Source organism: Nicotiana tomentosiformis, chromosome 6, assembly GCF_000390325.3.
Source record: "Nicotiana tomentosiformis chromosome 6, ASM39032v3, whole genome shotgun sequence".
NCBI classification, from domain to species: Eukaryota; Viridiplantae; Streptophyta; class Magnoliopsida; order Solanales; family Solanaceae; genus Nicotiana; species Nicotiana tomentosiformis.
Window position 1 is genome coordinate 102,653,312 of NC_090817.1, and position 72,089 is coordinate 102,725,400.

At 38.4% G+C, this 72,089-nt stretch overlaps 3 protein-coding genes across 4 annotated transcripts; all 3 read left to right on the forward strand.

Moving 5' to 3' along the window:
* Window positions 1-18,106: 18,106 nt before the first annotated feature.
* LOC138894508 (uncharacterized) lies at window positions 18,107-18,703 on the forward strand. The gene has a single exon (XM_070179210.1). The coding sequence runs from the start codon at window positions 18,107-18,109 to the stop codon at window positions 18,701-18,703; it is 597 nt and encodes a 198-aa protein (XP_070035311.1).
* An 11,924-nt stretch (window positions 18,704-30,627) lies between these two features.
* On the forward strand, window positions 30,628-38,309 carry LOC104111622 (uncharacterized). 2 transcript variants are annotated; one of them, XM_070177648.1, is made up of 11 exons: window positions 30,628-30,682; window positions 30,792-30,971; window positions 33,071-33,165; window positions 33,330-33,394; window positions 34,248-34,291; window positions 34,651-34,728; window positions 34,820-34,973; window positions 36,397-36,576; window positions 37,329-37,388; window positions 37,485-37,599; window positions 38,037-38,309. In XM_070177648.1, exons 2-10 carry the CDS (start codon window positions 30,835-30,837, stop codon window positions 37,590-37,592), a joined length of 921 nt encoding a protein of 306 aa, XP_070033749.1. In that variant the 5' UTR covers window positions 30,628-30,682; window positions 30,792-30,834; the 3' UTR covers window positions 37,593-37,599; window positions 38,037-38,309. The 2 variants fall into 2 exon arrangements, with proteins under 2 accessions (XP_070033749.1, XP_009619657.1); XM_009621362.4 differs by lacking the exon at window positions 30,628-30,682 and having other exon boundaries at window positions 30,689-30,971.
* Window positions 38,310-50,335: 12,026 nt separating this feature from the next.
* Window positions 50,336-54,382, forward strand: LOC104116235 (phosphatidylinositol/phosphatidylcholine transfer protein SFH4-like). Its single transcript, XM_009627049.4, has 7 exons — window positions 50,336-50,661; window positions 50,929-51,046; window positions 51,343-51,431; window positions 51,524-51,570; window positions 51,648-51,736; window positions 52,407-52,540; window positions 53,492-54,382. Exons 1-7 carry the CDS (start codon window positions 50,566-50,568, stop codon window positions 54,170-54,172), a joined length of 1,254 nt encoding a protein of 417 aa, XP_009625344.1. The 5' UTR covers window positions 50,336-50,565; the 3' UTR covers window positions 54,173-54,382.
* Window positions 54,383-72,089: the final 17,707 nt, after the last annotated feature.

Genomic DNA, 72,089 nt, shown 5'->3' on the forward strand with positions numbered 1-72,089 from the left:
GGGTTGATCAAGTTCGTTCATCGAGCAAGGATCCATTCTCGAGCATCGACAAGGATCGAGATCGAGGCTGGTAGGGGAGGTTCATTCGGGTAAAAACCGAAGACCCCATCCCCTTCGAATTTCTACCGTTCCCCGAAAAGTGAAACACATCCTGTAAGTCTATTCCTTCTCGAGTATTTGGCATTCCCTTTAATTCTTTTTCTAATTGCTTGTGTTTGTTGTTATGCAGCGGTTGCTCGGGTTCCTAATGCAGTGCCTCGCTTCAAGGAGTGGATCGAGAGGATCTGCAAATAGATTCCTTACTTCGAGCACACATGGCGTAAGCTCTCGAAGGGCAAGTGGGAGGTCTGTTCTCATGTTGAGGCTCTATCCCTAATGATTACAGTCATACACTTAACTTATATATCACTAAGTCGTATTTCTTTTCACAGGTTTTCCAAAGACCAACGAGCTCAGGTCGTCAGATAAGGACGAGGATCCGTCCTCGCTTGCCGAACCCTCCACTTCGGGACAACCCAGGGTTGCTGCAAAGGAGGAGGGAAAAAAAGAAGAGGAGGAAATCCTCGAGCTCCCCGATTGCCGAGGTGAAGAAGAAGAGGGTGACGTCCGGAAAAGCAAAAAGAGTACCAAGGTACCAGACTCTGATTCCCTCTACCGGCTCAGAAATTATCCCGAGGAAGATGACCTTGAGTTCATTGCTCACGAGTCGACCCTCAACGAGGGTGAGTAGGCAGCGATCGGGAAAGGTGACAACAATGTCGATCCCTCTCTAGCTCGGGAACTAGAGGGAGAGACGGAGGTCGCGATCTCCCAAGAAGCCGCTCATGTCCCAAAGGAGGCAGTTGGTGTTATCGACATCGTGGAGATGATGTCCTATACTGAGTCCATGCTCGAAGAAGCTCAAGCGGGCAAAAGAAATCCAACAAGACGGCGTCGGGACCAGATGATCCCCTCAACACATTCTTCGATGGCATGGACAAGGCCGCATTGGACTATTTTTCTGTTCTTAGTAACCCGAAGGTCCTATTAAAGGATGTGCCATCAGGATCGGGCGAGCCGAGCTCGAGCTCGAAACTAGTGAAGCAGTTCCCTTCCCCGAGTGTGGACCCCGATTGTAAGATAGCGATCGCTCTTACTATCCCAGCGGATGCCCGAGCCTTGTCCTCTCCGGTGGGCGTGGCCAGCTACCTTCGTTGCCTGGTGACCGAGGAGGACCGAGCAAAGATGAACGAAGTAGGCACGTCGACCCTCTTCAACGAGGTGCAGCAGACACTGAATCGGGTAAGGCGTCTACTCTTTCATAGCCCTTGCAATTTTTGCTTAGTTTTAGACATATTTTAATGACTTTGTTATTTTTCAGGCTTTAGTGCTTCATCATGAAATCTTCCTTCAGTCCCGCTTGTAGATCAACCAGCTCGAGTTTGAGTTCAAAGAGCAAGTCCGGAAGAAGAACATGTATATGGCTCTTAGTGAACAACAAGACGAGGCCCTCAAGGACCTCCCAATCCTCTGGACCGAGCTGGAAAAGGCTCAGAAGGAGACCTTATCCATGAAGCAGGAGCACACCGACTTAGTCGAGAAGGTAAGGATCTTTGAGGCTAAAAATGAGAAGCTACTCATGGTGACTAACAACGCAACTTCGCAGGTCCAAGAGAAGGTGGACCTGATCGACCAGCTCTCGGCTTAGATGGATAAAGTCAAGGCCACGACTGAGGCGTGGAAGGGCAAGATGGACCTGCTGGCTTCAAAAATGAGGCTACAAAAGAAGAGCTAGCATCAGTCAAGGACCAACTCTGGGTGTCAAGGGACAAGACCAACAAGTGGTCTCAGCTCAATGATGAACTCTGGGAACAACTGAACTCAGTCGTCACGGAACGGGATGCCCTCGGCTAAGAATATAACGCGCTAAGGTCCAAGTTGGAGGAAACTTCTATTGATTCCTCTAACGTTGAGGAAATGTTAGCCCAGTATAAGGCTGATGTGGAGATAGCCGAGGCTGCTTAAATACGAAGACCGAGTATGTAAAGCGGATATCCCGGAGAGAAAATCTCGAGGATATTCATTCTCGAGTTTTTGACCTATCGGCCGAGATTGAAGAAGCCAAGAGATTCGAGGCCGAGGCAAAGGAACTCTATGAGCCTGAGGGTCCTGAATACTCCGAGGGTTTAGAGGGTTCCGAGGATTCCGGTGATGAGTCGAGCCCCAATGAAGACAAGGCATAAATGCCTTAGTTCTTTTTTAGTTTTCCCTTGTATATTTTCTTTTTTGTTTATTTTGAGGTCGTTTTATCGTGCCTTTGTAAATATTTTTTGAAGTATATAAAATTTCCCCCTTTTGGTAATGTAGTATCTTTACTTTCCAGCATCTATTTGTAATTTTTTATTTGCGCATCGTTTTAAATGCCTTAGAATAAAATCAAATGTAATCTAGAGTTTCCGTTCTTCGGAGGTCCGATTTCGATGTCAACTCCGGGTTACTCGTGGCTTCGAGATTTCGATAGAATTGAATGCTTTTACGATGCTTAAGTGTCTTAGATGATATTTGTACCGAGAGTAACCTCTTAATAGGTTTCAATTTTATGTAAGGGCCTTACTTTTTTCGTACGAACTTCGGACATCTCCGAGCCATTTTTAGGGCGGTCGTAGCCTTTCATATTCGGGCACTGCCTAATAGGCTTGGTGCCTCCGGGATCTAGTAGCCCGGGTAGTCTAAATTTTTATCTGTCGACAGACCCCGAGTAGGGGTAGCCTGTGGGCTTTAGGATCCAAGATCGGAGAAGTGAACTGCGCAGTAATAAAGTATAAGGGAAGCAAAGATTTCTTTCATTGTTTAATATATAAGGTAAATGATCGTAGGCGCATAAACCTTGTGTCGTGGCTAGAGTGGACTATATGGGCACATTTCGTATAACCGTTTGACCCTTACAATGGATCCTAACCACCAAGCCTTAGCTTTTGACATATAAAATTTTCTTTTCCCTTGCTAAATATCTTAATCCAGGGGCAATGACCCCTAATATTCGAGGCCGAACTTGTGAGGGATCGAATACTATTTATTTGGTGCTAACGATCATCAATTTCGATTTAACTATTGGTATATTTGATATTTATAATATTATTACATTTTATTGGAAATAATTATGTTTATTTAATTTAATTTCAAAAGGGATTAAAAGGCTAAAAGGTTGCAATTGCAATTCTTTAATTAACTCAAATTGGCTACCTTTTAAATTAATTCTAGCCCAATATCAAGCCCAGTCCGGAATTGACTCAGTCCAAACACCCCATTTCCTTCCAACTTGGCAATCCATGACCATTTCTCTGAACTAATGAAATCACGCCATGTCACCTATCTCTCTCACTCATAAATAAAACATAACAGATCTGGACCGTTGATCTATTTCATCAATGGCCCGTATTTAATCCCCCTTTTCCTATTATTCTTTACTCTTTTTAAGGTTTAATTCTGACCGTTCGATCGAAAATATCCAACGATCCCTCTTTTTAGAGATTTTTTAAAAATCTTTATCTCCCTAAATATCAAGGTCGTTGATCAAATGATCCAACGGCCCATATTCAATCTCATGTTCTTAACTCAGAGATAACCCCAAAACCCTACTCATTCCCTCTTTAACCGGCCGCCCTAATTTCCATTTCCCTCTCTGTTCTCTTGTCTGCCCCAGCTCCATCAATCAACGGACCCTGCACAAATTAGTGTAAGGTCATGAGATATAACTTCAAATCATATCTTTTGTCTCTCATATCCACGATTCTCACTGAATATTTGCTTGTTTCATCTTGGAGATTCAAAATCCCCAAATTCGAAACCCTATACCAAATAATGCAATGTCAAATCTTCGAAATCCTTCTATGTCTTGTTAAATCTATGGCATGCATGAATGTTTCTCAGGGCTATCATGATTATTCTTGGTCTAGAGGTCAAGCAAAACGACCTTTGGGTATTAAGGCTCTTACTCTATGGTTCTTGCCTTCAATTGTCAACTTCTCTCCTCTCAGGTAAAAATCCTTACTGATTTTCCCTCCGTCTCTTAGATATTTTCACTCGATATTGCTTGCATCACTTGGTAATCACCACTCTCCACTACTGAGTTTGAATATGTGAAACCCTAAGGCTTTAATGGCCACTATAAATAGATCCCTCCAATGCTCTCACTTATGAGAGAAAAAAACGTGAACTAAGCACCCTAATACTAGTATCAAAACTATTTCAAAAGCTTAGTCTCTCTCGCTCTCTATCTCTCTATCTCTCTCTCTCTCTCTCCATCTCTCTATCTCTATCTCTCTCTTTCTCTCTCTGATTAAATACTGTTTCTTTTGTTTTCGAGTTCTCACTGCTCAAAGCTTGAAGCTTTGGTCCTTACACGACTGAGTTGAACCTTTGTTTGGTCTGCTGTACCAAAGGAGGTCAGTATACCTCTACCCATTCTCTTTTAATTATCTTGTTCTAAGTTATGAATGCACTATTGTATTTCTATTAGCTGCTTTCGATTATAATGTTTGTCACTAGTTTATGATTGTTTGTTCTAGCTCATAGTGATTTGTTCACTAATTTATGGTTGACTGTTATACTCTTATGAATCTCGAGTCAGTTTGGTTGAGTTATTATATGACTTTGATTACTACTACCCTGCAAATAGCCTGTATAATTAAGTTCCTTAATATGTCTTTATAGCTTCCTATACTCATTTTGATTTCATATTTCATCAATGTTCTGTTATGATCTTTATGCCTACCACACTAGCCATGTTCAGTGTAGTTTGTTATTATGTGTTTGAAGTTGTTATTTGATGATCTTAACTAAGATGGATATGAAATGTTCAAGGTTTAATCCTTCATTGCTTAGTTGAAGTATGTTAAGTTTAATTGTTTAAGGTGTTTTCTTTCTTCACATGAGCATTTTTTAATCTGAAGCAATCTCTGAGTCATTATTGTGAAAGTCTTGTATTTATATTAACTGATAACCATATATGTGAGCTTTGTTATATGAAACAGTTTCATTAAAGTAATTAGGTTAACTCTCTGATAAACCTAGTAATTATTCTTGTATGTATTCTGTCATGATCAAGTTATCTCTTCTGAACTAGGCTAATATCATATATGCTGCATTTGAGTATCAGTTTTTATGTTAGTAAGTTGAATAAGACTCCCTTATGTCTAAACATTCATATTCAATCTGTACATCTGAGTTAAACCTACATAGGACTGATTTGAAGTTAAGACTTTCAAAAGATATAGATGTGTCACTTGATGATCTGAAACCTTGTTAAACACTCTTAAGGATTCTGATTAGATTTGTGAACCTGTTGATACCCTCAGAAGTTCTAATTATAATTTGTGATCTTGTCAGCCCTAATTGTGATATGAATATCTGTGTTTTGATTGTGATTATTGTCTTTAGCTTCTGCCAATACTCCTTGAGTGCTCTGTTCAAATTGTTAACTTGTGTACACTTAAGGGTCAAGGCTTAATCAATATGTGATTAATATAATTGAGTGTTGTTAAGACAAAAACACTTATGAGTTATTACACACTAGAATTGCATTCTTTCTTCCTTTAGGATGCTTGGTATCATGTGTATGATCCCTTAACAGTAGCATGACAAGTATGTTTGAAACTCATTTTCTTCAGGAATTGTCTAATGTGTTAATCATCTGCTTAGTCCTGAATATGGTTATAATGGTAGACTACCTTATTCTTCTATGGTATTCTGTTTGGTTTTCATAAGAAGGGTATGTACTTCTGTGATATGGTATTGCTATGGTAGTTGGTTTACATTGAAAGAGAATCATTGACACTTAAACCTATAGTAAAGAACGAGTCATTAATAGTTAGGGGTATTTGGGAGTAGAGTTTAACTTTCGGTTGGGTTTCTCTCCCTGGAACAAGCATTGCCCTAGGCCTTGATACTCTTGGGAACTTTGAAGTGTAAGGGGATTCAAAGGGGACTTTGACCTTGAGTGGAACTCTACCCTTAGCCTTTAACCCATTGATATTCATTGCTCCCTTTGGGTTTAGTGTTTAATGACAAAGAAATATTTTCAATATAAATTACCTAACCATATGTGACCTCACACCAGTGTAACCTTTCATGATGTTGAAGTATTGTTAGTTTATTATATATTTTTTTCAAGTCATTTACTTGTATATTACATGCATGACTGCAAAATATAGAGTGTTATATCTAATGAACTTTGTTTTAACATGTATTATAATTGGGCATGCCGAGTTCCTAAAGGACTTAGCCCCAAGTATTGCTCCTGTGTGTTTGGGAGGTCTAAAGTCAGCTGTTGTCCGTTTCCTGCTATCTGGTGGGCCTGCCTCTTTTAGGCCCAAAACCAGAGTCCATCATTTCCCCTTTACTGCTTTATTGCTTTATTGATTTACTGCATTACTGCATTTTTCCGCCTTTACCTCTCACGTGTATACAACATTTATCGTAATTGATTGAATGCTTTACTTTACTGCTTTGAATCACGTAAATAACTTAGGCAAGCCTTAAAGAACATAGGATTAAAAAAAATTTAGTTAGTAACCAATTATCTACTCGCTAATCATAGGTTGTTCACATCATTAATCTACTATGTTTTGCTAACCCTCTCTTTAATATTTTGAAGCTTAAAGTAGCTAGCAAAGGACGACAGTTCCTCTTTCATAAGAAAAACCATAAATGAGTTACAAGATTATCCTTCTAAAAGAAAATCGATCCTTTTCGAAAAACCAAGGTGTTGCCGCTTAACCAAGATTTTCAAACAATTTCCTCAAGTTTAAGATATAATAAGCCAAGGTATATCTTAGGCTCACTTTTATAATATCTTCATCTTATTGGAGTAACATGAACATCCATTCTTTAAAACCAAAGTGTTTTATAACTTAGTTTCCCTTTTTCACATTTGTTTTTATAAATACAAAACATCATACACATATTTTTCAAAGCTATTTCAAGCATATATATATATATATATATATATATATATATATATACCAATATTATTTTCTAAGACTTCTTTAAAGCTCACATCCTTTTAAAACTACACACTCTCTTTGTAAGTATTATGTCCTAACACATAGTAAGTCGTACCTCTTTAAACACTAGTTAAGCACAATACAAATAACTAATCCTTTAACTTAGTCTAAATCCTATGGAGCTACCTTAGATAGATTTTAAGGGGTGCCTAACTCCTTCTCCTTAGAAGAATAAGAACCCTTACCCATAATTTCATTAGTTAGCAGACCAATAAAGAATATGACTTTAGTAATTAAATAGGTACCCTAGTATTCCTTTAAATATTAGGTGGTGACTCTCTTTCATCATCAACAAGAAACCACAAGTTGAATCGTGTTTTGACAAGTACATAATAGGGTGCAACAACTCTTCGGTAGCATACTGGAACCTGAGGCGCAGTTTCCCTACCTCGAATGGTATTAAGGCTTCAGCTCCATAGACCATAGAAAATGGGGTTGCCCCGATGCTTGACTTCGAAGTCGTACAGTATGCCCATAGGACTTTGGGCAAGATTTCCTTCCACTTTATTCCTTTCAAACCGGTCAACCTCTTTTTCATATTTTGGAGTATAGTTTTGTTCGTTAATTCCGCTTGCCCGTTCCCACTAGGGTGATAAGGCATTGATAATATCATCTTGATCATATGGTATTCAAGAAATTTACTCAACTTGCTACCGATGAATTGTTTCATGTTGTCGCAAACGATCTCAGTTGGTATCCCAAATTGGCATATTATGTGATCCCAGATAAAGTCGATGACTTCTTTCTCTCAGATCTTCTCGAACACCTGAGCCTCGACCCATTTGGAAAAATAGTTGGTCATGAATAGTATAAATAAAACTTTACCGGGCGCCCATGGAAGGGGACCGCCGATGTCCATTCCCTACTTCATAAACGGCCATAGAGACAGGACCGAGTGGATCATCTCTCCCGGTTGATGGATCATCGGGGCGTGTCTTTGGCACTCGTCGCATTTTCGTACGAAGTCTTTTGTATCCTTCTCCATTTCAGTCCAGTAGTAGCCGACTTTGATCAATTTCCGAACTAAGGATTCTGCCTCCAAATCGTTCCCGCAGGTGCCCTCGTGAACTTATATCATGGCATATTCGGTCTCGCCCGACCCTAAGAATCTGGCCAGTGGGCCGAAGAAAGATCTCCAGAACAATGCCCTTCGGCTAAGCTAAATCTGGCAGCTTTGGTGTGCAGGGCTCTCGATTCTTTGGGATCCGAAGGCAACTTTCATATCTTCAAGTAGTCTATGTATTTGTTTCTCCAATACCAAGTCAAACTTGTTGAGTTTACCTCGGTGTGACCTTCTTCTATCACCGAGTTCATCAATTATACCACTGCCCGAGCTGAATTCATCGGAGTCGACCGACGACCCCAAGTTAGCCAGTGCATCGGCCTGACTAATTTGATCTCATGGAACATGATGCATAGTCCATTCCTTGAATTGGTGCAGGGTTACCTGCAATTTGTCCAAGTACCTCCGCATCTGTTCTTCTTTTACTTTGAACGTTCTGTTGACTTGACTTATGACGAGGAGGGAGTCATATTTGGCTTCGATCACTTTGGCCCCAAGGATCTTATATAGTTCTAGACCTACAATCATGGCCTCATATTCAGCTTCATTGGTAGTCAATTTTAAAGTTCTAATAGACTGCGTAATTACGCCTCTTGCACGTCATTTCAACACGATACCAAGCCCGGACCCCTTTGCATTGGAGGCACCGTCTGTGAATAGGGCCTAGATCCCCAAATTAGCCCCCGAGGTGAGAAATAATTCTTTTTCGACTTTGGGTATTAAGACCAACGTAAAGTTGGCCACGAAGTCTGCCAAAATCTGAGATTTTATGGCAATTCGGGGTCGGTACTCGATATCGTACTTGCTAATCTCCATAGCCTATTTGGCCAACCGGCCTGAGAGCTCGGGCTTATGCATGATATTCCTCAGTGCATAACAGGTTACAACACACATATATGGTGGCATTGGAAGTGCGATTTTAGCTTCCTGGAAGCGCGTAGCAAAGCGAGTAGATAGTAGGCTATAATCTCATATTTTAGTCGCTTATTGCACTCTAATTTACTGCACTTTATTCATGTTTGAGCTTTAATTGACGGTGTTTTGTACTTATTGTGTGTTTTATGCCTTATAGGAGTGATTCTGAGCTATGTAGATGTTACGGAATGAATTCGAGCTATTTGGAGCTTTGAAGTCTGAGTAAAAGCCCAAAGGGATTAAGTCGGGATCGTGTTCGGGGGTCGAGGACCAAGTCTGGATGTCAAAATGCACGAAAACATATGTACTCTAAGAAAACCTCATTGCCGCTGTGCGTGGGTCGGCGCGTGGGGCACCGCGCATGTAAATTTCTTGTTGCCTGTCAGAAATAACTCTCTGGATTTCCCCACTAATGCCTCAGAAATAACTCTCAGAAATAATCGAAAGAGGCTAGTTGAATCATTGATTAAACTTAGTTAGGAGGATAATCGAGAGAGGTTCTCCTAAAGACCAATCCACTACATACTCTTGCATATCTTCACGTGCTTAAATTGGTTCATCTTGTGAGATTAAAACTTAATCGAGAGAGGAGTTTTGCTGAACGTTTGAACTAATAACTGAGTGAATTCGTGAGCCTCACTTGAACATTAGGAGTCAATTATCTAGAGTTAGATACCAAACATTTATCTTGCACACATCCTATCAAAACCCTATTTTCTCCCACTGATAACTTCCTTGCTTACCTTTGTTGCGATAGTCATTATTCAATAGCTTTAGATTCTTAGTTAATTTTAGTTATTAATCATATAAATCTCAATTGTTGACTCTTCTGGATAGCAATCAAGCTTGAAATTAAGAAAATATAGTTTAACTCCAATCCATGTGGATACAATATTATATTATACTATCTTTGACTAGCGAGCATAATATAAGTATGTGTTTCGAGCTCGTCAAATTTTGGCGTAGTTGTCGGGGATTGGCAATCAATAGTGTTTGAAATAGTTTGTAATGCTAATTCAGGAATTTTTTTTAAATATTTTTTCTCTTTTTACGTATGGTGTTCTTTGACTGTGCGCAGGTTACAGGTTAGAGTGGTGCATGACTCGAACTTATGCGAAGGAAGTGCTACCATACGAGCCAGAAATTGAAAAACAACTACGACAGCTGAGGAAGGAACTAAGTCTCATCGAGACATCAGAAAAGGTTGGGCAATCCTCAACCAAAGACATGGCTGGAATCAGTGATGATAATGTAGATTTGGCTGCGAGAGAAGTAGTCCAACGAAGAGAACAAGCTGTACGAGATGCTGAGGAAGCAGCTATTAGAGATGCACATATTATCTATGAAGAAGAGAGGGGTCAGAGAATTGTTCAGAATCAACCCTTGGCTGCAGACCATTTCGGAAATATAGCTCCCATGCCTGGGAGACCACTTGGTGATTATGCTAGACCGGTCTACAATCAAGGTTTATCAAGTGTTAGACCACCTCCAATTGCAACAAACAATTTCGAGTTGAAGCAAGGGTTGCTTCAAACCCTTCAGAATTGTTGTGTCTTCAGAGGGAAGCCAAAAGAAGATCCAAACACTCATCTAATGGACTTCGAGAAGATTATGAACACCTTTCAATACAATGGTGTGCCACGAGATGCAGTGTACTTGAGGGCATTCCCCTGTATATATGTTAGTTTAGTTTTTGTTCTAGTAGTTAGAGATTGAAACAAATTGAAAAAAACATAATTTTTTTAAAATTTTCGATTTTTTCCGACGATGGATATCACCGACAGGTTTCTTGAGGGATTAAAGTAGAAAGAAAAAAGATAAAAATATTTTCTTTTGTTAGGTAGTGTAATAAGTACCCCTTGTTTTTTTTGTGCCGTGGTTCTTTTTCAAGGGTTTTGTTTGAACCGAATGTAGTTAGTTTTTATTTTTGTTAGTAGTAGGAAACCTTGTGCTATGACTTGAATGGAAGAAAATATGTCTTGACTTTATTATGCCTTGAGAATAGTGAGTACTTTAGTTGTGACGCTTAGGCTTAGTTTTTTACTCTTGTATAAGTACCTTAAATTGTATGATCTTAACTTTGCTTAACTGCTTTGACTAGAGTGTCTTGATATTCCAATCTTGAATGAGTTATGTGTCATGTGTGTGAGAGGTTTTGTGTTATTCTGTGTATTGCATTTTATGTCTAGAACTTGCCCCGTGTGTTTGCAAAGCGAAATAGTAGTTGTATTCAGTCTTGGAAGTGATATAGGCATTTCTTTGTTGAGCAAGTTATATGCTTTTACCCACCTAATTGTTATGTATCGTAGTTAACCCCTTTGAGCTTGTAATCATATTTCTTTGGCAACCACAATACAAGCCTTAACCATTCGTTTAAATTGACCATCTATTTGAACTTTGTACCTCTCGTGAGCACTTGAATTTGTTACAAACTTTGTAAAAGTGAAGTGTGGGGTAGTTGGTTTGGCTTTTGAGTAGAACTATTGAACTAAGGGGAAAGGTGCACTGTTTTGAAAAAAGTAAGATCCATTTGAATTGAAAAAGAAAAGAAAAAAATAGTTGTATTGTTGTGCAAAATATTCTTTGATAGTGGTGACTCTTGATGTAATTGTGCTTAAAGAAGTAGGGAGTTAATTAATATTGATGTGAAGGCGGAGTTTTGGTTTGACATAAGTGTGGGGTTTTGAATATTGAAATGTATGTATTAAAGTGCTTAGGGAGGTGTAGTCACTCTTATATCTAAATGTATCCTACCCGTCCCGCAGCCCACATTACAACCAAGTTAAGTCCCACTTGATCCTTGACTGAATGAACTCGATTAGTTGAGTAGTACAGTATGGGCAAGCCTATGGTATGTATTTTGTGCCATATGAATGTTACTATCTGAGAGTGAGTGAATTCTTTCTATCTTGAGTCCTGATTGCTCTTAAATTTTATTGTGTGTGAAATTACTCTCTATTGTTGTGTGAGAGCACTTAATTCATAAAAAAAGGTAATGTCATTGACCTCTGTGTTAGAGTAAGTGAGCGGGTTATAAATAATGTGTGGTGCTTTTGAGACAAATCTTGAGGTTAGGATGTTACGGTATCATACTTAATCTGTTTTAAATATTCTTGGTGTAAGGAGTTATGAAAGTTATTTAAAAAGGTCGTATCTATGTGAAATGTAGTTTGATTGCTCGAGGACGAGCAATTGTTTAAGTGTGGGGTATCTATGGTAGGCTATAATCTCGTATTTTAATCGCTTATTGCACTCCAATTCACTGTACTTTATTCATGTTTGAGCTTTAATTGATGGTATTTTGTACTTATTGTGTGTTTTATGCATTGTAGGAGTGATTTCGAGCTATGTAGATGTTACAAAATGAATTCGATCCATTTAAAGCTTTGAAGTCTGAGTAAAACCCAAGGGATTAAGGTGAGATCGTGTTCGGGGGTCGAGGACCAAGGCTGGATGTCAAAACGCACGAAAAATCTATATTCTAAGAAAACCCCACTACTGCGGTGCGTGGGGCGCCACATGGGGCGTTACGCATGTACAATTTTGTGCTACCTGTCAGAAACAACTCTATGGATTTCCCCACTAATGCCCCGCATGGCGCGTCGCCCCATGCGGCGCGCCTATGCAATTTTAACAGAGTAATTTTCCTATTTCGGCTAGAAGAAGGTAATTTCGTCTGGGACCGACCTTACTTGGTATAAATACATGGAAAACATTATTTTCTGGACTTTTGACATATTGGAGACCTAAGGAGGAGTTGGAGAAGCAAAAACGTAAGGAGTTCACCATTCCTTCCTCACTCAAGACACGAGTTTGGATTGAATTTATATTTTCCTTTACTTTAAGCATATTTGTAATGAATTGCTCCATATCTATGGAGTAGTTCCCTTTAGGATTTGATGGGTTTGGTGTATTGATATTTGTTTGTAGATTATAACTCTAGTTTTAATGGTTGCATCTATATTCACTAGTTCATGTAATCGAGAGAGGCATAACTTGTGATATCCTTGCATTATATTGTTGGTTGAGTTCATTAATTCTTCTTAGTAATCAAAAGAGGCTAGTCGAATCATTGATTAAACCTAGTTAGGAGGATAATCGATAGAGGTTTTCCTAAATACCAATCCACTACGCATTCTTGCATATCTTTATGTGCTTAAATTGGTTCATCTTGTGAGGTTAAAACTTAATCGATAAAGGAGTTTTTGCTGAACATTTGAACTAATAATTGAGTGAATTCGAGAGACTTACTTGAACATTAGGAGTGAATTAGATAGAGTTAGATCCCAAACATTTATCTTTCACCTTTCCTATTAAAACCCTATTTTCTCCCACTAATAACTTCCTTTTCTTAGCTTTGTTGTGATAGTCATTAGTCAATAGCTTTAGATTCTTATTTAATTTTAGTTATTAATCATATAAATCTCAATTGTTGACTCTCTCGGATAGCAATCAAGGTAGAAACTAAGAAAATATTGTTTAACACTAATCCTTGTGGATACGATATTATACTATACTATCTTTGACTAGCAAGCACAATTTAAGTGTGTGTTTCGAGATCGTCATGAGTGATTACTTTTCAAGGTGAGGATACATCGATTCTGCATCGCCTAGAGTTCTACTGACATAGTAAATAGGAAATTGCGTACCTTCTTCCTCCCTGACCAAGACGCCACTTACCGCTACCTCGAAAATCGCCAAGTAGAGGTACAACTATTCATTTTCCTTCGGTGTGTGCAACATGAGGGCTCCAAATGTATTGTTTGAGTTCTTCCAAAGCTTGTTGGCATTCCGGAGTGCAGGAAAAATTCTTCTTCTTCTTCAATAGTGAGAAGAATCGATGGCTCTTGTCCGAGGATCTCGAGATGAACCGGCCTAATGCGACTATACGTGCGGTCAGTCTTTGAACCGCCTTGACGTTGTCCACTACAGTGATGTCCTCTGTGGCCTTTATTTTGTCGGGGTTGATCTCTATCCCCCGATTGGATACCGTGAATTCGAGGAATTTACTCGAACCGATCCTCGAATGCGCATTTCTCCGGGTTTAGCTTCATGTTGTATTTCCTTAGTATGTCAAAGGTTTCTTGAAAATGTTTCAAATGGTCCTCTGCTCGCAGGTACTTGACCAACATATCGTCAATATAAACTTCCATTGATTTCCATACATGTTCTTCGAATATCCAGTTTACTATTCGTTGGTAGGTGGAACTGACTTTCTTTAATCCAAATAGCATTCGGTTATAGCAGTAGGTGCCGAATTTTGTTATGAAAGAAGTTTTTTCTTGATTGTATGGGTCCATCCAAATTTGGTTGTACCCTGAATAGGCATCGCAAAAACTGAGCATCTCATGCTCGGCCGTCGCGTCGATCATTCGATCGATGTTAGGCAAAGGGAAAGAATCCTTTGGGCATGCTTTATTTAGGTCTTTATAATTCGCACACATCCTTAGTTTATTTCCTTTTTTAGATACTACCACTACATTAACTAACCAATCTAGGTATTTGACTTCCCGGATGGATCATATTTTTAGAAGTTTGGATACTTCATCCTTGATGAACACATGTTTGATCTCGGGTTGTGGTCTCCTCTTCTGCTTAACCGTATGAAACTTCGGGTCCAAACACAGCCTGTGAGTGGTTACCTTCGGTAGGATCCTTGTCATGTCAAGATGGGACCAAGCGAAATAATCGGTATTAGCTTTAAGAAAATCAATAAGTTTTTTCCTGAGCTCGGAGGTTACCGCCATGCACAGGTATACCTTTCGATCTGGTTAATGCTCGATTAATATGACATGCTCCAACTCTTCAACTGTTGATTTGGTGGCGTCGGTATCATTAGGAGCTATGAATGATCTCGGGACGCCGTAATCATCCTCCTTGTTCTGCCTGTTTCTCCGGTTCAGTTGAGGCAGTATCAGTGATTGCTATTAAATCTCTCCCCTTTTAGTCAGTTCCGTGTTCCTTGATGTTGAAATCGCAGGCACCGGGATTACCTCGTCGGCATCAAACATCTCCCTTGCAGCTGGCTGTTCTCCGTAGACCATTTTGACTCCTCCCGATGTGGGGAAATTTCAACGCCTGGTGCAAGGTCGAGGGTACTGCCCTTATGTTATGGACCCATGCCATTCCGAATAGAGCGTTATACCTCATGTCTCCTTCATTCAATACCCGGGCTACTGGTACGATTTGGTCCTGTAACCCAATTGTTCTACGACCCTTGATATGATGATGTTGGCTGAGCTACCTGGATTAATCAACACGCGTTTAACTCGAGATTTATTGATGAGTACGGATATAACCAGTGTATCGTTGTGAGGCTATACGATATCCTCAGCATCTTCGTCGATGAACGAAATGGCTCCCTCTGAAACATAATTCTGGGTGCAATTTTCCATTATGATAGATAATTTAGTGCTTTTTATCATTAGCCATTGAGGAATATTGACTCCTTCGATGATCATGTTAATCACTTGTTAAGGCTCCTCTTGTTTGACCTATTTGTTGGCGTCCCTATTCCTGAAGTGGTTTTTGGCTCGCTCACTCAGGAATTCTCGGAGGTGCCCGTTGTTGAATAACCGAGCAATTTCTTATCTTAACTATCGGCAATCTTCGGTTATGTGACCATGAGTGCCGTGATACTTACATAATCTCTCTGGGCAGGGTCGGACTGCAATGGTCGGAGCCACTTAGTCTCTTTGATGCACCCTGTGGCTGATATGATGCTGACAACATCCACATTGAAGTTGTACTCCGATAATCTCGGTGCTTCCCTACTCCCGAGTGTCCTGTCGAACCCATTCTTGCTCACCCCTCGATTTCTTCTCTTCTCATTCCTTGTGGGGTGATGCCCGGATCTATTTTCCTTTCAGTTAGTGTTGTATGGTTGATACCGATCTTGAACCGGTCTTGACTCTTGATCAATGGCTCTCTTAGATCTATCATCGACCCTGATGAGGTAAACAGATCCATAAGGGGTCCCGAGTTGGTCATCCTCGGCCCTGATCTTTGACTAGTACCTGTTGTGGACGTCGACCCAGGTTACCGCCGGGTACTCTACCAAATTTTGTTTTAGCTTTTCAGAGGCCAAAGAACTTCAGGGGTTGAGCCCCTAAGTGAATGTCTGAACAACCCAATCATCTGCAACCAGTGGTAGGTCCATTCGTTCTATCTGGAATCTTGACACGAACTCCCTAAGCATCTCGTTATCCCTTTATTTGACCTTGAAAAATCTGACTTTCTGGTCTCGACCTTTATGGCCCCAATAAGGGCCTTTACAAAAGTATCTGCAAGCATGGCAAACGAGTCAATGGAATTTGGGGGCAAGTTGTGATACCATATCATTGCTCCCTTGGACAAAGTCTCCCTAAACTTTTTCAGCAACACCGACTCAATCTCATCGTCTTCTAAATCATTCGCTTTGATTGCGCATGTATATGAGGTCATATGCTGATAATGGTATTAACAACACACACAATCTTGAGACCCAAAAAGACCAGCCTCAACACGAGAATTCAATCAGTGATACCCACAATGAGGGAAACGATGCCACGCCGGTCCATGGCAGGTGGTACCCACGATATGTTCGGGAGGCGACTCTCGATGATGCTGAAGAGGAGCATGTTGTTGAAGCGGTAAGGGTCCTGCAGGAGAAGCAAGAGGTCATTCTAAATTATAGAACTAAAGCAGGCGTTATCAGGTGCTTCCAATAACGCGAATGGACGAGGTCCAGTTCCTCCTGGTGCTCCCACAAATCAAACAACGCAGAGGGTCGATAACAATACCTCGTGGGTCGAGGTTGGCTTCGATGGGGACGGGGGGAGGGGGTAGGGTTCCGGGTCACAATAACGAGAGAGATTCCTTCAAAAGTGAGCTCTTATGATATATGAGGGAAGTGAATGCCTGCATGGACCAAATCCCGAGTGCACCACCGGTGCTAAAAGGGCCGGACTCAAAGAGGTATACTCAGTTGCCGCACAAACCAAGAGCTGCACCAAAATTAATCCCGAAGCGGTTTAAAATGCCCGACGTACTGAAATATGATGGGACTTCGGACCCTCAGGAGCATATTACCACCTATACAACGGCGATGAAGGGGAGTGATTTAGCTCCCTACGAGATCAAATCTATTTTGCTGAAGAAATTCGGAAAGAGCCTCATGAGGGGAGCCTTGCCGTGGTATTCGTTATTGCCCGAGCATTTCATAGATTCCTTTGAGATGCTCACAAATTCTCTTATTAAGGACCATGCCAGGGCTAGAAAGGTGCATGCCCGAAAGGCCGACATATTCAGAATTGCACATGGAGAGTCTGAGTTGCTACGGGAATTCGTCACCCCGTTCTAAAAGGAAAGAATGTTGCTTTCGACTGTTCCGGATGAATGGGCTGCTGAAGCATTCACTAAGGGTCTGAATTCGAGAAGTTCGGATGCTTCCCGAAAATTAAAGGAAAGCTTGCTCGAGTTCCAAGCGATGACTTGGGCAGATGTTCACAACCGGTACGAGTCCAAGATAAGGATTGGGGATGATCAGATTGGCTTCCCAGCTCGGCAAAAAGGTTAGGAGAAGAATAAAGAAAAATCAAAAGATGATTTCGACATAGATAGACGGTCTTCGAGGGATTGATTTTTGCCCTACGAATGGGCCGAAGGATGTGGCAGAGGTTTCCGGTCGGCATACAAGTTCGTTACCGACAGAATAACTAATCACGGTCAGAACAACAGGTCATTGTAGGACAAAGAGACGTCAGGTTCTCGGGATCGTTCCTTTCCTAGACTATCAGAATACAACTTCAACGTCAGTATAGTAGAGTTGGTACTGGCTATGAGGAACATTAAAGAAGCACGATTCCCGAAGCCGATGAGTTCCAATCCCAGTCAGAAGGACCCCAATTTGTGGTGCAAATACCACAGGACAAATGGCCACCGAACTGGGGATTGCTGACATCTACGGGAAGAAGTGGCGACATTTTTGAAAAATGGTCATCTCAAGGAATTCTTAAATGACCGGGCGAAGAACAATTACGGTCGTAACCGTGATAACACGGAGCCCTCGAAAACAGAAGAAGACCCCCCGCGCCAGATAATCAACATGATTTTTGGGGGAAACAAGATTAACGGGGTTACCTTCTCGGCAGCAAACAAGATGAAGGTATCAGTAACCTACATCAAAAGACTCTGGGAAGTCATTGAAGACAACATCACTTTCACGGAGGAGGACGCAGACGGACTGTTGCTACTGCACAACTATGCATTGGTAATTTCTCTAAATGTATTAGATTTTAAAATCAAACGTGTTCCTGTGGATCCAGGAAGTTCGGCAAATATCATAAAATGGAGGGTATTGGAACAAGCCAAACTTACCAGAAACATCATTCCGGCCACAAAACTCCTCGCTAAATTCAACCTCGCAAGCGTGACAACCCGAAGAGAAATCCTGCTGCCCACAAATGCCGAAGGGGTGATGAAGACGACTCTTTTCAAGGTTGTGGATGGTGATATAGGTTATATAATTATTCTAGGAAGACCGTGGTTGCACGAGATGAAAGTCGTGCCTTCAACGTATCATCAGTTGCTGAAATTCCCAAATCCCGAGGGGATTAAGCAGATTAAGGGTGATCAACCAGAGGCAAGGGAGATGAATGCGATTTTGGTCTACAGTATCAAAGGGAAGGAGCATGCATCATAGCAATTATAGGAACTGGCTCCTGCTCCCGAATCAAGTGAAGTTAACCAGGGGGAAGAAGTGTCAGAATCTTATCACGTGCCAAGATACTTCCAGGTACCAAAAGAGACGGATGCAACGAAGTCCACAGAGGAAGAGCTTGAACAAGTCGCGTTATATGAAAAGATCTTGGAGAGGAAATTCCATTTGGGACAAGACTGCACCCCGAGCTTAGGTCTGGGTTTAATGAATTTCTAAAATATTATTGCTGATTGTTTTGCGTAGTCGCATGTGGATATGATAGGTATCCCGACGGAAGTGGTTGTACACAAGTTAAGCTTGGATCCCATCATCCCTCTGGTAAGACAAAAGAAATGCCCTATTGCAGAGGCCAGAAATAAATTCGTCAAAGAAGATGTAACTCGCCTACTTGATATCAATTCGATCCGAGAGGTAAAGTATACAGACTGGCTAGCTAACGTAGTAGTAATTCCTAAGAAGAAAAATATGTGCGTAGATTATAAGGACTTGAATAAAGCGTGCCCAAAGGACTCGTTCTCACTGCCAAACATCGATCAAATAATTGATGCAATGGCCGGGTACGAGTTAATGAGTTTTCTCGATGCTTATTCCGGGTACAATCAAATTAAGATGAACCTAGAGAATTAGAAAAAAAATTCGTTCGGCACATATTGCTATAATGTGATGCCCTTCGGGCTAAAGAATGTTGGAGCCACTTATCAACGGCTCGTAAACAAGATGTTTGAAAAATAGATAGGGAAAACCATGGAAATTTATATAGACGATTTTCTTGTTAAGTCTTTGAACGCATGTGATCACCTTAAGAATTTTCAAGAAACCTTTGACATCCTAAGGAAGCATAACATGAAGCTTAACCCCGAGAAGTGCGCTTTCGGGGTCAGCTCCGGCAAGTTCATAGGATTTTTGGTATCACAAAGGGGATTGAGGTAAACCCCGATAAGATCAAAGCCATTGAAGATATCCCGGACCAGCTATCAAGCGTGAAAAAAGTTTAAAGGCTCACAAAGAGATTGGCCGCTTTGAGCAGGTTTATTTTTTGGTCGTCAGAGAAATGCCACCGTTTCTTTGCACTACTCAAAAAGAAAAAAAACTTTGGATGGACCTATGTGAGCTTGCTTTGAGATATTTGAAAAGGTACTTGTCAAGCCCTCAGTTACTATTAAAGCCGAAGGAAGGTGAAACACTGTTAATCTACCTAACAATCTCGGTGGTAGCGGTATGCTCCGGTATAGTCCTTGAGGATGAAGGTACGCAATCTCCCATTTATTATGTTAGTAGAATTTTAACGGGAGCATAAACTCGCTACCCACATTTGAAGAAGCTGGCCTTAGCTCTCGTAGTCGCCGCTCGGAAGCTGATGCCTTACTTTTAATGTCACCCGATAGCTGTGGTGACCATCTTTCCCCTGCGGAATATCCTTCACAAACCTGAACTCTCGATTAGATAGTCAAAATGGGCCGTCGAAATGAGTGAATTCGACATAGAGTATAAACCTAAGACTGCGATTAAGTCACATGATTTTGCCGACTTTGTGGCCAATTTCAGTCCGGGATTGCTGCCTCTGAAAACTAAAGAAGCAGTGATGGTGTCAGAATCGACATTGGAAGTTTGGACCTTATTTATGGATGGAGCTTCCAATGTAAAGGGGTCCGGGCTTGGCATAGTATTAACCACACCTTCGGGAGAAACCCTAAAACAGGCCATAAGAACGGTCTATTTGACTAACAGCGAAGCATAGTATGAAGCTTTGATTGAAGGACTCCAATTGGCCCGGGAACTAGATTCCGAGGTCATAGAAATCAAATGTGACTCCCAATTGGTGGTAAATTAAGTCTACGGGATCTTCAAAGCCAAAGAGGAGCACATGCAACAAATACGTAGTGAAGGTCCAGGATCTTCTTGCTTGATTTTGGGAGTGGTCGATTACAAATATCCCGAGGGAAGAAAATGCAGAAGCAGATGCATTAGCTAAACTTGATTCATCAACGGAAATGAAGGGATCGGATTCTGAGACAGTAGTACAGCTCATGCACTTGGTTCTAGACGCAAAAAACTACTATGAGGTAAATACGACTAATTTGGTCTGGCACTGGAGGAATGAGATCATCGATTATCTCGAGCACGGAAAGTTGCCCGAAGACTCCAAGGCATCCCGGGTGTTGCGTGCCAAAGCAGTACGATATATCCTAAGAGGAGGCCAACTGTATAAGAATCTTTTCAAGGCCAGCTGGCCCGATGCTTGGGAGCCCCTGAAGCTAATTATGTTATGCGAGAAGTACACGAAGGGATATGTAGAAATCATTCGGGCACATACTCATTAGTACTAAAACTGATAATGGCAGGATACTATTGGCCCCGAATGGAACAAGAGAAAAAGGCTTTCGTGCAAAAATGTGATAAGTGTCAACGCTACGCACCGCTGGTACATCAACTAGAAGAACTAGTACACTCAGTTCTATCTCCATAGTCGTTTATGAAGTAGGGAATGGATATCGTCGGACCACTACTGTCGGCCCCTGGTAAGGTAAGATTTCTTTTAATTTTAATTGACTATTTTTTAATTGGGTTGAAACAGGTCCTTATCAGACGATCGGTGAACACAAGGTGGTGAATTTCTTATGGGAGAACATAATTTGCAGATTTGGAATACTAAAAGAGATAGCATGCGATAACGGGCCATAATTTATAGGCGCAAAGATCACAAAGTTCCTTGAAGACTTGAAAATCAAAAGAATCACGTCTTCGCCCTATCATCCGAGCGCAAATGGTCAAGCGGAATCAACGAAAAAAGTGATTATACAAAATCTCAAGAAAAGGTTGGAAGCAACCAAAGGTAAATGGCCTAAGGAACTGCCTGGAGTACTATGGGCATACCGAACAACGGCCAAATCAAGCACAAGGAAAAATCATTTTCCCTTGTGTACGGAGAAGAAGCCTTAATCTCGGTAGAAGTAGGTGAGCCTACCATGAGATATTTCCAAGCAAATGAAGAGACAAATAACGAACTAACATTGATCAACTTGGAGCTACTCGATGAGCGCAGGGACTTGGCTCATATATGAATGGCAGCCTAAAGGCAGAGAATAGAAATATATTATAATCGAAGAGCCAACCTCCATTATTTCAAAGTGGGAGACTTGGTTCTAAGGAAAGTAACTCAAAATACCCGGGAACTCAATGCAGGGAAGCTAGGCCCAACCTGGGAAGGCCCCTACCGGGTTTCAGCTATCACCGAAAAAGGTTTATACGAGTTGGAGAATCAGGATGGAGAAAAGTTGCCAAGCAACTGGAATGTGGCATACCTCATGAGATATTATTGCTGATGAACATAACATGTACTGAAAGTATGTGCTGTATTCTTTTTCCATTCGTCCAGTTTTTGTCCCAATTGGGTTTTTCTGGAAAAGTTTTTAACGAGGCATCAACGTAAAGCATATTACGAAGAAAGTTTCAACAGCAGCAATAAGACCTTTAATAGCAAGGCACACAAGCGAAGAACCACTCAGGAGTGGTTAGATAATCTTTGGCTCGATAATAAAATTTCCACCGGGAAATTAAGTTTGCTATAAAGCAAAAGTTACCCGACCATTCAGAAGTGCAAACCACTAGGGGATTGTTAGATAGTCTTTGGCTCGATAGCATAAATTCCTAAGGGGAAGTAAAGTTTGTTACCGGAATGAAGATTATCTAGCAATTCATTAGTGGAATCCTTGAAGGTGCAAAACTTCCAGTATTCCAATTCGCTTTCTTCGCATTCAAACACTAGAGGGGGAATGATATGAGGATATGATAACAATTACTGCCACATCGACCAGAATACTAAAACTGAAAATATAGTTGTATCATTGGGATCGGGGATTGTGCAGCCAGCCCCGTAGAAACAAGTTTTACAAGTTAACCACAAGAAATGGAAATTTCTTTTTAGCATAACGAATGTTTAGTGACTTTTTGAAAATGGAAGGAATAAAGTAAAATCCTTTTATTTCTATCTAGTTTCTTGTCTGAACGATGAATTGATTTTATAATTTGAAAGTTAAATAAGTACTTCAAATACTAATGCCGTAATGAACATGAGACGCCATCTTCAAGAGCACTGTAAACATAAGAGGTCCCTCTCTTATAAAAATCCTCACGATAAAGGGTTGATTTTGGAAGAACTTGTGCCTGAAATCTAAATGATTTGGGGGGAAAATACACCCAAGGTCTTACAAAATTAGACGCAAACAGAACGTTTGCGCAAAACATTTAAGAAAAAAAGAATGCAAAGATTAAAACTTACATAAATATTCAAACGAAAGAACGCAGAAAAACTCATGCAATACTTGATCAAAAGATGTTTTAGTCACAATAAACGTGCCAAAACAACACAGGTACAAATGTTGGGAAAAGAAAGGAAAACTAAACTGTTACATCTTCGTAACTCGGAGGAAGAGAAGCGTCTGTGCCCCCATTGGAAGTGGGTAGATCTGTCGATGACTCAACATCTTGGCCCTCATTAGTTTGGCCTTCAACATCTTCACCATCAGGTTCCTATTCAGTTCCCGAGGTTTTGGAATTGGAACCAGAATAACCGGAAGCATCAGACCCTATCGGGAGACCCCTTTTAGCATCTGACTCTAGCTCACGGGCTTTAGCGATTTCGACATCAAAGTCAATGATACCCGCTTTAGCCTCTTCCAAGGTTTTTCTCCTCATGTTGTACATAACGTAAGTTGTTTTAACAACGATGGAAGCCGCTCGGCGCTTGAGCTCTTCTTTAAGTTGGTTAACCTCGGCAAAAAGATTTTCCCGGGCAGATCTAATGGACTTGAGCCTAATGCCGAGTTCGCAGACAGTAGATCTGAAAATTCTATTATGCTCAATGGTCTTCTTGTACTTCTTCTCCAATTGGGCATATTTCACCCCTGCAGCAGTACGCTCTTCAGTTTTGGAGTTCAAGGCTACCTCTAAGTTGGCCAATCTCTCAGCAAAGGCAGCCTCGCGATCAGATGCAGCAAGAACGACACTATGGACTTCAACCCATTTGGCCTTCCCTCTTTAAATTGAACCCTCAGTGGGGGAATCTCTTGGCTAAGGGTTTGAACTTCTTGCTCGCTTTGCTGCAAACAAGTCTCCAACACAACGGCCTCAACAGCTTTGGCTTCTGATTCTGAGAGAGAAGCAACAGTTTGGCCCCGCTCGGCCAAAATTTGATCCCGTTCGGAGGTAAGTTCTTTTTTTTTCCCGAATCAACCCCTGGAGGCCCTCAGAAGTAAGGAATTGGCCTGCAAAACAAGAAAGGCGAACTCAGGATATTTATTCAATCAAAGATAAGAGACATGACAAAAGAAAATGAAGAATGTACCGTTATGGCATTGTGCATGATATTGTTCAATAAGCACTCTCCCGAGAGAGCCTATATCTTTTTCCAATCTTTTTCTGAAGCCAAAGGCTTCAGATAGTTAGCAAGTTCCACCGGCCGGGATAACAAATTGCATCCGGTGGAGACCGAGAGAGTAACGCTCTTTCTTATTTATGGATCTTCTGAGGGGTCAACATAATTTTGCCCCAAATTTCCATGAACTGGGGACTAGGGGAGAGGATCATCCTCTTCTCGGACAAATGTTGTCGGTGGAGATGATGTAGCAATTACTGGTGGAAGAGTTGGTGAAGAAGGAGATGAAGCTGATGATGTTGAAGGGTGAGAAGCAGCTACGACAAACACAGTGCTGATTGTTGTTTATGGTCAACCGAAGACGGCAGGGACCCGATACTCAGACCTATAATACCGGGCGCATAGGATCCAGAAGTTGGAGTTGGCATTTTCCATAATTTCATACTCCCCTAGAGCGCCGAGGCATCGTCCTCGGTAGGTGTAACTAACTCAACAAATTGAGCAGTCTGTTGAGTTGAGGAAAGTCGTCATCTTATATGTAGAGACGCTCACTCCTCACTAGTTTCTCCATCATCGTCAATCATCACGGTATCTATGGCCGACCAGGGTGAAGGGCTCGTCACCACGACTTTCGGAGATGACTCGGGGCAGTATTCTTCGCCCTCTTATTCTTTCCCCCGACCGAGGAGGAACACCTTCTTTTTGGTTGCTTGTTCTCCTGCCGGGGATTCTGAGAAGAAACACTTGCACCAGAAGTAGGCCCGGAGATACATGTATATGAAAAAGCTTTCTGCAACAACCTCGCTGCATCAGCAGGATCAACCAAAACGTCCTCCTCGGGGACGACAATCGAGCCCTGGGGTAGACCTATATTCAGCAGGAGAGAAAAATAAGACAACTTTCTCATAAGAAATGATAAGGACAATGTGAGTTCAACTTACTATGTTTTTTGGCTTTCCACCCATATTTCAGGGACATGTATTTCCACGTGCGGGTTTTGGGCGTAGTGACGTCCAAAATTTTCTGAACCTATTGGTCTAAGACCTCAACCCTAGGAGGAACCCATCGAGTCGCTGAGACAGGTAAAAGGAGAAAAGTTAATAATGACGAGGAATGGTCTTTAGCAAGAATAGAAGTAAATTGCATACTTACGAGTGTGGTTCCATAATTCCGGGAAGGAATGAGCCGAGGCCGGGATGATGTCAATGGTGGCAATTAAAACAAACCATTCCATCCACCCACAATCATTATCATCATCCATGCTGGATAGCAATGCATGGTGGCCTCACTTGCTAAAGTTAATCATCCCTCCACAGAAGATCTTGGGGGAATAAATGTTCATAACGTGAGCTAGGGATAACTCCTCCCCCGTTTCTTGGCACAGGCGCCGAAGGCAGGCAATCGTCCTCCACACATAGGGACTCACATGTGCCAAACATACTTGGTAGTGGAGGCAAAACTCCACAATAACAGAGTCAAGCTCTCCACTCAAAGAAAATATCCCCAAAGTGAATGGAGACATATAGAAGTAAGTAAAACCCTTCTTGGGTAAGGTTACCCGCTCCGCCAGATCAGGAGCAATAATGTTTAAATCCTGGAAATGACAATCTTTCTTCATAGTAAGAATGCTGGAAGAACGGATGGAGGAAGGATATCTGCTAATGGCCCATGTACGAGGGCTAACAGAAGGAAATTTCTCTTCGAAGTCTTTAATTGTGACAAGACTTCTAGGGATGATGGTGCTCACTGTAGGAGGAACGACTTCATCGGCTTTGTTTTTGTTCTTTGAGGAACTGATATTTTTTGAAGAAGAAGCCATTATATGTTATAGAATAGAAAAAGCTTTTCTCGTATGAGGAGAGTTAACGAAAGATTGAAAAGCAGAGTACGAATTGAATGAAGAGAGTTTGAGAGAGTTTAGAGAATTATGGGGTGTGAATGAAGGAGATTAATGCGTATAAGTAAGGTTTTAGGCGGCTAAATTCATGGCCATAATTACCTCAATAACTGACAAAAGTTATGTTGAATCATGGGATGATGCGTGTTCGGGGCATTAAATGCGTAGAGACGTGCGTCTAATCAACCGTCAAAAGCTTTGCAGAGGGGATCATAGAAATTTCCGCCAAAAAGAATATTTCTGCCAACTTCCTGGTGACAAAAAGTTATGTCACCGAAAAGCAGGGGGACTATCAGTATATAGTAAAATATGTTATATTAAGTAATTGCATAAGAGGATGATACGTGGAACCGAAGGCAGAGGATAGCTAAGACCGAAGACGACTGCTCCATTTGTTACCAGAAATAATGGTGCTTATAAAGATGTAATAAATGTCTGCCACCTGGTAGCATTTAATGGAGAATATTCTACAATATTTAATACATTGCCCGTTACAAAGAATTTTTCATTCATGCTTACCGTTACACATTATTCACTGGCCCTCATAATTGACATTAAAGAAGGGTATGATCCTAGGACCTTGTTCTCTAGGTGCAGCTATAAATAGTGAGCTCTATTATCATTGTAAAGGAGACAAATTTTCTGGCAAACTTATGCTATCATCTATGTCACAACCCAAACCGATGGGCCGCGACGGGCACCCAGTGCCTTACCTAACCGAGTACCAATGTAACATATCTTTCTTATCATACCATCATTAGTAAATGGGCCAGAATGGCCGTCATGATATAACCAGAATAAATCATAAGGCAATACTCGACATAGGACGACCAAATATGGAATACAAACTTATACATGTGACATACATGACTATAAGGCCGACATGATCATTTGTACACTCAAAACATAGGCCAACAAGGCCATACAAGCATCCATATACATGAGATATGTCTACAAACCTCTAAGAGTGTATAAACGTCATAATGGTCGGGAAAGGGCCCTGCCATACCAATCAATATATGTCCAAATCATACTGACCAAATAGGTAACTCCGGAGCAAGTGGAGTGCACCAACACCTTCCGCTGAGCTGATAGCCTACTAGGAGGACTCTTAACCTGTCTATCGGGACCTGCGGGCATGAAACGCAATGCCCCCAAGCAAAATGGACGTCAGTACAAATAAAGTACCAAGTATGTAAGACATGAAAGAAGTATATAAAAGACATGAAGGAAACAAGGAGTAAAGAACTCGACCTGTAAGTTTGAATAGCTCTGTGAATCATGAAACATTTATAATATCATACATATGCGTATAAATGTCACATCATGCATAGGTGTGTGCGTGCATAACATCATTAAGCCCTTGAAGGCATCCTATCATATCATCTCGACCTCTGTGGACGAAATTATCAATGTAGACCAGCTGATCAGGTGGTGATGCGTATATCATGCCATAACATTTCCCCATACCCCATATACATATACTATATGCGTATATAACGCCATCTGGTCATGTGTCAATATACATGTATAAATGAATACAATGCATAATGAAGTAAGTCAATAAGATCTCTCGGAATGTCATGAGACCCATGAACATACGATGTGATAGTAGGACATATGGGAAATCAAGAACATAGGCAGCCCTAGTACTTCTAGGAATAGAATCATTTGTGAAAGTTGTGTGCTTGCTCGTTTCGTTGCATCATATGGATCATACCAAAAGGAAAGAAGAGATAGCCTTAACATAACTTAACTCCATTGAGTCCTTAATACCTTCCAAGCAATTCTTCAAACAACTCAACTCAATCTACCATAGCATAAAGAGATTCAAAATCAGTGTTGAGTAAAGGCTAAGTCTGTAACTTAAACTAGTAGCTCACTAATGTAAATTTGTGCAACATCTCCCCTGTAACAAGAGCCTCCTACAATACCATATACCAACAACAATGACCAGAGCAATCCATCAATACATAATTATCAATAACAAGACACCATATAACAACAACAAGTTACAACTACTTCACGACGAGCGGCAAACTCCGATTGAAACTTGTATACCCCATATCACCCCTTATAGACTTCTTAATTTAACTTAACAGTATAATTAATATGATAATAAAGTCATTAATCAATGATTCCAGCCTTACACCATATATTTATAACAAAAAAAATAATCCACAACTCCAACTATCCTCAATTAGCAACTTTATTCACTAGTTCATGTCTAGCCCATCCATTTAACTTAATCAACATCAAGATAACCTTAAGCACATGCAAGAACCGCATATAATTACCTCCTGCAGTGGATTCAAGTCGAAATCCATGTTATATTTAGCTTATAACAACCCAACACACCCCAATCACTTCATCCCCAAAACGACAACTATAGTAGTATCAAACACCCCCGAAAATATTACAAAGAAGGACTAATCCACCATTTCGCCATTATGTGGTATTTTTCCACACCATTTCTCCTCCAAAACTCCATTAAATAGTAAAAAATTGACAGCCCAAAAATAACACAAAACAACCCACAAAACAGTCCACTACAAGTTGAATAACTCGAACTCATCACTTCCGATCACCGTCCCGTGAGTTCTAACTATTAGAAAATGAATTTATCAACCTTCCTTGTTATTTAAAATCTTAAATACAGAAACTAAGAATTTTCTTAACTATTAAATACCTTCCAAAACTCAAACTACAAAGAAAGATATAGGCGATATAGCGATACGTACGTCGTAGGGATCGTTCTAATGTTATCACTTCTTAATTTCGTACCTGAGATATTAATATTATTTGAAACCCTTGTAGAGAGCTTAAGGGTAAGTTTATGAGTCGTATTTGGTTGTGGTTTCTAGAAAAATGAAGAAAGAGACGACATAAGGGATATAAATATCCATTTTGTTGAAAAGTAAAAAAGGTGCTACTTGGCACCTTAGCATTGGCCCTTCTTCCAACACTTATATCTTTTTATTGGTATGTCGTATGAATGAACAGTTAAAAGCGTTGGAAACTACATTCCAAGACCTTCAATTTGGTATATAATATGTCCCAAAACGACCTCATATAACATATGAAAGGTATTGCTTAAAAAGCTTTAGTGACCCACCTACTTGTCACCTATGCAGTTTGCGCAGTCTCGCGAAACTATAAATATATCTCTACTCCGATGTCGTATCGATGAACGGTTTAATGAGTTAGAAACTAGACTATGTGGATCATCTTGTAATTCCAAGTATATTAGGAGAAAAGCTCTGCTATATTTAACCTAATATTCAGCACATTATGAATGTAACTTGTGATGACCTTTGCCAACTTTTATTCCAAAACTCGCTTGACTTCAAAATGTAACACACGACTATCATACGACCAAAATAACTCATAATTTAACCTCCTTATCATGTTAAGAACCCTAGTATCACCCCAAAAGTACATGTTATAACATTTCCAACTTGTCGACATTCGACGGAACTTATTTTCTTCAATTTGCTTAGCTCCTAAGCCTTTCAACCCTCTTAGTAGTTGTTATCCATGATCTTAAAGATTTGTAACCTCCAAGGTAATATAATTAACTTACTTTATGTACTTTCAAAGACGATCTTATTGACTTACGATGTACTCTCACGTACGAAAATATGGGGTGTAACAATCTATTCAAAGCTTTATGCAATTTTACCTTCTTACTTTTTGATTATTGTTGTGCACAGAAGCCTTGCTCCCGGAACTACAGTTTTTGCTATTTCGTCTTAATCTCAAGGCTAAGTATTGCATATTTCTTCAATTCTTTTATTATTTCAGGATTGAATTAATTTACTTATCTGGAAACCACGTATAAATTCATCTGTACTGTTTTATGGGTAAACAACTCGACCCGGGGCGCGTCGCTTTATCAGGTCCGATGTTGAATATACCATTCACTCTTCCTGGGTCTCGATACGAGGGATCTCTGACCTCGGTTACAATCTCGCGGACCCGTGCTCCCCCTTCGTTCTCTCAACGGGGAATCGGAACAGACATCACCCTCAATTTTACCCGTATACAAGAACCTTGTTGTATACCCATAGGATTGAACTTGATAATTGGTCTCCCAGATAGTTAGCGCGGCCCGATAACGATTCAAACTTGTCAATTTATTTATTAAGATATTCTTTACTAGTTGTAGTTATTTGAATTACTTAATATCTTTTCATGATTGTTGGAAAAATCAATTAAATTGAGTAAGTCGATGTTGACGGTCCAAATACACCACAAAAAAAAAAAAGATGCACTCTGCTGGAGTAATTCACGTAGTAGTGAGATCACTTTATAATCTACGGCAAAAGAAGCACTAGACCAGAAGTTGTTAATTCAAGATATATCAAATGAAAAGTTAGACTCACTTGTATAACAATTGTATGTACATGCCCAAAACATAATTATTAAAGGTTACGATCATTTTTAGTCCACGATTAAAATTATTTATATTCGAGGACCACAAACTATTAATATCTCGGGACTAACATAAATTATATATTTTTGATTATTATTTAAGACAACTAAACAGAGTTATTTTCCCAATTATTAAAGCAAAAATAAGTAACCACCTCAGCATTCAGCCATTTTTTGATCAATCCCCCAAATAAGTAAAGCGCCCAATCAAGCAAGCTTATAACAAGATAAAAGGCGACAAGATTAGGAATAATACGTAGGATATCCACCAACCTGTGGAGATTACTTTTCCACCTTTATTACTTGTCTATATTTGCTTCTGCCTTTATATATACATTGAATGTTTTGATGGTTAGTATTTTCAGTTCAATTCCAACTCAAAGGACAAAGCAAACTCAAATTCGAAAAATGGAGAATGGGAGTGAGCATAAGCCTACGGTGATGGTCACAAATGACGACGGAATAGACGCACCCGGTTTGAGATCTCTCGTTCACGTTCTTGTCTCCTCCAATCTCTTCAATGTCCTTGTTTGTGCTCCCGATTCGTACGCCTTCTCTCTCTCTCTCTCTCTCTCTCTCATATTCTTTAATTTACAGTATTTCTTCTTGAATTTTAGCGAATTTGTACGTAAGATCAGCCATCTGTAGATAGTTTATGGAGTATATTAATTGAAATTGGTCCCACTTTTGGAAATTTTATATTCTGGTTCCCCCCCCCCCCCCCCCCCCCTTTTTTTTTTTTTTAATACCGGTGTCCAATGTCGATTGTCGGAAGTTTTGCTTTTCTTTTCTTCCTCGTGGCCTTGATAAGTTGAATCAATGGTTAAAACTTTTATTTACTTGGGAAATCGAGGACAGTTGCAGTTTTGGTTATTTGTTTGGTAAACTCGTGGTTATCACCTACTGCTCCAGTCTTGATGGACCAGTAGCGGGAGTCAACCAGTGGCGTGCGCGAATATTCATCAGTGTCACATTTAAAAAGTAAAATGAATATTAAATCATAAAGCTACTAATTAACGATAGTAAATATTTAAAATATTCACCATTAACATAAATATTGTATCTTTTTATTCTTCATCTATGTTGAAGGAAAAAAACAAAAGAACAAGAAATTTTTTCTGTAGAAATAGAACTACATAGTCCTTTTCAAAATTTAGGATTAGTAATTCTGTAGAACTAGAATATTTTATCACTTAGATTGTTATGAATGAGCTTCGTCCATACTATTTGTTTCCAAACAATGGGGCTAACAAAGTTATACTTAAGAAAATGATTATGAATGATCTTCGTCCATACTAGTTCTTAAATAACGAGGATAAAAAGTTAATCAATTAATGTGGTTAGAGAGATTTAATCCCTGACCTTTACCAACAAAATGACAAGCTTAACCAGTTGACCACGCAGTGTCAAGAGTTAAGTAGTGTCATTGGTAACTAATATATTTTTGTTAAGTAATCTTTATATGTGTTTAATAGAAGTTTCAGACGACACCGCTTGGGTGGACATGCATCCGCCCCTAGAGTCAATAGGTAGCACACACCCATGATTTAGTCGAGGTGCCTACAAGTAAAGCTGCATTTTGCAATTCATAGATTCTTTTATATTTTGTATTTGTCTTTAACGGAGAACGGTAAATAGCAAATGTTTGTAGAAATAGTGTTATATCTCAAAGTATGCGGAGAAAATTGGATTTCCGATGGTTTTTCAAAGTTCTGAGATACAAGATCCATGCACAGTTTCTTGTGCCTTACCATTTCAGTGGAGCATGCATGATATATAGTGTCCTTATCTATATGACCAACATATCAAGCAGCTCTGATAGGTTAAGTAGCAAGAAACATTTTAGATGTGTTGGTCACATGTAGCTTTATCTATGTTCTATATGAATTCGTAAGCCACTGACAGTGAGGTTGTTCCACGGAAAAGAGCACTCCCTTGCAACTAGGAGGATGGGAATTAAAGTCACCAAGAGTGGAGAGGGCCAATAGTGATACGCGGTGGGGATTTAGAGGATAGAGTTTACCAAATCAAGGACAAACAAATAAATAAACAAGCCACCTCATTGTTACCATTGTCTGAAAACAATCACTTACTTGTTCAAACTTCTATCAGCTTGTTATAGTTTCTACTGAAAACATTCTGATCCCACTGTATGTATCTGATTTGACATTTAGGTTACTTTGATAGGGAAGATCCTAATTAATCATTTCATCTGAAGGGTCATCTGCTGGTAGTTTGCCTTGTTAGTTTTCTGTGTTTCTTGAGTAAAAGGCTTGTTATATTATTACTTTAAGAAAAAATTCTGAACCTAATGTATCGTATCTGAATGTCAAACATGTCTGCCAATATTCTGCCCATGTCCCTACATAAAGTCTTGTCATTGACAATTGCTTAACACCATTATGATCATCAACTAGAACACTATGTGACTGTTAACTATTAGATATTCACTAGAATCACTACAACTCCTTATATGAAGTAGTGATTATAGATTGAAACTAAAGATCTGATATACATCAAAGTTCCAGGGTAGCTCATTCTCTGTTAATGTACTCCACTGTGCTCTCTTCTATTCTCTCTTAATATGTTAACGTCCGAATGGATTTGTATGATATTTATTGTATTCTTATTCCCATCTTCCCAGTGAAAAGTCAGCTGTCAGTCATAGTGTCTCATGGCAACGTGCACTTTCCGTCAAGAAGGTGGAGATCAGTGGAGCGACAGCCTTTGCAGTTTCTGGTTAGTCAGGATCTTAAAAAACAAATTGTCATAATCTGCTTGTATCTTAAATATAGTGTACTTTAGTTTTTTTCTGGTTTCATGGCCCATGTTTGTAGAATTAACTTAACTAAAGCCCTCCTCTTAATCATAACTCTGTCTCTCTCTTGTTTTCCTTTCGGCAGGAACTCCAGCAGATTCCACTTCCATAGGGCTCTCCAAAACGCTCTTCCCCTCAGTACCTGATCTGGTAGCACTTAGCTTCAGTCATCACATATTTTTGTTTAGAGGAAGTTTATATTTTAATGGAGGAAATTCATTTAGCTATATCTTACATTTAATTGAAAATTTACTTTTTACACTCCAAAAACAAATATTAAAAGTTGATTTTGGCTCATGTTTTTTCTTCCTTGTAATGGCAGCTGAAATCTTGCAAAGTTCATTGTATCTGTTTTTGTTGGGATATCTAGATTGACGGATTTAACTTTTAATGCTAAAAAAAAACTGGCTACATAGGCTTTCTTTTCATCATTTACTGTCCTAATTTCTCAAAATGATGAAACTTGATAAGTTGTGCTGCTTTCTAGCTAAAATTGTTAATTTTCCAGTCTATTATGGTTTCACTAGTGAATTCTCCTCAGAGATACAAGTAAAAAAAGAAACGGAATTAAAAGTACAATAAAGGTTCAGCTTGAAAAGATCAAAGAAAACTACAAATAAACACTGATGGATATGATATCTGTGAACTAGGTCCCTAGTGGGATGAGACTCCTTCAATCAATCAGGATGAAGGGTCTAGTGAAAACATCAGTGGAAGATCAGAAGTTATTTATGAGATTTTGTGCTCTTTAACTAAATGGACCCCTTTCTGATACTTTCATAGAGTTTTTTTTCCATCATACTTCTCACTTCTCATAGCTAACTAACAATTCGTTTGCTGTTATGGTTTTCTGTCGAACCCCTTCTTGTTACTTAGTTATGTCATACTATAGACGTCCACAGGATTAGCATTTGGCTTTTCCTACAAGCTATATGTGTGCTAATAGCCTAATCTACCACATCAAATCACACCATGTGTTGCTCATGCCAATTTATGCTTGCAGGTTGTCAGCGGTATTAATATGGGTAGCAATTGCGGTTATCACATGTTAGTATATCTCTGTGTTGAGCCTTTAGATCCTTCTGCATGAAGCGCTTAATAATTACCTCTTGGCCCGATATATTTTTAATTCAGCTATTACTAAATATTTTATACCATCTTGCTTTGAACGAAGTTTCACATTTTTAATCATGCACCACCCATGGATCCATGAAACCATATAATGATGTGGTGTTGTGGGTTGAAAATGCTATACAAGACCTTCATTTGCCAATTCTTGGTTTCTAGTGGTCCAGAGTTAATTGAGTTTCCCTGGTGCTGCTACTGAAAAGTTAGCAGACAGGCCATTTTCTTATAGTAAAACCAGGAGATGCTAAATGTTAATGAATCTATTGTTGGTAATGCAGTGTTTACTCAGGGACAGTGGCTGGTGCACGGGAGGCTTTCTTCAATGGTGTTCCTTCTGTCTCACTGTCATATGAATGGTATAGTACATAACATTATCCTGTCCTCAGTTTAACTTGAAGGCAAGTTACTTTTCTGTTCTTACTCATCAATGTGATTTGAAAAATTCAGGGTTCGTGGAAAAAGTGAAGTTGATAATTTCATATTGGCTGCTGAAGCTTGCATGCCCATCATTACATCTATATTGGCTGAGATCAAGAATAAGACTTATCGTCAGAATTGCTTTCTTAACATAGATGTCCCTGCAGATGTTTCCAATCACAAGGTAAGCCAAACAATAACTACGGTACCGTTGCCATTGACAGAGAGTTTGAAAAGAATAAATGGGAGATTATTTCAAAATATTGAAAGGGGTATAACGAGTATAAACTACGGTACCGTTGCCATTGACAGAGAGTTTGAAAAGAACAAATGGGAGATTATTTCAAAATATTGAAAGGGGTATAACGAGTATAAAAAGGATCTTTATTTCATCTATTTTATTGGTTAAAGAGAAATATCTATGTATATAGATGACTGGGATAGCTTGATAGATGTGCACTGTGAAGCCATTTAAACACTTTGTAAATACTTTTTATACAAAAATATTCAGAATTGGCGTTACTCCTACCCAAAAGATTTTTGGAACATAGCATCTTATATTTTTCTTTATTTTACTTCAATAAACATTTAATAAGCTTCAAACTTAGAGCCCGTTTGGACATTAAAAAAATTTCACCTTTTTTTCGAAAAATTTTCACTTTTTTTCGAAATCAGTGTTTGGCCATAAAATTCCAATTTTCACTTGAAGATGAATTTTGGAATTTTTCGAAAATTTGAAAAACTCCAAAAAGTTGTTTTTCAAAATTTTCACTCAAATTACTCACAAAACTTCAAAAACAACCCAAAATAATATTCATGTCCAAATACAACTCTAATTTTCATATACCATTTTCACTTGTAATTTTTTTTCACTTTTTTTTTTATATTTTTAATTTTACAATTCTTATGTCCAAACGCCCACTTAGTTGAAACTTTTGGTTTAGTTTTGCACAAGCTTTAATAAAGCCACCTATAAGCTTAACTTAATTACGATTATCTTTTCTATTTATTGCATGCTTACCCAAGTTGACTTCAAAATTAGCCAAATTGTTAACAAATGCAAATTTATTCAAGGATGATATGTTATTGATTTGAACAATATCCTGTTGGAGAGATATCAAGTTTTTAATTGAGTACCTTTAGAATATAAAATGAAAAGGAGAACTTAAAAGTTAAGTAGCTTGATTCTTCTGAAACTGTTTCCCTATATTCCGGATACTTGGTAAGTTGAATTCAAGTAGCTATTGATGTGAAAAATGTTTATAAGGATGATATTGTAATTGATTAAAACAAGTCCTTTGAAACATATCAAGTTTACCATTTCCAAAAAAAGGAACCATACTAAGTTTAAAAATGAGTACCTTTTAGGAAAAAGAAAAGTGAAAGAGAATACAAATCTTAGTATGTTGGTTCTTTAGTAACTTTCTCCTTGTTCCTGAATTTTGGTGAAGTTGAGGTCATTCTTATGGTTGATAGTGAAGGTTCTATGAGGGAAATGTGCCACTCTGCCTGATCTAGAAATCCTAAGATGGCTGGAATTAATTTGGGTGTTTTTGTTGCCAAAGTAGATTAGCTATTGACTAGAAAAAGATATTGGCTATTGATAGGGTTATCGTCTGACTAAGCAAGGCAAGAGTGTTTACAACATGGGATGGAAGCAAGTTACTTCTGAAGCACAAGGTGGAAGAATGTTATCCACAATGACGATGGACTCATCAACAAGTACAGAAGCATGTGTGCAAGAGCGCCCTTCAAGCACACAAGAACACCTATTGTTTAAGAGAGAAGTATTATCGCTTTCTCTATCTAGTACTTATTTGCTAAAGTTTCCTTTACGGTAATCACAGAAATGCATTTCTTCCTCTGCTCCAATGTGTTGCCTTTTCAGATCATCTTCCTGCCCCTGCAGCATGATACCCTTTTCCGTTCTCATTCACAATGCTGGATATCTTACCCTCATGTTATTTTTCTGCATGTTCTCATGCTTATTCCTTTTTCAACTCCCCTTTCTTCTTCTTTTTTTTGGGGGGGGGGGGGGGGGTAAAAAGCTTTCTTGGAGGTTTTCTTCCCTGAATCGGTGCATTGTAGATTATGACATGTGCCTTTTATCTCTCTTTCAGACAAGAGGTCTCGAATGAACAATCTTCCTGATGAACAAAATGGGTTGCTAATATAGCTAAAATATTTGTAGAAGGAGAAGTCTTGATTTGAGAATAGTCATAGGTTCCCATATATTCCTATAATTTCTGTTTCAGCTTTCATTCGCATTCCTCTCGAGGAGTTCTCTACTGTTGATTCTTCTTGTGGATTGACTATTGTAACGGTGCCTATTGTACAAGTGACAGGATGATTATATTATAGACCTTAAGACTGCAAGTTATCTACCCAAGGTCTTAAAATTTGTTTATAACGGGTTCTTATTTTACTCAAGGACATAGCATTTGAGATGTTCTGGTTTCCTTCATTCTTTGTACAGGTATTTTTTGGTAAAAGGTCTTTCTACAGTTATTGAACGAATTGTATGTCTATACTTTACCAGGTCAGGGGAGCACAAGTGGATGATGAGGATGGTGATTACTCGTTTCTTCAACAAGGCTATGTATGTAGAACTTGTTTATTTGATGGAAGTTATTTGATGACGCTTGCCAATGGCTCATCATTAACATGTTGCTTACCCAGTTACCCTTAACTACAGATTACTGTTACGCCCCTTAGCGCCTTATCTCCTGCCGCTATAGATGATGAGGAGTTCTTCAAAGGATGGCTGCCTGGTGTTTGTGATCGTGTCTTTCCGTCTTCTTAATAGTGCTGTAAGTTTCCACCATTTGCATAAATTCTATATATGTACCAACATTCGGGTTCCAAATACTCCTGTTTGGATCATAAGTCCTACTTATATCAATCGTATCTTTTTCTCTGTTGACTTAAAAAGTTCTACATTTGAGTATGATATGCGTGGAGCCTAAATGACTGGAATATTTCCTATATGTTTCTGGAACCCTTTTTTTTTATCTCATTAGTAAATCCAGATTTACGCGTTCTGTCTGAAGCACTGGTTAAAATGTTCAACAATAAGAAATTTTCTTGCTTCAGCTTCATTCCATATCAACTTTTTTTTTTTTTTTTGCATGACCTTTTGTGATGCTCGTAGTCTAATTGAGAGCGGTTTTACTGGACACCTTGTAAAGATAATTGAGACATCTTGCATCATGCTTCGTTTCCTGATAATTTTGTTGTGTTCTTTCAGCATAAGATGCTCTGCAATTCGATATCAAGGCAGTAGTAGCTAATCAATCCATACATCACAGATGTTTTGCAAATGAATTTCATTCTTATCTCTATCATCCTTCCCCCTTCAAAGTTGATTCTTGATTTCTAGATGCCATTATGTAAGATCAGGTATCTAAAAGTTATAAGTACTGCATTCTCAGATCAAGAACAGTTGCCAATTTAACACTACTATGTTTGTTTTTACTTTATTTTTTCTTTTTAATATTATTATTGGTATCTTTTCCTTGAAGGCTTATTTAGGCCATCTGACGATATGGCAGACTGAACTAACATACTTGCCTTCTCTCTCCGCTCACTCCATGAAACGAACCAACCCATAAAAGAAAAGAAAAGAAAAGAAAATCTTTTAGATAGTATATTAGCTATAGTTTGCTTGCCAACAATTGGATCACATTAATTTCATAGTTCTGTACTGTAATTTCATATAAAAGATCGATGAATCTTAAGGGGCCTTTCCAACGAAATGTTTAAGATTTCTATAATGTATCTTCGAGCCATGGACATATCATAATCGCGGGGTGCATTATACTTAGCTAGGTCCCTTTTAAATACTGACACAAGGGTATTTTTGATATGTGATAAAAGGAATTTTTTATCTTTTATATTCTGTGTTTAATTAAGAAAGAATAACACCATAAATCACTCCATAAAATACCTTGAAGTATTTTAGCCCAGTTACAAATTTGCAAATGTGTAGTCAAATATCAATAAGCTTAGATTTGAATTATTTTTTTTATTTTTTTTAATTCTCCAGACCTTCAGGCGCTAAATATCCGTGAGTTTTTATTCTTCTTTTACCTCAAGTTTATACATACCTATCCCAGCTACAAAAACGCAAAAACAATCGCTAGAAATCTAAAATCTCATCTTCTTCAATGCCAATCTTATTAAATTTCAAATATATAAAGTTCGAAGTCATTTGATAGATATTTGGACTAGTTTTGATTGCGAGTGAAAATCGTACAGGAAGTTCATCAGATATGCTTACACTTTTATACAACTAAGAAGAAGAAGAAGAAAAATGTAGCTTGGGCATCTTCTGAAATTTAACTCAAATGTAGCTTGAATCTACTCCAAATCACTTCAAATTTAAGTTTTGAACTCCTCTTGATGATTCCAATCAATTGGGACAATACCAATCCAAACAACTAACAAATCGAAAAACCTAATTTATGAAATTAAAGCTCCGAACGACCTTTAATGGTGACTTCTTTTTTTCAAGTTTTTAATCAGCCACTGTGATTAAAATTACATGTGGAATGAGGATAAGATTGAGACAATGGCAACACCTTCTTTCTAAGTGTACCTCTTTAGTCATGACAATAAACACAGTTCTCTCAATTCCAACGGAGGAAATGATCTTCATATGACTCCAAAAAATTAATTCTTTTACGTATTATTTTTTCTTCTTCATCCAAATAGTGGTTATCAACTTTGAATTTGAAAGAAGAATAATAATTGTAAAAAACTTTTGGGGTGCAAAAGTCAGGACATGTGGAGAAGAAGAATGAAGAAAAGAAAAAGCAATTAAAAGGGGTGGGCTAACGGGCCGAGGTAGTTTTAAAGTTATGTACTACCTGGGCCATACTGGGTAAGGGCTTCAAACATGGGCCATTTTCTGATAGGTTGTTGGGCCAAGATAAGGCGTGTAATTCTCCTTTTAATCAATGAGATTTTTACTTATCTATACTAATTTGAAACTTATTTATCCTCACTATTGAGGTTTTAACTTAATTACAAGTTCATATACAAATTATCGATTTTATAAAAATAATGTATTTGACTCTAATCTTCCATACTTTGTCTCCCTCTTCCACCCCAAAACTAAATTTATAAATTAACAGAAGAATATTTGGCCTCTTTCTCCTCAACTTTAGTCATACCATTACGAGAACAAAGAGGTTTGGCATCAAGCAATTCTATTATATTTTCTCTCTTTTTTCTTCCTATGTCAATGAACGAATTATCACTTTTGAACGAGGGAAGATCGTTAAATTCTTTTAGCCTTTTGTAATCAATAAACAAAAATAGTGTTAATCAAAAGCGAGTAGATTGAATTAGACACTATGTTAATCAATTAGAAAGCTTAGAAGCTTTGAATTCGATAATCGAAATTTGCAAAATTATTTTTTGTTTGGATTGGGTGTTGTTGCAAATGAATGAGAATATCCTTTGAAATTTATATCTCAATTTTGAAATAATTTGTAAAGATTCGTGGTGGTTTTGGTTGAAATTTCAGATCGAAACTCGAAAAAGAAGAGATAAAAAAATTGTATATATTTTATATGTCGAGTGTAGAAACGGTATATAAAATATATACAACTTACATAATTGTATATAAGTTGTATATAAATTATATGTAAATTGTAGTTTTTGACCGGATTCTGTACAAAAAATGTATATCTAAGTTGTATATAAATCGTAGATATATCATAGATTTTGACCGGATTTGTATATATTTTGTAAAAAACTTTAGTTACTTTCTGTAAATATGAAAACTTAGACAAAACCGGGTAAATTAATTTAAAATTTCGTATATATACGAAAAAGTTCGAGAAATCAATTATTGCTACATAAAATGAAACGGCAGAAGTAGGAGTCCATTATTCAGATGATCACTCAACTATTCAAAATTATGGAGCATTGTCATTTTTCTTTCATTTGTAACAGGAAAGTCACTCAACTATTCCTATTGCACATAAATAGTCACTCAACCAGAATTATCATAAACTTTCCGGTGAAAATATATGACGTGGCAGTCCATATAGATTTTTTAAAATATTTTTGGACCAAATAAAATGATTAACACTCAAACAAAATATAGAAAATCCATCCATACACCCAACCTAACCCGCTAAAAATAAAAATTCACCCGCAAAATAAAATCAAACGTTAAAATGCATCCATATTGCAAATGCATCTCTCTTCTTCTTCTTATAAAAAGCAATTTTTTTTCATGGTTTCACTTAATCTCGCACCCATTATTATTTTATAAAAAGTAGAAAAACAATCGTGAAAAGAAGAATACAGGTCATTGGAACAAAAAGAACATGGGTCACTCTAGTCCTTAGTCCTCAACCTCGTACCCATTATTATTCTATAAAACTAGAATAAAACCATGAGAAAAATCTATTTTTTTATAAGAAGAAGAGAGATGCATTTACAACAGGGATGCGTTTTAGTGTTTGATTTTTATTTTTAGCGGGTCGGGTTGGGTGTATGGGTGAACTTTTATATTTTGTTTGAGTGTTAATTATTTTATTTGACCCAAAAATATATTAAAAAAATTCATGTGGACTGCCACACCATATTTTTCCATCGAAAAATTTGATAATTCTGGTTGAGTAACCATCTGTGTGCAATAGGATTAATTGAGTGATCTTCGTGTTACAAACAAATAAAAAGTGAATTTATTCCATAATTTTGGATAGTTAGGTGATTATCTGAGTAATGGACTCGCAGAAGTAGTTTCTTAAACATGTAGCATGCCTTCGTCTAATCCCTTTTCTAACGGTTGCCTTGACCTTCAAATTTTCACACCAATTGGTGAGTTGTCTCACCAAAAGTCTAATCCAACATTCTTGAGTTTTGCTCTTTTGAATATTTCGACTTTGCTTTTACAACGTTAACACACCATATTAATTTCACCTTTCTTTTTTTATTTTCCCTTTTTCGTGTTTTGGAAGTTTCTTCTTTAGTAATGCACGACAGTCGGATCAACTAAGTAATTATAGGAGTATTAAACCAAAGATTTCAAGAAACTGCGAAAATTGGAGAGTGGTATTTTAATTGACTATAGATGTAATCATGTAACTTTAAGGATGTAATGATTAGCTCTTACTTCTTCTTTTTTTCCTTGCAAAAGCAGAGGAGCAAATTCAACCAATTATTGAACTTCGATTATTTCTATTCTCTCTAATTAGCAGTTGCCAATTCCTAGCACTACCAAAATTATTGAGTGAATTGGAGTTTTCGAACTGCCAACTTAAAGGGTTACGGAGTTTCACTTTTCTCTTTTACTTTTGAATATTCTATGCTATTGGACTTATCTTTTACCCGCAGGTACCTTGCGTTACTTAATTTAAGCAATGTGAAATTTGTTTCAGACAATCATGATTAAACTATGAGAATGCAGGGCTGTTAAGTTTGACGTGGGGAAAGGAGGGAGAGTGATATTCAAAATTTGAAAAATTATTTGTTGTGTTTATCGGTCTTAGAGTAGGTGGAAAATAAGGATATATATATATATATATATATATATATATATATATATATATATATATATATATATATATATATATATATATATATATATTTGGTACATTTTGGTCACGTGAAAAGAAGACCTTCATATGTGAACAAGAATGAATGAAGAACTGTAAATCATAAAACTCATGGAGTACTTCTATTACCTTACCTTGCATGAGAAATGGGGATGCTCTCGCCGTCTTATGCCGTCATCTATTTGGAGATTGAAAAATGCAAAATAAAAATAAGGGAAAAGGCCCAAAAATGATCTTGTGGTATTCGAAATGGATCAATTATAACCCCCGTTTAAATTTGAATCCAAAAATGACCCCGCCGTTATAAAATGGGTCTAATAATGCCCTTGTGTTATTCAAAATGGATCAATAATGCCCTAGAATTTATTTATTTTTTAAAAATACTTTTAAAAACTGCAAAATATATATTCTGTAAAAATTAGAAAAAGAAAGGAATTTGCAAAATATATATATTTTTAAGTCTTTTCAGTTTTTTAAAGTATTTGTTCTGAACAAAAAACTCTCCTAAAGCAGTGGACTACATATGCATTAGTTTTAAAAAAATAAAAATATTTTGCAAAATCTTTTTTTTTTCAATTTGACGGTTCAATATTTTTTCGGTTTATTTTTATAAAATAAAAAATCTACCATAATTATCGGTACAGTTATAGATTTATATAAAAACATACGATTTTATTAAAAAAAAATCTAAAAATCTGTTCGGCACGGTACGATTATGTCGGTTTAGTCGGTTTTTAAATATTCATTTACAGTTATATGTTGGGTTTTTTTTAATAAATTTCCAGTTTTTTAAATTTTTTTTTTCAGTTTTTACAAAACAAATACTTTAAAAAAACTGAAAAGACTTAAAAATATATATTTTGCAAATTCCTTTCTTTTTCTAGTTTTTACAGAATATATATTTTTCAGTTTTTAAAAGCATTTAAAAAAAATCCAGGGCATTATTGATCCATTTTGAATAACACAAGAGCATTATTAGACCCATTTTATAACGGCAGGGTCATTTTTGGATTCAAATTTAAACGGGGGTTATAATTGATCCATTTCGAATACCACAAGGTCATTTTTGGACCTTTTCCCTAAAAATAAAATAAATAATAATAATAATAATAATAATAATAATAATAATAAATAAATAAATAAATAAATATAAAAAGAGTACAGTACTTATAGAGCTACACGTGGAGAATGTCGGAGGCATTTGCAAGGACGGAGTTGGAACATTGTTTAAAAAAGATTTACTAACCATTATGACCACTTTTGAGTTTTGACTTATGTGTGTTTACGTGATTATTTTAATTCTCTTTGGTTTATCTGTTTTTAAAGTATTGTTTAGAGTTTAATTGAATTTCCTTGATGCTGAAAAATTATACTGTAACCTACTGAATTTTCTTGACGTGAAGAAATATTCAAGTAAAATGGCAAAGGAGGTTTAAAAAATCTAAAACGTTGACATTTTTAAATCCCCTATTATAAAATCTCGGCCTATTGCTTTTTCTAAAAAAGGCGATGATGCAGATCTAGCATCTCATGGATATATGAATTTTTTTTGAAAAATTGAAGTGTGAGGAAAGGTAGTACTACTAATTAGGGAGACATCCTCACCAACTTAACTGCACTTACTATAATTTATTAGTTGTTCTCATTGAAGCCTGAGGGACTGTTATGTGCATGTCCACATTAAAAGTCTCTGCTGCTGCACAATGAGTTTATGTTGAACTTCCTTAAATGAACCACTCCGTAATTAAATTTCAGCTGCCAAAATTGATAATACAGGCATCAAGAACCACACTTAATTTCAAGAAACTGAAAAAAGAAAAAAGAAAAAAAGAAAGCATATTGATGTAACATACAATTCGACAGAATTGCAATTACAGGAATTTAATGCATGCTTAAGAAGAATAAAAGATCAGAATAAGTAGCATTAAACGAATTCTCCTAAAATCAATAAATAAAAACATCATTTCTCTAAGATTAAGTTTTTAAATGAGCATTAAATATGGCACGAAGCTATAGGTCGAGGGTTTAATTTCGACATATATAATCCATCAAACAAAACATGTTCATGTGTTTTACCACGAATAGAAGGAATTGGGGCGAGGGAGCATGTTGTAGACGACTTACTAAATAATCCAAAACACACAATAAGCGTAGATGCGACAAAATATTTGCTCATAAAATTAAAGTAACTAACATTTTTTCATTTACCCATCTTCATGGATGTACGGGGTAAAATATGTTCATATTTAATGATCGCAAGAGAAGGCGATACGTGGGGCCGAAGACAGAAGACAGTCGAACCCGAAAGCAATGATCTCGTTTGTTATCGGAGAGAATGATACTCATAAAGGCAAAATAAATGTGTGTCATCCAGTAGCATTCAATGAAGAATATTTTATAGCATTAAGTGCATGATCCGTTACACAGAATATGTCATTCACTGCATACCATTACACATTCTTCAATGACCCTCATAATTGTCATTTAAGAGGGGCTTGATCCTACGACCTTGTTCCCTATGTGTAACTATAAATAGTGAGCTCTATTATCATCGTAAGAGACATGGATTTTCTGACTAGCATACACTATATCCTATCAAAAACTTAATAACATTCTACTTTCTTGCTTATTTATATTGTTCTTACTGTCTCCGGTAGCTCCGCACCCCGGACTAAGATATCTGTCGTTTATTTTAATTTCAAGGCTAAGTCTTATATTTTTGTCTACTTCATCTATTATTTTTGGATCAAATCGATTTACTTGTCTATAAACCACGTATAAATTCAACTGTACCATTTTACGGGTAAATAGTTTGGCGCCCACCATGGGGCATAGACAGTTGTATAATTGAATTGATCGCTGCATCTGTTACTAACTTGTTTGATTCTTGTTCTTAGCAAAAATCATTAAAAAAAATGGTAGATAATGGTGTCAACAACACACACAACGTTGAGGCTCAAGGAAATCAGCCTCAGCATGAAGATTCCATCAGTGGTACCCACAACAAGGGAAACGAGGCCACGCCGATTCACGCCGTACAATATCCACGACATGTTCGAGAGGCAACTCCCGATGATGTCGAAGACGAGCACGTCGTCTAAACAGTAAAGATCTTGAAGGAGCAACAAGAGGCCATTATAGGTCATCTCTCGAGGCAGGATCAGATCATGACAGAATTAAAGCAGACGTTGTCGGGTGCCTCCAACAATGCGAATGGATAATGTGCAGTTCCTCCCGGTGTTCCCGCGAATCAAACAATGCAGAGGGTCGATAACAACACCCTAAGGGGCGAAGTCGGCTTCGACAGGGCCGGGGGGACGGTGGTGGATCCGGGAACAACGAGAATGATCCCTTTAAAACCGAACTTATGCGATTTATGAGGGAGATAAATGTTCGAATGGATCAAATTCGGGCGCACCACCAGTGCTGAAAGGGCCGGATTCAAAGAAGTACTCGCAATTACCGTTCAAACCGAGCGCGACACCAGAGTTGATCCCAAAGTAGTTCAAAATACCGGATGTGCCGAAGTATGATGGGATTTTAGATCCCTAGGAATATATCACCACCTTTACAACAATGGTGAAGGGGAACGATTTAGCTCCCCATGAGAATGAATCAGTTTTACTGATGAAATTTGGGGAGACCTTTATGAAGGAAGACCTGACATGGTATTCGCTTTTGCCTGAGCACTTCATAAACTCCTTTGAGATACTCGCATACTCTTTCATTAAGGCCCATGCCGAGGCCAGAAAGGTACAAGCCTGAAAGGCTTACATATTCAAGACTGCACAAGGAGAATCCGAGTTGATGCGGGAGTCTGTGATCAGATTCCAGAAGCAAAGGATGTTGCTACCAGCCATACCAGATGAATAGGCAACTGAAGCATTTACTAAAGGTCTGAATCCGAGGAGCTCCGATGCTTCCCAAAAATTGAAGAAAATTCTGCTCGAGTTCTATGCGACAGCATGGGTCCGATGTTCACAACCGTTACGAATCAAAAATAAGAATCGAGGATGATCAACTCAATTTCCCGTCATCATTCAAGGGTCGAGACCGGAAGAAGAATAAAGAGAAATCGAAAGATGATTTTGACACAAATCGACGGTGTTCAAGTGGTCAATTTCTGCCCTATGAACAGGCCAAAGGATGCGACAGAGGTTTCCGGTCAACGGATAGGTTCGCTACCGATAGAAGAATTGATCGCGGCTGAAATTACAGTTTGTTGCAGAATAAGGAAACATCAGGTTCTAAAGATTCTTCCTATGCAGGATTTTCGAATGCAACTTTAACATTAGCGCAATAGAGCTCGTATCGGCTATGAGGAACATTAAAGAAGCACGGTTCACATTCTATATCAACCTCAACAAGTGTCCACTAATCTAAGAAAATGCAGTAGCGCTCAGTCATGAGAATAATGATGATTCAAGGCTTTAAAGTTCGCCAACGAGCTATTGGATTGTTGTTTTACATGCCAAAGGATAACTAAGGACGAGAATAATGTCATACGAGCATGGTATTATACCTATATGAAGGTCTGGAAGTGATCCTGATTGGAAAAATAACAAGGTAAACCAAAGAATCGGGTTGGGAATTCAAGGAATGAAAAAGGACTCAAAGATAGGACGCAAAAGGCGCTCGCATCATGACCCCTGGAGACGTTCCAACCCGTTAGGCCTCAATGGAAGACACTGAACTAGAGGCATCACGAGGGAGGCTAAAATCCGGAAAGTACTTAATGAGCAGGATGCTCGCGATAGGGGGCTCGCGATGCAAGCTCCCCTGACGTCTTACATCTGAAGCCTTTTAAAAGGCAAGGTCGGGCTTCACTATTCTTATTTCAACTTTTGCTCAAGTGTTACGGAGCTCTCAAGACCATTTGCTCTAAGGTTTTCTCCCATTAACCAAGGTAATATTTGTTAGTCCCGCCAATATTGCTGTATTTATAAATAATAATTCTGGGTCCCTCGATGACATATTTTATCACAATTAATATTTTTTGGCTGATAGAGGGTTCAAATGGTATATAGTTCATTTGTTGGTAGCTTGGAGGATTAAAAGCATGACTCTTGCTTTCTAATTGGCTATTTTTGCATTAATTGCTACTTCATTAATCTTATTGATTAGCATACCCGTTGTATTTGCTTCTCTTGATGGCTGGTCAAGTAATAAAAATATTGTATTTTCTGTTACATCCTTATGGATTGGATTGGTCTTTCTGGTGGGTATCCTTAATTCTCCCATCTCTTGAACCTATTCGTCGTAGATTCAAAACCAAAATGACCCCCATAATTTTTCTCGGTTGTGAGACACATTAAATTTGAATCTAAGTCCCCAAAGAAAACGCAAATCAAATAAAGAAAATAAAAAAATTAGAGGGGGTCAAACTTCTTGAATATAAAGAATACAATTAAAAACATAATTGGAATCGTTCCGAAGAGAATATGTGTCCCAGCAATGCACAAAAACGATCTGGTTATATATCATATATCTGGGTACCAATTGTACTTGATAATACCTTGTCATTAGATATGCAATACAGAAAACCGATGCCAAACAAGCCTAATTTGCGCTTGCGCCATGACTGAGATGGTATGCGTGCACGTGCCTCACTAGAATCCATTTGAAAACAGCAACCACTGCATGGAAGACATCCCTAATGATATCCCAATCAAACTAGGATGCCCAAAATCATCTTCCAAAATACAGACAATGGCGGAAACAATGACTGTGAAGTGGTCTTATTTTGAAGGTCGTAGTTCATGGCTGACAAAGCAACTTCTAGCCATATAAAGCAACAGAAATAACAAGTTGTGATGATCCGATAGGTCACTTTGAGTTTAGCCTTTATTTCGAAGCCAATGAGATTCGATCCCATCCAAAAGGATCCTAATTTGTGATGCGAATACCACGGGACAAACGATCACCGGACTGGAGACTGTCGACATCTGCGCAAAGAGGTGACGACATTGCTGAAAAATGACAATCTCAGGGAATTTTTAAGTGATTAGGCTAAAAACAACTACGGTCGCAATCGTAATAATGCAGAACCTTCAAAAGCAGGAGAAGATTCCCCGCGCCCGATGAACAACATGATTTTCGGGGAGAATGAGATTAACGGGGTTATATTCTCGGCAACAAAAAAGATGAAGGTGTTAGTGATCCACAGCAAGAGACTTCGGGAAGTCGCTGAAGATGATATTACTTTCATAGAGGAAGACTCGGATGGATTTTTGCTAGCGCACAACGATGCGTTGGTAATTTCTTTAAATCTCTTAGATTTTAAAATTAAACATATTTTGGTGGACCAAGGAAGTTCGGCCAACATCATACAATGAGGGGTGTTGGAGCAAGCCAAACTCACCCGAAGCATCATTCTGGCCACAAATCTCCTCGTCGGGTTCAACCTAGCAAGTGTAACAACCCTATGAGAGATCTTGTTGCCCACAAATATCGAAGAGATGATGAAGACAACCCTTTTTGAGGTGGCATATGTCGATATGGATTACAACATCATCCTGGGGAGACCATGGTTACATGAGATGAAGGTTGTGCCACCAACATATCATCAGTTCCTGAAATTCTCAACTCCGGAAGGGATTAAACAAATAAGAGGCGACCAACCGACAGCGACAAAATTATGCTACCGGAAAATAAGGGGGACTATATGTATGGGGTAAAATATATTCATATTTAATAATCGCATGAGAAGGCGACATGTGGGGTCGAAGACAGAAGACAGTCGAACCTAAAGGTAATGATCTCGTTTGTCATCGGAGAGAATGATACTCATAAAGGCAAAATAAATGACTGCCATTCGATAACATTCAATGAAAAATACTCTATAGCATTAAGTGTATGATCTGTCACAAAGAATATGGCATTCACTACCAACCGTTACACATTCTTCAATGGCCCTCATAATTGTCATTTAAGAGTGGCTTGATCCCAGGACCTTGTTCTCTAGGTGTAATTATAAATAGTGAGCTCTATTATCATTGTAAGGGACACGAATTTTCTGACTAGCATACACTATATCCTATCAAAAGCTTAATAACATTCTACTTGCTTACTTATTTATATTATTTTTACTGCATCCGGTAGCTCCCCGTCCGGGACTAAGATATCTGTCATTTATTTCAATTAAGGCTAAGTCTTAAGAATTAGTTGTTCATACACTAACATTTGGTTCGGTTAACGTTATCGTTATGGCAGAAATTATAATGAAAATTATTTATATGGTGAATAATAATGTACGAATTTTTTTTATGGGGTAAATAATAAAACAAAAATTGTTATGCAAGAATTTTCTAATCTAAGGGTATATTTTTCTTAAATTTTTATTTAAATATTGCTAATACACAATTTTTAATATTCTATCTCATATAAAACAATACATAAATTCTAGTGTAAGTTATACCTCTACGATAGTATATCGTTATTTGTGAAACATATACGCACATTTAGCGCCCATTTGGTCATGAAATATTTTTCACTTTTTTTTGAAATCAGTGTTTGACCATAAAGTTTTTAATTTTCACTTGAAGATGAATTTTGAATTTTTTCGAAAATTTGAAAAGTTCCAAAAAACTGTTTTTCAAAATTTTCACTCAGATCACTCACAAAAAATAAAAAATAACCCAAAATTATATTCATATCCAAACACAATTCTAATTTTCAAATACTATTTTCACTTGAATTTTTTTAAATTTTTTTTTTTAAAATTTTACAATTCTTATGTCCAAACGCCCACTTAAAATAATGTGTTACTACAACATGTGTAATTTGGCTATTCCCCATTTATCTTTCCACTATATGCAAACGGCAGTAAGTAAAGATCGAAGTGGGCTAACGTTTTCTGTTAGAGCTCCCGTTCGAGCCGTGACGGCAATATTGACTCTAGTTAACGGCTTCCGTCACGCCTATAAATACGGGTTCTCTATCAGCACATCACTTGATATCTAGATCACAAGACTAGAATAGAAACTTGCATTGCTTTCTTCTTCCACTAGTGAAACCAACACACAAAACAAGATTCATCAGACAGTTTTTAAAATGGTTGCGTAAAGAAGAATATGCATCTTTGTTCTTTTTTTCACTGTTTCCTTTGAAAAATTTATCTGTTCACTCCATTTAAGAAGAGATACCCACATATAAAAACATTATTACTCAGCAGTCTTTTCCTTCTTTTATTGTCTATTAAGAATGGGAAAGAAAGAGCAGAATGTTTCGAAAGAGAAAGAAAGAGTTGAAGCTGTGCTAAACCTTCTCAGAAAGCAAGAACCTCTCACAGTTAAACAGGTTTTTATTTTCTTTTCCCCTCTCCATGTATATAGCTTTGTCTTAAATTCTTAATGCATAAACTTATTATATTTACGGTTCAAACTTCAAAAGTTGTTTAAACTTTTAATTTTATCTTCTTCTATTTTTGTTAATAAAGATATGTTGTATTTAATTATGAATATTTTGTTAGACTTTGAAGTAGAGAACTAGATGAAAAACAAGTAGTAGCTAGTAATTAAATATCCGTAGCTGAAAGTACAAATGCAATTTATCTTATGGTTGCAGGAGAAGTTCTGTAACTATGCATGTATAGAGAGGTTTCTGAAAGCCAAAGGCGACAATGTTAAGAAAGCTGCTAAGCAGCTGCGCAACTGTCTTTCCTGGAGAAACTCTTTAGCCATTGGTATATTTGTTTTTCTCTAATTTCTTTCAAATTTGTCCCTCCCTATTTATTCAAAAATAAAAGTAAAACCATTTGTTCTCGTTTGTCCGTGCCTTCTATTTTTATCTCTTTGTTCGTTCCAAAGAAAAAGAATCAGAATCTTTTGTTTCCGTTTAATTACTTTATTTTGAATCAGCTCATTAAAGTACTCATCAAAATCTAGTTACGATTAAAGTAAATTCATTCTTAAATTAGACCAGAAGCTTGATTTCACTTTAATTTGTCCTTTTAAAAGTTTTATTGGGTTGAGTTTTCAGATCATCTAATTGCCGATGAATTCTCGGCTGAGGTAGCACAAGGGGCAGCTTATGTTTCAGGACATGATGATGAATCAAGGCCTGTCCTGGTAATTTCAAATCTCTTCTTTTCTACTTAATATTTTTTAATTGATTTCTACATACGTAATTTCGTGTAATTCTTTTTTGGACCAACATATAGATTTTCCGAATCAAACAAGATTATCAGAAGTTTCACTCACAGAAACTGTAAGTACCTTAATTCTATTTATTAATTTTTTTTTCTCTGGGTTTTTAACTAAAATTTGAATTTATGTAAAATGTAGGTTTACTCGGTTGCTAGTGTTTACACTGGAGGTGGCAATTCAAACTATGGTAAAAGGGGTTGAACAATTTGTTATTCTATTTGATGCAAGTAAGTTCTTTTTATTTTTTTCAATGAAAAATTACCCTTATTTATGTCATCTAGAAATTTAAAAAGGAAGGGTAGAATGGTAGTTTAGTTTCACATTTACTTGTTTAGACAAATCAGAACTCAGCTTAAAGTAGTGAGTACTATACATTCTATTCTGAGGAGATTCCAAGAATTATCAGTCTGTAAATACCTCTCAAAGACAGCTTTTTCTAGTATAATTAATACTCCTATTTCAGATCCTTTTAAGTTCCAATGTCACGCCTAGTCTCTTATGTAAAGAGCAATTAATTGACTAATCAAACAAAGGAGATGGTGATTGTGCCTAGTGCCTATTAGCTAGTTGTAATAATAGGCAAGCAACAATCTGAAATTCTTTCATGCTTTGCCTGGAGTGCCCTTGAGTTGTTGCTTTCAAACTTGTGAATGTAGGGGTACAACTTGTCATTCTCTTTTATCTAAAAAACAAAAAAGGAACTTCAAATACTCAATAAAGTCAAGCAAAATTACCCAGAATTATACTTTTTCTTACCTTGTCAGAACCTAACAAAGCCTGTAAGAAGTTTGAATTTTTCTCGTGAGTTTCCTTGGGTGATGATAATTTATTTTTGGGAGTTATGTTTTGACCAAATACTTCTACTATAACTGAGGGGTACCAAATTGCCAAATGCAGGCCTTTTCAGGTCAGCATCAACTTTTATGAACATACTGCTGCCTACACTGAAAATTATCAGCGATTATTATCCAGGCCGCCTTCACAAAGCTTTTGTCATTGATCCTCCTCCTCTTTTCTCTTATCTTTGGAAGGTACTATTTACTTTTATATTACGTCCACTTTATTTTGTCTGCATTTTAGGAATTTTGCACTCACCCACCACTTCCAACCAAGAGGTTGTGAGTTCGAGTCACCCCAAGAGTAAGGTGCGGAGTTCTTGGAGGGAAGGATGCTGAGAGTCTATTGGAAACAGCTTCTCTACCCCAGGGTAGGGGTAAGGTCTGCGTACACACTATCTTCCCCATACCCCACTAAGGTCTGCGTACACACTATCTTCCCCATACCCCACTAGTGGAATTATACTGAGTTGTTGTTATTGTTCTTAGTTAACATTGATACTATTTTATAACCTTTATTATTAGGGTAATTATCTAAAATCTTTTTATTTATTCTTAAATATTTAACTTAATTAACATTTCTACTCAATGAAAAAACAAGGTTTAGCTAGGAAAAAAAAGTAGTAATAAATGCTTCTTGTTTTGCCGAGGGACTAGTATTTGATATTGAACAGAGTAATTTATTTCTAAGAGTCCGTTTGGCCAAGCTTCTGGGAGGCCAAAAATATTTATTGAATGATGTAAGAAAAAACAAGAGTTAGCTAGGAAAAAAAGTAGTAATAAATCTTTTTGAATGAGTTTGCAAAAAGCACCACTCAAATGAATTGGTCAAACACAAAGTGCTATTTTGCAAAAGTCCTTTTGAACAAAAGTATATCTGAAAATAAATAATTTTTGAGGCCAAAGAGGCTTTAAGTCAAATTAGTGAAAAGCACATCTATAGTATTGTAAGCAACTTTGACGCCAGCATAATTTCTTTACTTATTATAATAAGTAACTTGTCTTGTATTCAAAATATATTAGAAATTTACATTTTAAAGAGGTTTATATACAAATATCATTTGTGTAACGTGATAGTGTAAAATATTATTTATATTATCCACATTTATAACTTAAAATCTTTACTTTGTGGTTGGTTTATCACAGGGAGTGAAAGCATTTGTTGAGCTAGCACCACTTACAATGGTAGTATCATCACTTGACTTTGAGGAATCATTGGATTTCAATTACTTCACTTCGTATGATCCAAAATCAGCATCCCATACATTCAACTCTCCTTCATCAATGTCATCAACAGCCAAGATTGGGTCATGCTCCTCTTCAAGATTTGCCTTCACAGTTTCCAATAGCTTTGACTCCCTCAAACCATGGTCTCTTACTTTAATTGACACGTCATCTTCCAAATTAGGCCCCACTACTACCTTATTGGGCCCCGCCATCTCACCTCTCAATGCTCGATCCTACTCCTTTGCATCACCTGTTACTAGGACTCCACGTGGCAACATCGGAGCCGTTAAAAAAGGATTCTTCCCTTCCACAACTTTGCCAACAAAAAAACAAGATTTATTAGATCCAAGCTTCATCAACCATCCAAGGGCTATGAGGCCTTCATTTTTTCAATCACCAGCAATGTTCTTCAAGAAAGAGGGACACGTAAGCAAGACAGAAAAGTCTCAAGAGTCATTTGTACCGTTCTTGAAGTTTTATCGTAGACCGTACGATGAGATGACTTACAGGTCAAAGATGAGACCTCCATTAGGTGGCCTAATATCTATTGTCTCACCACACATTCAACGCCATCATATTTCAGTCTCTCAGCGGTTTTGATACAACTTATACTACATAAAATATATTACTTAGATGTTTATTACCATTACATTACTGACTGTGAACTTTCCTCCCCAACTAATAATTGATCAATTATTTCTCAATTACCCCTAGTGTGTTCAATGGAATTTACAATTATTTCTGTTGCTTTGTCACACCAATATCTACAGTCATAGTAAATAGAATTTGTTATGTGTTTCATAGAGAAAAAAAAATAGACTACGTCATATGCGGGATGTGAAATATCGTGAAAAGTCTCATTTTGTGTTATGTGATTTGTACTAGCTAATTACTACTACCTTTGGGCAATGCAAAAACAATACATGGGAACAAGATAACGTGCATGGTCGAGATGATGAACATCACATTAAAAGCCATTTATGGGCGAATCATACTGTATAAGTTAAAATTCGCTCTAAAATATTTAGGGTAATGCAGCATTAAGGAAAGAATCAGTCGTGGTCGGCCAGGGAACAACAAGGTTCGTGGTAAAAATGGCAATAATGGCCGAGGTCGAGCATCATTGACAGAATAGCAACGACTAGTTTTTGAAATAGGATATTAAAGAGAATACTCTCTGCACTTGTACTACTAGGGTTTGTTAGATACATGTCTCAAATAAATGGTGGGGGAGGGGGGGAGGGAGGTAATATTCATTGATAAGAACACGTTTAGAAGAAGATTCTCTCTCTTGTAAAGATACAAAGACTACATTTTTATCAAGATTCTTACCCATATTATTCCACCACTTTTACACCTGATCCGACAATAGTTCGAACAAACCTTGGATTTATCTATCATTCATCATTGCCAGGAGGAACATTCGTCCAATCTATCCTTTATTGGGTGAATCATTCCTCTTATTTACTTAAATGCCATTTATTGCTAGTTATATCCCTATTATTGCTCATTATTTATGAACGTTTTGTGCTTATCATTGCCAACACTTCATTGGATATGTCCCATCTCACACGCGTTTTCAAGATTCGCATCTAGAGTTATTATCATTAACTAGATTTAACCTGTTATTACATAAATTTAATAGTTTAGCCGAAAGTTATACTTTTTGGTCAAACAATGTAGCGTCGTCTATGGGGATTATCTAGTAAACTGTTTTAGTTTCTTCTAGATCTACAACTGACACTGGTTACTAACGTAAAGAAAAAAAAAAACAAGAACAAGAATCTTTTTTTTCTCTTTGCATACATAGATCTAATATGACAGGTAACAGAGAAGAAAGAATGAGAATAATGAGCGACCTCCCAACCAACCTCATGAACATCATCCATGAGAGCTCTGAAGCAGTGGACGAGGACACAACGCCCAATGCCTCCCCCAGGCGAGGTGGGTCACATCCTCTCCACTGCAGCATCACAAAATCTCTTGGTAAGAACCTACACATCCACGGTAGAGGAGGCGTCGCCAGCAATAAAGAAGCTCCTTGAGGCCTGGCTAACTGATACGCTAACCAGCATCCTCCATAAGCCCGTTCGGGATACGGCCACAGAAAATGCAAGAACTTGTGTTATGCCACCAGTGGACGAGCAACATGATCAACATCCTCCTCCACCTACAACGACAGGTATTACTCACAATGTTGTTGGCAATACAGGCGACGACGCTCTCACTGTAGTTCTGAAAAAGATGGAGGAAATGGAAAATGAGAATAAGCTACTTCGGGACCAAATGAGAGAACATTAAGAGAGGTTCGATAAAATACCGGGCGCTCCCAAGCTCTTGCCGAGGAGAGACGTCGGTCGATTCGTAGAGCAGCCATATAGCGACGCCGCCACCACATATGCCATTCCAAAGACCTTCAAAATGCCGCACTACTTGAAAATATATGACGGCACGACTGACCCCGAGGACCATGTTACCTATTATGTCACCGTTGTGAAAGGCAATGACCTCGCCAAAGAACAAGTATCCTCCATTTTGCTAAAAATATTCGGCGAGACCCTCACTGGAGGAGCATTAACGTGGGATTCGCAGCTGCCGTGTTCCATCGAAACATTCAAAGAAATGGCTGACAAGTTCGTAACGGCCCATGCTGGGGCCGAAAAGGAAGAGGCGATAGTAAATGACATATTCACCATCAAACAGTCACCGGGAGAGGGATTGAGGGACTTCCTCGCCCGATTCTACCGATTAAGAATGACCTTACCGAATGTATCGGAAGGGATGGCTATCGCAGCTTTCCAAAACGGGTTAAACAGAAATGGTTCAAGGGTAACAAGAAAATTATTGAGTCATCTTATGAAGTGCCCCTAACGACTTGGGACGAAATACATAATGCATATTGCGCCGAAGTCCGAGAAGACGAGGACGGCCTCAATGGGCCAACCCATCGACTGACTTCGGTGCAGGCAGAATCTAGGAAAGATCGAAGAAATGATGTCAGAAGGGTTCTCGCTGCCTCACGACCTAACCGGGAACGACATCTCCCATATGTCAGGACCACTGCTGCATCTTCATCCCGCCATGAAGATGGCCCATCCCGATCGAGAACGGGGACTCACCGGAACGAGAGAAGTATTCCTTTTATTATCCGCTTATAATTTTTATGTATTACCTACAGAGATAGTCTATGCCTTAGAGAAGCTCGAACCGAAGGTGAAATGGCCGCAAAAGATGAGGTCAGGCCCAAATACCAGAAAATTAGACGCCCTCTGCTAGTTCCATCAAGAGCGAGGACACAAAATCGAAGATTCCATCGCTCTGAGACAGGAGGTCGTAAACATGCTACAACAGGGACACCTCAAGGAGTTGCTGAGCGATCGAGGAATGACCACCTTCGCTAGAGGGCGTGAATAACATCAAGGGATGCCAAAACTTCCCTCGCCGGCCCGCACCATCCACATGATCATCGATGGTAGGGACGACGCCTCCATCAACAACGTGAAGTTCACCACAACCCACAAGGTCAAACGGTTGATCGCCCACGAACGGTATAATGAACTCGAAGAAAGTATCATCTTCGATAAATATGATACCAACGGTTTAGCCTTCCCTCACTATGATGCTCTTGTCATCACTTTACAAATTTTAGATATTGATGTGATACGAATTATGGTAGACGATGGGAGTGGTGCATGCATTATCCATCCTCGAGTACTTGTACAAATGAAACTCGAAGATAAGATAGTGTCGCGCTGCATCACACTAACAAGCTTTAATAATGCTGTTGAGCGAACATCCGACGAGATCACACTCCCCATCCTAGCAAGTGGCATCACTCTGGAAACAACCACATTCCATATCATGGACCAGGAGACAACATACAACGCCATAATAGGATGACCTTGGATACACACCATGCGAGCTATCCCCTATATCTTGTACCAAGTCATCAAATTCCCAACTCCATGGGGAATGTTCAGTAGAAGATGGGAGAAACGCACATCCCAGGAATGCTACCTCATCGCCTTAGACTGTACGGACACCCAACAAACAAAAGATAAAGAAAAATAGGCATAGCAATCAACAAGGTCGAGGTCGGTATGTGATGACAGCGAGGACGTCATCAGAGACCTCGATACGGTCGAGGCCACAGGATCAACCATAGAGGACCTCGACCCCGTTCAGTTAGACAGCAATGACTATAGCAAGAAAGCTTACATCGGCTACAAGCTTCAGGAACCGGGTAAGTTTCGTGAATTTTTAACTGCTAACATAGACTTGTTTACTTTTAACCATGCAGATATGCTAGGTATCCCAAAGGAGATCGCCACGCACAAATTGAACGTCGATCCATTCTACCCCCTGATGAGGCAAGTTAGGCGTAAGTTCAACTCTGCAATTAATGACGCAGTACACGAAGAAGTGGAAAAATTGATGGAAAATGGCTCCATCAGGGAGTTGAAGTGCCGCCAATGGGTCGCCAACGTAGTCATGGTGAAAAAGAAGAATGACAAATGGCGTATGTGCGTTGATTTCATTGACGTGAACAAATCTTTCCCCAAGGATTCATTTCCATTATCCCACATCGACCAACTCATCGACGCAACAGCCGGGCACGCGCTACTAAGCTTCTTGGATGCCTACTCGAGCTATAATCAGATCCTCTTGGAGGAAGAGGACCAGGAAAAAACCACCCTCATCACCCGCCAGGGGACATATTGCTACAGGGTCATGCCCTTCAGACTGAAAAATACGGGGGCAACTTACCAAAGGTTGGTGACGAAGATATTCAAAGACTAACTCGGTAAAATGATGGAAGTCTACATAGACGACATGCTGGTCAAGTCCAAAAGGAAAGAAGATCACATCGACCACTTGAGAGAAGCCTTCGGAATACTCACACAATACGACATGAAACTGAACCCCGAAAAATATGCATTCAGCATGTCCTCGGGAAAATTCTTGGGTTTCCTAGTGTCGCAACGAGGTATCGAGGTCAATCTCGATCAAATCAAAGCCATCGAAGGGATACCAGAGCACTTGACCACCAAAAACAGGTCGAGAGGTTGACTGGACGTATCACCGCCTTTTTGAGGTTCATTTCGTGATCCTCCTATAGGTGCCATAAGTTCTTTGGCGTACTCAAAAAGGAGAACGGCCTCCAATGGACCCCTGAGCGTGTCCAAGCCATGAAGGAGTTAAAGGTGTACTTGTCATCGCCACCGTTGCTTTCAAAACCAGAACTGTGACAACCCCTCCTCATCTATCTCACCGTGTCCGAAGTAGTTGTGAGCGTCGTCCTGGTCCAAGAAAATAAAGGTACGCAATCCCCCATCTATTACATTAGCAAAACACTAGTCGACGCCGAGACAAGATACCCCCATCTCGTAGCTTCACGAAAGCTTAGACCATGTTTCCAATGCCACCCCATCTCAGTTGTCACGACTTGCCCCTTGAGAAGCATTTTGCATAAACCCGAGCGTTCAGGCAGGGTGGAAATTCTTGAGTTTCATTAAGCTTGAATTGGGGTGTGATTTGTGATTTTAGCATTGTTTGACTAGATTTGAGGTTTCAAATAAGTTCGTATGATGTTTTAGAACTTGTTGGTGTATTGAGTTGAGGCCCCGAGGGCCTCGAGTGAGTTTCGGATGGTTAACAGATCAAAAGTGAGACTTAGCTGCTGCAATTTTTATGCTGGAAATGCTATCAAAATCGGGCTGCCTGTCAAAATCGGGCTCCCTGTCAAAATCGAACTCCCTATCACAATCGAACTCCTTGTCAAAATTGGACTCCTTGTCACAATCGGACTCCCTGTCAAAATCAAACTCCCTGTCAAAATCGAGCTCCCTGACAAATCGGGCTCCCTGACAAATCGGACTGCCTGTCAATTGGGCTCCCTGGCAAATCGGGCTCGCTGACAGATCTGTAAGTTATAAAAACAGGGGACTTCGTCCCATTTGCCATTTTTGACGAATTAGAGTTTGATGAGAGGCGATTTTGATATATTTTCAAGGAAAAATATTGGGGTAAGTGATTCTAACTTGGATTTGGTCAATATACACGAATATATCATTGTTTTCACCATTTAATTAGTGTTTTGAGATAGAAATTTGGGAAAATTTTAGAAATCTCATAGAAACAAAATTTTGAGATTTCAATGTCGATCCGGAGTCGGATTTGAATGAAACTAGTATGGCTGGACTCGTAATTGAATGGGTTATCGGATTTTGTGAGTTTCGCAGGATTCTGAGAAATGGGCCCCATGGACGATTTTTGAGCTAATTTCGGATTTTGTTTTGAAAAATGTAGTATTTTCTTATGAAATTGATTTTTATAATTTTTGTTGACTGTATCGAATTAATTATGACTAGATACGAGTCGATCGGAGTCGGAAAATCGAGAAAAAAATATAATACTTGGTTAAATTGGAGCAAGTCGAGGTAAGTGACTTGTCTAACCTTGTGTGGGGGAAATTTCCCATATAATTGATATTGATGTGATTATTGAAATATGTTGAAAGTCGTGTACACGAGCTAAATATGAAAGATTATATTTTTAAATTGTGTAGATCATTGTTGCGCATTTATTAAATTATTTTATCTTGTTATATTCTTCATCATTGATCTTAGATATATACCTTAAATTTGTTTGACCTTTTCCTGCTAATTGTTATACCTGTTTAGTTAAAACTTGGTTTCTTTTATTCTTGTATTATTTGAAGGGTGATTTTCTTTAAGTTAAATATTATTAATATGAAATATTTGACATTTTAAATTTGTTATTGAAGCAACGTATTAAAGATTTTGAAGTATTATTTTTCTGAATTATTTATTCTTGAATATTTTGTAAGATTTTTGTACTCATTGTGATGGAGCCGTGAGCTTTTTATTGTGGAAAAATATTATTGATGATTTATTTTGGCATGAGCCGTGAGTTCTTTATTGTGGAAAAATATTGTTGTTGAATTATTTTGGCAAGATAAATTATTTGAGCACTTGAGGTACAAATTGTGATATATTATGATATGGATACGCATGCGGTGGTATAAGGTCTGGGTATTGAAACGCATGCGGTGAGATTAGGGTGGATTGATACGCGTGGCTAGTATGGGAAACTACTAGAAGTCATGCGGTGTGATAAGGATGGCTAAAACGTGGGATGCTATTTCGGGAAAAAAAATATTTTCTTTAAAATAAATTGTGAAGGCTCCCGTGGTGAGATAAGGAAATGAGATATTGTGAATTTATTTATGATTTGGGACTACGAGGCGGTACCTCGGGAGTGCCCTTGTTGATATTGATTTATGGCCGTAGTTGCCTTGATTAATTGTTGTGATTTTCTTAAAGTTGAAAGAAAATTCTGTTTTGTTTCCACGAGATATTATTTGCCATTATTTTGTGTAATTAAATGGTGACATACTACTTGATTCATTTCCAATGCCATTTTATTTTCCTATATTGTTAAACATTTTACCATGCCATTATTATATTCCAGTAGGGTCTCACATGACCTCGTCACTACTCTTCCGAGATTAGGCTTGACACTTACTGGATACCGCTGTGGTGTACTCATACTATGCTTCTGCACATCTTTTTGTGCAGATCCAGGTACATCTTACCAGCCTAGACGTCAATGAGTTACCTGCGCAAGGAGAATTCGAGGTATATCTGTCAGCGTCCGCAGGTGTTATGACAAGTTGGTATCAGAGCTCTAGGTTCATAGGTGTTATGAGTCACAAGCAGGTTTAGTAGAGTCTTACGGATCGGTACGGAGACGTCTGTACTTATCTTCGAGAGGCTAAGGAACTGTTAGGAAATATTCACTTCTTTGATTCCTTATCGTGCGCCTTTGTTGATTTCAAAGTTCTAAATAATTGTCTTTCTATTCTCTCACAGATGGTGAGGACACGCACAACTGGATCCGATGATCACACACCCGCGCCCCCTGTTGGAGCCGCAAGAGGCCGGGGTCGGGGTAGAGGCCCATCCAGAGGCCGAGGAAGACCACATGGTACAGCCAAAGCACCTGCACGAGCTGCTGCACCAGAGCCACCAGCAGCTCCAGTTGGAGAGCAGGCAGCTGAGACGCCTGTTACCATTTCGGGAGACTCTTGCCCAGTTTTTGAGAATGTTTGGCACTTTAGCTCAGGCAGGGTTAATTCCACTTGCTCCTACCACATCTCAGGCCGGGGGAGGAGCACAGACTCTCACCGCCCGTACTCCAGAGCCACGAGCCCAAGTTGACCATGCCCTAGTGGTTATACCAGTGCATCCAGTTGTCCCAGTGCTGCCTGAGATTAGGACAGCAGTTTCAGAGGGGGAGCAGCTCAGGCTCGAGAGGTACACGAAGTACCACCCTCCCACTTTCAGTGGTTTAGCTTCAGAGGATGCTCAGGGTTTTCTGGAGGAATGTCACCGTATCCTTCATACTATGGGTATTGTGGATTCCAGTGGGGTATCTTTCACGACATTCCAATTTTGAGGAGCAGCCTACCAGTGGTGGCGGGCATATGAGTTGGATAGTCCCGCTGAGGCATCTTCATTCACTTGGACTCAATTTTCAGATATGTTCTTAAGGGAGTATGTTCCACAGAGTCTTAGAGATGCATGGCGCGCAGAGTTTGAGCAGCTGCGCCAGGGTTCTATGACTGTGTTAGAGTATGCGGTCCGATTCAGTGATTTGACGAGGCATGCACCAGCCTTAGTTACTATGTTCGAGAGCGGGTTCACAGATTTATTGAGGGTTTCCACCCTAATATCAGATACAGTATGGCCCGAGAGCTAGAGATGGACATCACATACCAACATGTGGTGTCAATTTCTAGAAGATTGGAAGGTATACACATCCGGGAGAGGGAAGAGAGGGAAGCTAAGAGACCCCGAGATTCTGGCACATATAATAATTCTTGTGCCCCAATTACAGCCCGCCATGGTAGAGGTTATGTGAGTCGTCCTATTCATTCAGCACTTCCAGCTTCCAGTGTTATTCCGGCTACTCCCAGACCTCAGGTTCCATATTATGCACCACCAGTGTCTTCTGTACCTCCTGTATGGGGTGCTTTCAGCAGGCAGTCTAGTCGATCAGCCACGTCCTCCGAGGGCTTATTTTGAGTGTGGTGACACTCGTCATATTATGAGAGATTGCCCCAGATTTAGGAGGGGTGCACCTCCACAGATTTCTCAGGCCCCACTTATTCCACAAGGCCCTCAGGCTTCTCAGGCCATGATTACTGCACCAGTTGCCACTCCACCTGCACAGCCAGACAGAGGTGGAGGTCGGGCAGGTAGAGGTCGCCCTAGAGGGGGAGGCCAGGCCAGATATTATGCCCTTCCTACTAGGACAGAGACAGTTGCATCTGATTCTATTATCACAGGTATTATTCCGGTCTGTCATAGATATGTATCAGTCTTATTTGATACATGCTCCATTTATTCTTATGTGTCATTTTATTTTGCCCCGTATTTGGGCGTATCACGTGATTCCTTGAGTTCTTCTATTTATGTATCTACACTTGTGGGTGAATCTATTATTGTGGACAGCGTGTATCGGTCGTGTTTAATTGTTATCAGAAGTTTTGAGACCAGAGCTGATTTATTATTGCTCAGTATGGTGGATTTCGATATTATTTTGGGTATGAACTGGTTATCACCCTATCATGCTATTCTGGATTGTTACACCAAGACGGTGACGTTGGCTATGCCAGGTCTACCATGGCTAGAGTATAGAGGTACCTCAGATCATGTTCATAGCAGGGTTGTTTCATTTCTTAAAGCTCAACGAATGGTTAAGAAGGGGTGTGATGCGTATCTGGCCTATGTGAGATATGTTAGTATTGATACTCCTACTATAGAGTCAGTTCCTGTAGTGATGGAGTTTCTTGATGTATTTCCAGCAGATCTTTCGGGTATGCCACCCGATAGGGATTTTGACTTTGGCATTAATTTATTACCGGGTACTCAGCCCATTTCTATTCCACCATATCGTATGTCCCCAGCAGAGTTGAAAGAATTAAAAGAACAGTTACATGAGTTGCTTGATAAGGGTTTCATTCGGTACAGTGTATCACCTTGGGGTGCTCCTGTCTTATTTGTGAAAAAGAAGGATGGTTTTATGCGGATTTGTATTGATTGCCGCCAGCTGAACAAGGCTACAGTGAAGAACATGTATCCATTGCCACGTATTGATGATCTATTTGATCAGCTTCAGGGTGCCAGAGTGTTCTCTAAGATTGACTTACGTTCAGGCTATCATCAGTTGAAGATTCGGGAGCCAGATATCCCGAAGACTGCTTTCAGGACTTGGTATGGTCATTACGAGTTCCTTGTGATGTCTTTTGGGCTGACCAACGCCCTAGGAGCATTTATGCACTTAATGAGTAGTGTATTTCAGCCCTATCTTGATTCTTTCGTCATTGTGTTTATTAACGACATTTTGGTGTATTTCCGGAGTCGGGAAGATCATGAACAACACCTGAGGACTGTGCTTCAGACTTTGAGAGAAAAGAAGTTATATGCAAAATTTTCAAAGTGTGAATTCTGGCTTGATTTAGTGGGAGTTTTGGGTCATATAGTTTCGTGCGAGGGGATCAAGGTAGATCTGAAGAAAATTGAAGCAGTGCAGAGTTGGTCTAGACTGTCCTCAGCTACGAAAATTCGGAGTTTCCTTGGTATGGAGGGTATTATCGCCGATTTTTAAAAGGGTTTTCTTCTATTGCTGCATCTATGACCAAATTGACCCAGAAGGGTGCTCCGTTAAGGTGGACCGAAGAATGTTAGGAGAGCTTCCAAAAGCTCAAGACAGCTTTGACTACAACCTCAGTATTGGTATTACCTACAGGTTTAGGGGCTTATACTGTGTATTGTGATGCATCGCGTATTGGGCTCGGCATAGTGTTGATGCAAGACGGTAGGGTGATTACCTACGCGTCCAGACAGTTAATGGTACATGAGAAGAATTATCCTGTACACGACCTTGAGTTAGCAGCTATTGTTCATGCCTTGAAGATTTGGCAGCATTATTTGTACGGTGTCCATTGCGAGGTCTACACCTATCACCGAAGTCTACTGCATCTGTTTAAACAGAAGGATCTTAATTTGTGGCAGCGGAGGTGGTTGGAGTTGCTTAAGGATTATGATATCACCATTCTCTATCATCTTGGGAAGGCCAATGTAGTGGCCGATGCCTTGAGTCGTAAGGCGGAGAGTTTGGGCAGCTTAGCATATTTACCGGTAGTAGAGAGGCCTTTAGCCTTGGATGTTCAAGCCTTGGCCAACCAGTTTGTCAGATTGGATGTTTTCGAGCTGAGTCGAGTTTTAGCTTGTGTGGTTTCTAAGTCTTCTCTTTATGATCGTATCAGAGAGCGTCAGTATGATGACCCCCATTGGCTTGTCCTTAAGGATACAGTTCAGCATGGTGATGCCAAGGAAGTCACTATTGGAGATGACGATGTACTACGGATGCAGGGTAGGCTTTGTGTACCCAATGTAGATGGCTTGTATGAGTTGATTCTCTAGGAGGCTCACAGTTTACGGTAGTCCATTCATTCGGGTGCTGCAAAGATGTATCAGGACTTGAGACAACACTATTGGTGGAGGCAGATATAGAAAGACATAGTGGAGTATGTAGCTCGGTGTCTAAATTGTCAACAGGTGAAATATGAGCATCAGCGACCGGGTGGATTGCTTTAGAAGTTAGAGATTCCAGAATGGAAATGGGAGAGGATCACTATGGATTTCGTTGTTGGGCTCCCACGGACTCAGAGGAAGTTTGATACAGCTTGGATGATTGTGGATAGATTGACCAAGTCAGCTAATTTCATTCTTGTGATGACTACCTACTCTTCCGAGCAATTGGCTCGAATCTATATTCGCGAGATTGTCAGACTTCATGGCGTACCAATATCTATCATCTCTGACTGGGGTACGGATTTTACATCACGGTTCTGGAGGGCAGTACAACATGAGTTGGGTACTTGGCTAGAGTTGAGTACAACATTTCACCCTCAGACGGACGGGCAGTCCGAACGCACTATTCAGATACTGGAGGATATGCTTCGTGCGTGTGTGATAGATTTGGGGGGTGCTTGGGATCAGTTCTAACCACTTGCGGAGTTTGCTTACAACAACAGTTATCAGTTGAGTATTCAGATGGCTCCGTATGAGGCCTTGTATGGTAGGCGGTGCCGGTCTCCAGTGGATTGGTTCGAACCGGGCGAGGCTAGACTATTGGGTACAGACTTAGTTCAGGATGCCTTGTGAAAGGTTAAGTTGATTCAGGATCAGCTTCGTACAGCCCAATCTAGACAGAAACGTTATGTAGATCGGAAGTTCGTGATGTTGCATTCATGGTTGGTGAGCGGGTATTGCTCCGGGTTTCACCTATGAAGGGTGTGATGAGGTTCGGGAAGAAAGAAAAGTTGAGCTCTAGGTATATTGGGACTTTTGAGATTCTTGAAAGAGTTGGAGATGTGGCCTACAGACTTGCACTACCACCTAGTCTCTCTACAGTTCATCCGGTATTCCATATTTTCATGCTTCAAAAATATCACGGCGATCCGTCTCATGTGTTAGACTTCAGTTCGATTCAGTTGGAAAAGGATCTATCTTATATTGAGCAACCAGCGGCTATTTTAGATAGGCAGGTTCGAAAGCTGAGGTCAAAGAATATTGCTTCCGTGAAGGTTTAGTGGAGGGGTCATCCGGTCGAGGAGGTGACTTGGGAGATCGAGCATGATATGCGCAGCTATTATCCACACTTATTCACCAGCTCAGGTACTTTTTCTAAGTCCGTTCGAGGACAAACGTTTGTTTTAGAGGTAGAGAATGTGATGACCCAAAATATCATCTTTAAATTTAATAATTAATTATGTGTTCTAAGACCTTAAAAATTACTATTTATCATTCCTCGACTTATGTGCGTAGTCCGTAAAATTTTTCGAAATTTTTTTATGTGAAAAATGGATTAAAATGTGAATTAGAGCTTTAAAACTCAACTGAGTTGACTTTGGTCAACATTTTAAGCAAAAGGACTCGGATCAGAATTTTGACAATTTTGGTAGGTCCGTATCGTGAATTGGGACTTGGGCATATTCCCGAAACTTAATTCCGAGGTCCCTAGCCCGAGATATGGAATTTTGATGAAAAATTAAAAGTTTAAGTTCAAATAGTGATCAGATGTCGAATTATATGCAAACTACCTCGGAATAAAATTTTGATGATTCCAACAGCTCTGTATGGTGATTTTGGACTTAGGAGCATGATCGAAATTTTATTTGAAAATCCGTAGTGAAATTAGGCTTGAAATGGCTAAAATTAGAATTTAAGTTTGGAAGTTTGACCGGGGAGTTGACTTTTTGATATCGGAGTCGAAATCCAGTTCTGAAAATTTTCACAACTCCATTATGTCATTTATGACTTGTGTGCAAAATTTGAGGTCAATCAGAATTGATTTAATAGGTTTCGACATCGAATGTAAAAGTTGAAAATTCTTGAGTTTCATTAAGTTTGAATTGGGGTGTGATTTGTGATTTTAGCATTGTTTGACTTGATTTTAGGTTTCAAATAAGTTCGTATGATGTTTTATGACTTGTTGGTATATTGGGTTGAGGTCCTGAGCGCCTCAGGTGAGTTTCAGATGGTTAACGGATCAAAAGTGGGACTTAGCTGCTGCAAAAGCTGTTGCATTTTTTTTTGCTGGAAATGCTGTCAAAATCGGGCTGCCTGTCAAAATCGGACTCCCTGTCACAATCGGACTCCCTGTCAAAATCGAGCTCCCTGACAAATCGAGCTCCCTGACAAATCGACCGGAGTTAGAAAATAGAGGAAAAAGCATAATACTTGGTTAAATTGGAGCAAGTCGAGGTAAGTGACTTGTCTAACCTTGTGTGGGGGAAATTTTCCCTAGAATTGATATTGATGTAATTATTGAAATGTGTTAAAAGTCGTGTACACGAGGTGACGAGTGTGTACACGGGCTAAATGTGAAAGATTATACTTTTAAATTGTCTAGATCATTGATGCGCATTTATTAAATTATTTTATCTTGTTATATTCTTCATCATTGATATGAGATATATACCTTAAATTTGTTTGACCTTTTCCTGCTAATTGTTATACCTGTTTAGTTGAAACTTGGTTTCTTTTATTCTGTGCATTATTTGAAGGGTGATTTTCTTTAAACTAAACATTATTAATATGAAGTATTTGACATTTTAAATTTGATATTGAAGCAACGTATTAAAGATTTTGAAATATAATTTTTCTGAATTATTTATTCTTGAATATTTTGTAAGATTTTTGTACTCATTGTGACGGAGCCGTGAGCTCTTTATTGTGGAAAAATATTATTGATGATTTAGTTTGGTATGAGAAAAATATTGTTGTTGAATTATTTTGGCAAGATAAATTATTTGAGCACTTGAGGTACAAATTGTGATATATTGTGATATGGATAAGCATGTGGTGGTATAAGGGCTGAGTATTGAAACTCATGCGGTGAGATAAGGGTGGCTTGATACACGTGGCTAGTAGGGGAAACTACTAGAAGTCATGCGGTGTGATAAGGATGGCTAATACGCGGGATGCTATTTCGGAAAAAAAAATATTTTCTTTAAAATAAACTGTGAAGGCTCCCGCGGTGAGATAAGAAAATCAGATATTGTGAATTTATTTATGATTTGGGACTACGAGGCGGTACCTCGGAAGTACCCTTGTTGATATTGATTTATGGTCGTAGTTGTCTTGATTAATTGCTGTGATTTTCTTAAAGTTGAAAGAAAATTCTGTTTTGTTTCCACAAGATATTATTTGCCATTATTTTGTGTAATTAAATGGTGACATACTACTTGATTCATTTTCAATGTCATTTTATTTTATTAAATTGCTAAACATTTTACCATGTCATTATTATATTCCAGTAGGGTCTCACATGACCTCGTCACTACTCTACCGAGGTTATGCTTGGCACTAACTGGGTACCGCTGTGGTATACTCATACTACGCTTCTGTACATCTTTTTGTGCAGATCCATGTACATCTTACCAGCCTAGACGTCAGTGAGTTACCTGTGCACGGAGAATTCGAGGTATATCTGTCAGCGTCCTCAGACTCCGGAGTCCCCTTCTATCATTTTTATGTTGCTTCCTTATTTTTCTTTAGACCTCGATATATAGAGACATTGAGAATAAATTCTTAGAAGCTTGTGACTTATTTCTACCGGATTTTGGGAGTTGAAATTGTTTGAATTGTAGTTTATTTATTTAATATATTTATTATTATTCCACATTGATAGGGTTATCTAGTCTTAGAGTTTAGGTGCCATAACGACATCCTACGGAGGAGAGAATTTGGGATCGTGACAAATTTATTTTTATTTTTATGATCAGAACCCTTATGGGGATTTTATTGGAAACAGAAATGGTGCACAAACACATGCGCGTCGAACTTAAAGAACAACTATTAACATTATAGTGTACAAACAAGCATAATATACGTATATTTTGTCTTGTAACTATTGTCGAAAAGCAAACAAGGTTTCTGGCTTTCTGCAACTTCTCAACTGATCTTTTTATTCAAATTTTGGTTGGGTGGGAATGGGAGGTGTGGGCGTACGTTTTGATGCTATTTTGTTCGTTTCGTACACTCAAATAAGATTTGGTTTGGATTTTAGTCGACGGCGATTTGTGATATGGAAGCGAGGAGATTTGTTTGTACTAGCTATTGATTTATTATTACTCATTTGGATTTTTCCTGTTTCTCTGGTTTTTATCTCTCATATATACTTACTCTTCCTCGATTCATTTTTAGTTGTTTATTTTTGACGATTCACTTCCTTTAATAAAAAAATAATAAAGCATATATTGTACAATTTTACTCATAATAATGATAACATTATCAAAAGTCTTGGGAACAATTTGAAGAATGAGTAATTAATGATTAGGTAAAATAAAAAAAAAAACTATTTTTCTCTTAATTTAGTATAATGAACAAGTAAAAAAATATTTTTAATATAATAAATAAATAAAAATAAACGCAGGAAATACTTTTCAGTGTCCTTGATAAGCCAGAGTATAACATGTCAAAGAAGAATAGACGAAGTGATAGATGATCAACGAGTGTTTTTCATAACTATGGAACTGAGCAATTGGTACCCTCTCATGTTCTTGTATCTAATTATGGTATACAGTCAAACCTCTTTATAACAATATTTCTATATAATAACATTTTACTATAAATGCTAAGCTTTTTCGGAATCAATTTTCATGTTATGTTATAATATATGTTCTTTATAACAATACTTAACTATAACAACCAAAAATATTCGGAACAAACGAAATTATTATAAAAAAGTTTGACCGTATAAATAAAACCGAGAATTTCTCCAATATTCTAGACTTTGCCGTTTGTGGTTGAAGAAGTAGAATCTTTTGAATTAAAAAGCAAAAAAATTCACTAATTACTGCTCAGCCTTAGCAAACTCAACACGAGGTAGGCTTCTTTATTATATATCATGCTATGATTTAAACCATAATCTTTGATCAACTCCTAATTTATGAGAAGTTGACAATTTCTACCGAGTATTACACGTTAAATAACACTACTAGAAATAAACCCGTCCACCTCATTCCGACCGAAATCGGTTGGAAGAGAAAACCGATCGAATTCGATCGGAAACTATATAAATTGGTCACAAAAGTCAAATTAAAATTTTTACACAACGATACCGACCACCCCGACCACCTTCGATCGGAAAAAGTGGTCCCGCAATAAAAAAAATACTGCTATGTATATATATATATATACACACACACACACACACTCACACACACATAAGAAAACAAATCTTGAAGTTAAGTGACTATATGCTCCAAGATGTGTACAATCGACAGAGTCTTGAATATTTTTATTCTCGATCACCTTATTAGTACTTTGCTCAGATACTTCATCAGTGGATCAATTGAAAATTCAATTATATTCGATTAAAACTTACTATAACATATTTAAAAACAAAATGTATAGTTCTATAAGATGATTTTAAATTATTGTTATTTACAATCTATATATATATTTAACAATATAAATTGTGTATGTGTGTGTGTATATATATAAAATGTTCTTATTAGCCTTTCAATTTTCAATTTATGGAATATAATTTTATGCAATTGTTTTAGGATTTTTGTCTATTTAGGATTTATGTGACTAAATAGGATTTTTGAACTACATTGTGACTAAGGATTAAATAGATTGTAGTTAACAACATTGTAACTAAAATTAATTATGCACTAATAGAGGTGTATAAATTATTTAAACTAGTTAATTTATGGTGTATAAATTATATAAACTAGGGTTTAAACTAGTATTGAGAGTTGCGGATGCTTTTGGGATGCACTTCGAGTTTGAACCCCATAAAAGTGTTGAACAAGTTCCAAACAAAGAGGCAAAATATTTTTATGAACAGTTAGAGGCCGCTAGTCGTCCACTACGTGAAGGGAGTATGCACTATCAGTTGTCTGTTGCGGTTAGATTATTATGTATCAAATCAGATACCAATATTTTTCAAGCGGGAATGGATTCTTTCATTGGCCTTATGAGTGAACTAGTTGACCCAACTTTGAACATACATGAAGATTTCTATAAGGCTAAGATATTGGTTTCTAAGTTAGGACTCTCGTCTGTGAGAATCGATTATTGTGAAGATGGTTGCATGTTATATTATAAGGGTGATGCGGATTTAGTGTCACGATTCAAAATCTTCATGTCGTGATGGCGCCTATCTCAATACTAGAAAAGCCGACAATCTCAATAAACCACAATTTCTTTTAAGTTTGAAAACATAATACTTAAATTCAATATAAAAATCTCACAAATACTGATATAAGTACACTCCCAAAACCTGGTGTCACTGAGTACATGAGCATCTAAATAGTAACAAAGTCTGACTGATAAGAACATTGTCTGAAAATATAGAACAATACAATAAATGAAAGAAAAGAGAGTCAAGGTCTACAGACGCCAAGCACCTACCTTGATAGTCTCCAATAGATAAATCCTCAAATCTGGCAACCGCCGTATCCGAAAGTACCTAGATCTGCACATGAGGTCTAAGGTGTAGTATGAGTACAACCAAATCAATAAGTAACAAGACTAACCTTTGGGTTGAAAATAGTGACGAGCTCAACAGGTACAGTCTAGTACAAAAATAACTGTACAGAAATGTAAGCATACTTTCCAGTTCAACAGTTAAACTTAGTACAAGAAAAATAGATAAAATCTGCATGATATGAGGAATATGATATCTCTATATCTACATGCCAAAATATATGCTGTATGTGATGTACCACAATGGAAACCTCGTGTACTCACACTCTCAGAATACTCAATCACTCAGTACTGTATATGACCAATCCAGCCCAGGGAACTCCATCCCAAATATATGTATATGTATCAACTGACAATCAGTCACTCAGTACTGTACAAGGCCAGTCTAGCCCAGGGAACTCCATCCCAATTATAAGTAAAAT

Excerpts from the sequence above, each read along its gene's own strand:
- LOC138894508 (XM_070179210.1), top strand. The coding sequence starts at position 18,107 with ATGATTTTTGGGGGAAACAAGATTAACGGGGTTACCTTCTCGGCAGCA.
- LOC104111622 (XM_009621362.4), top strand. The coding sequence starts at position 30,775 with ATGGTTAGTATTTTCAGTTCAATTCCAACTCAAAGGACAAAGCAAACT. Across the intron at positions 34,729-34,819 it reads GTCTCACTGTCATATGAATG|GGTTCGTGGAAAAAGTGAAG; the intron begins GTATAGTACATA and ends TGAAAAATTCAG. Across the intron at positions 34,974-36,396 it reads CAGATGTTTCCAATCACAAG|GGTTATCGTCTGACTAAGCA; the intron begins GTAAGCCAAACA and ends GGCTATTGATAG.
- LOC104116235 (XM_009627049.4), top strand. The coding sequence starts at position 50,566 with ATGGGAAAGAAAGAGCAGAATGTTTCGAAAGAGAAAGAAAGAGTTGAA. Across the intron at positions 51,432-51,523 it reads ATGAATCAAGGCCTGTCCTG|ATTTTCCGAATCAAACAAGA; the intron begins GTAATTTCAAAT and ends ACCAACATATAG. Across the intron at positions 51,571-51,647 it reads AAGTTTCACTCACAGAAACT|GTTTACTCGGTTGCTAGTGT; the intron begins GTAAGTACCTTA and ends TGTAAAATGTAG.